Source organism: Natator depressus, chromosome 21 (assembly GCF_965152275.1).
Source record: "Natator depressus isolate rNatDep1 chromosome 21, rNatDep2.hap1, whole genome shotgun sequence".
In the NCBI taxonomy this organism is placed as follows: domain Eukaryota; kingdom Metazoa; phylum Chordata; order Testudines; family Cheloniidae; genus Natator; species Natator depressus.
This window is the reverse complement of record NC_134254.1, coordinates 6,917,872-6,988,839: the sequence shown is the minus strand read 5'-3', so window position 1 is coordinate 6,988,839 and position 70,968 is coordinate 6,917,872. Positions and strand designations below refer to the sequence as shown.

At 49.0% G+C, this 70,968-nt stretch overlaps 1 protein-coding gene, 1 long non-coding RNA gene and 1 pseudogene across 2 annotated transcripts; all 3 read right to left on the bottom strand.

Moving 5' to 3' along the window:
- Positions 1-19,852: 19,852 nt before the first annotated feature.
- Positions 19,853-37,383, bottom strand: LOC141975539 (uncharacterized). Its single transcript, XR_012635947.1, has 3 exons — positions 37,176-37,383; positions 20,418-20,487; positions 19,853-19,986 (listed from the first exon to the last, which is right to left on the bottom strand). It is a non-coding gene; the product is annotated as an uncharacterized LOC141975539 (long non-coding RNA).
- Positions 37,384-39,423: 2,040 nt separating this feature from the next.
- On the bottom strand, positions 39,424-39,800 carry LOC141975775 (small ribosomal subunit protein eS25 pseudogene; annotated as a pseudogene).
- Positions 39,801-42,529: 2,729 nt separating this feature from the next.
- NUAK2 (NUAK family kinase 2) lies at positions 42,530-60,690 on the bottom strand. Its single transcript, XM_074936099.1, has 7 exons — positions 60,411-60,690; positions 52,653-52,773; positions 50,212-50,363; positions 48,651-48,716; positions 46,633-46,752; positions 45,505-45,637; positions 42,530-45,379 (listed from the first exon to the last, which is right to left on the bottom strand). Exons 1-7 carry the CDS (start codon positions 60,612-60,614, stop codon positions 44,253-44,255), a joined length of 1,923 nt encoding a protein of 640 aa, XP_074792200.1. The 5' UTR covers positions 60,615-60,690; the 3' UTR covers positions 42,530-44,252.
- Positions 60,691-70,968: the final 10,278 nt, after the last annotated feature.

Genomic DNA, 70,968 nt, shown 5'->3' with positions numbered 1-70,968 from the left:
GGGGTTGCCCAGTGCCTGGGTTAGCCCCAGTGCATTTTCGGTGGGTGCAATTAGTGGATCAAGATCTGCAGCGCCCTGTCGTGAAGGTTAACCCTTTGGAGACTCTGCACTTGCTTCCACTTCCTGCTGTGGCCCACAGTGTATTTCAAATAGGGGGACAGACCTGAGATGGCCCCACTCTTGATTGGAGCCGCGGGGCGGGTGAGTCCCTTCCCTGCCCCGTCCTTCCTCGGGATTCTCTCTTCCCAGCCCGGGGCACTGCAGAGAACCCAGGGCCTCAGGCGCTGGGCCAGGAAACCGCTGCAGCTCCTGTTCAAGTTCCACATGGACGTCGGGAGCTAAGTGAGAGCCTCTGCCATGACCGGGATGGGGGGTGACCAGGCCAAGTTTGAGTGGTGCAGTGATCCCATGCACTAGGGCATTACATGGGATATAAGAGGGCCCGTGCTGACTGAGTAGGAGACAGGCAATGTTTTATTTAAATAAGGGACTTCTAATATAATGGGGGAGTGTTGGCAGCCTTGCTGTTTCCTGATGTGCCCTCAGGTGGCTGGTGCTGTGGGAGATACCCCATGGGAGGAACTAGCATTGCAATGGCGTGACCCCCAGCAGCAAGAGAGCCCGTGGAGGGAGCCTGTTGGAGTCGAGGCAGGGAACGAGAAAAGAACATGGGGTGGAAGAAGTATTTGCTCCCCAGAAGCATGGTTAGGAGCCAGGGATAAGCTCCACGCCTGACAGGGATGCTGGATCAGAGAGAGGGGCAGAACTGGAGCTAGGGGCTTGTCTTTGCTCATGGGACCCCCTTCTTACGGCACCCCCTTTGGTGACCAGAGCCCTGGGGCAGTGACAGTGCTGATTGAGAGTGGTGGGAGAGGGTGGATTGACTGGTGCCCCAAGCCTCGGCTAGCCTATGCCCACCGTGAGCAGGGGCAGGGGCAAACCAACACAATGGAGAGAACCTTAACATTGTCAACTTTATACAAGAAAAATCCAGAAATATGTCAGGACTAATAACAGAATAGAAAGAATAGATGGATAGTACACAATAAATAATATAGAGTAACATCAAATACTCGCTTAGGAAGGCAATAAACTGTAAATTACCATCACCAGAAACGAAGTTTTTCACCACCTGGCTGTCACCCCAAGAGGAATCAACTCCTCCTCTGCCTGGCTGCGCTCAGCTTCACCCCAGCCGTCCTGCCTTCCCCTCTCTCCGGCTTGCGATGCTCCTTGGCTTCAACACTGTGACGCCCGCGCCTCTTTCCAGCTGGTCCACCCGCGAGAGCCAGCCCCAGGCGCCCAAACCATCTCCCACTATCAGTGCCCCAACGGGCAACCCCACTGGGCAGAGCTCTGTGCCCCTCGTGATGAGCTCCTTGCACCCGGCGCTTCATGGTCCAGCTTCCTCAGCCAATCCCCTCTTCGACCAGCGCTGCCTCCTTCCGCCTCCTCCTTCTCTAACTGCCTCCCCGCTGCCCCCTTCGGGCCATTTCCGAGCCCCCACCCCAGCTCAAGCTGCCTTCCAGCTGCAGCAGGGACTAGTGTCAGGGCCGGGGCTGTTACACTTGCCCCTCCTGGGGCATTCTCATGACAGGCCAGGAGATCACTTCTACCACAGACAGAACTCCCCTGTGCCCACTTCAGTAGGGACACGTCCCTTTGGGCCCAGGTGTAGACCCAGGGCTGGATGGCCTCATCAGGCCACAGCAGGGATGAGGAGCGAACGTGTTTGCCCCATCTCACCTACCTACATGTCAAACACAGGGCTGCACAATTGCCCCAGTGCATTATGGGCAGGCCACCTTCTGAACCATCAGGTAGTGGCCTCTGCATGGCATGGTAAATCCTATGTGCCTATGGCTAGCAAAGGGCATAGGTGAGGCCCTCTGGATTCTGCATGAACTGGCTTCCCCTGCCTGGGTGGCTTACCCTGGTGACCCCCAGGGGATGCTCTGTTATTCCTGTGATGCTGGGGGTGGGGCAGCAGACAGTTCTGCTGTTGAAATGTTCACCACAGATATTTCACTGCTGCTCCTAAGCCTGAGCTCGTTGCTGTTTTTCTTCCAAAACACGTCTAAAGAGCGGGCGGCTGCTGCCTCCGGCTCCTCCCCCAGGGTGTTGCAGAGGGAACGCATAGGAGTGGGCGGAAATGGGATTGTGGCAGAGTTGCTTGCCATTCCGTGTTGACGATAAATTGCACTGGAAGAGATCTCTCCTGTTCAGTGCACGGGGCTGGGCGCCAGGACTCCCGGATCCTATGCTCAGCTCTTGGAGGGAGTGTGGTCTAATGGTTAGAGCAGGTGACTCCTGGTTCCTCTTTAGAACTCTTCCACTGACTTGATGTGTGCTGTGAGCAAAGACACCTCCCTGTTCCTCAGTCTTCCCAGCTCTAAAATTGGGGGTTATGATATTGACCTCCTTTGTAAAGTGTTCTCTGATCCTTGGATGGAAGATGCTCCGTAAATGCAAAGTGTTGCTATTGTCAACCCTGCCAGCAATTCTTGCAGAGAGTCTGAGTTCAAAGAAGCTCATGATGAAAATCTCATACCCAGCTGCCCACAAGCTAGAATCTGACTGGATCAGGGACCCAGTTATGAATCGGTTCAGAGAAGAGCCACGAGAATGATTAAAGGTGCTCTGCTCCTCTGGGGAGAAATTACAGACAAGTGAGAGTAGCAATAACAACAGTTTGGATTTACAGGAATGCTTATAAGCTTTCATCCTGAATGGATCTCAACATACTTAACAGGCTTATGCAGATTAAACACAGCCATCACTCCAGCCACCACTGGGGTGGAGCACGGAAGCTGTTTAACAACTCACAGCAATACACCATGACGGGTTAGGGCAAGAAATACAGGATCTGCAGGGAAAAGAATAGAGGAAATTAAGGGATGGTCATGACGGTGGGATCTACAGAAAGGTTGGGAGCCCCATTCCTTGGGACATTAAAAACAGATCTGGATCAAGTGCTGGGGAATAGACAGGCCAGTGGGGACCAATCCTGCACTGGGGAGAGAATAGATGGACCCTAATATCTGTAACCTCTATAATTCTGTGAAATCACGCAAAGCTGTTAAACCCTGGTGATTCATGCTCACATGACAAAAGCAGCACTGATCACTAGACTTCCTGTTGCGGGGAGGCTGGATTGTTTGTCTTCCCCTCTGGCAGTGAATCAGGATCAGGGGAGCATGTATCCTACACCATCGCTGTCCTTCCATTGGGTGTCAGAGGCATCATTAACGGATCTTGCTTCTCTTCTCTTGTGTCTGGAATGCTGGGCATAAGGAGAAGAAGCAGAGAAGATGCTTAGAATGAAAGGATGTAGCAGAATGAAGATCGAGAATCATACAATGCAGGCTCTGAGTATGAGAAATCCCACACATGGAGTAGCTTGTACAGGTGAAGGGGCTGGGAAATGGCTGCTGAGCAATCCCAGTGTTGTGTGAGGGCTACGTGTCAATCAAACAGCAGCTGGTCAGATGAGTATCTTCAATAAATCAGCGTTCCTCCAGTTTTTTTGTTCTGCGCCTTGTTCTATTAGGTGAGGCTCCTCTCACATACCAGCTGCCCTTACCACCCCACTAAGCCCCCGCACTGCTTGCTTCTCAAAATATACCACCGCATGGACCGGTGGGGAGGGCTCAACCCCCAGGTGAACCACTGCAGTAAATGGTCTCTGGCCAATGTTTTCAAGAGCAGTCACTGAGTTTGGGTGCTTCAGTATTTAGGCCCCCCCCAGGCTCTGATTTTCAGGATCAGAGCCCCTATAATCATTCTCATAGCTCTTCTCTGAACAGTCTCCACTTCATCAACCTCCTTCTTGAATTGAGGGTGTCAGGATCAGACACAGGATTCCCGTAGCAGCTGCACCAGATTAATTTATAAACTAGCTTCCTGGCTTGAGACTCGGCCCGTCCACCCCAGCTCTTCCTCCGCTGTGCAGCTCTGTAAAACCATATGCTCTGGTTACGGTTTGGTCTTCTCTGCCAGCCCAGTGCACAGAGAACTTGCTGCGTATGAGGGAGGCTGCATCTTGCTCTCCAGTGTGGCTATTTGGCAATGGCAGAACGGGTGGCAAGTGGAGGAAGACAATCAAGGGCAGGTTAATATGGCATGTTTTCACATGGCAGCTGGCCAGCACAAAGGAGCTCATAGTGAAGGAGACGCTGGAGGCAGGGATGAATGTCTCTCACTGGGTAGTGGTTCAGGCAGACAGAGTTGTAGGAGAGAGATCTTTACTGAGCGTGCTGAGAGGCCAGTGGTTTTTGGTCTCTGTTTGTACAGCGCCTAGCACAATGGGGTCCTGGTCCATGATTAGGCCTCCTAGGTGCTATGGTAATACAAATAATAATCATAATGCTGAGACGCCGGTGGTTGTCTGGCAGCACCTGGCCCAGCTTGCATTCCTGGTCCCTTGATACCACCTGTTTCCAAATCTTGTCTCACTCTTGGGTGTCTTCCAGGCCTTCAAGGTTGGCCTCAGGGTTGCCTCAGTCTCTGTGCTCTCCAGCATTCTTGGCATCTCAACGGGCTCACACAGGCTGGTTCCTCACTGTTCCCTGTAGCTCCCAGGGTCTCAGAGCTCCTTGGGGTTTCCTTGCAGCATTTTCCAGCCTTGGGTCCAGGCCGGAGCGATCAGTGCTGGTGGTGGATATTTCAGGGCAAAGCGTAAGGCTTCCAGAAAGCACTCAGTAGTGCAAGGCTACACCACCGGCAGGAATTTGTTCCTGACCTCAGCTGGGAGAGCTTTTTATGACCTGAAGCCTTCAGAACAGGAGCCTTTGTCATTGCACCAATCAGGGCAAGTGAATCTGCCGCTGCTGCTCTGGGTTTTTGTTGTTGTTTTTTTTAAAGTAAGTGTGCTAATTTAACCCCAGCCCAGCAAAGTGCTAACGCACATGCTTACATTTAAGCTTTGAAGTTTGGGCATATTATAGAGCACAGGGCTGGAGCTCAGGGGCCCTGGGTTATAATCCAAGCTCTGCCACTGGCCTGCTAGGTGACCTTGGGAGAGTCACTTCCCCACCCCGTACCTTAGTTTCCCCATCTGTAAAATGGGAATAAGGATACCGACCTCCTTTGTAAAGGGCTAGGTAGGATTCATGTCAGCCCTTTGAAAAGTCCCACTGACTTAAGGGAACCAAGCACTTAAGTGCTTTGCTGGATCAGGGCCTTGGTGCTCATGTGAAAGGCACAGGCTGACTCCGTAGAGGGCTGAAGGCCTCTGCTCACCCAGCAGAGGTGTCAGCAAGGGACAGCTACTCCCACCAATGTGCCTCCAACCTGCCCCAGAGGGATAAGAGGGAAAGCTCAGTCTCCAGGTCCCATTCAGGACTTGGCCTCTTTGCTGACACAGCCAGGCAGGGGTTCTGTCTGCAATGCGATCACCTGTCCGCGGGAGCCAGCTTGAAATCCCCCAAACTGCTTTCACCCAGCCAACAGCCCCGAGCAGCCAACAGAGGGTGACAAATGACATTCTGAACATGCACCGTCGGGGCAGAGGGGCGCCAGGCCCTGTCTGAAAAGCCCTGATGTGCCCATTGTTTTATTTAGCTTGTCCTCAGAACAATTCCTCTGCTTCAGCCTGTGCATCTCCAGGCTTCCTAATGACTTGCATTCTCAGCGGCCACATTCACTCAGCGGGTCCAGGCTGGCTCATAACGGCCCCCTTTGTCCCTGCGGCAGGGGGGAGCGGGGAGGCTTTGACGTCACCCTGGGTAGAATTCCTTAATGCCATTCAAACCTCCCTGGCCTGTGTCGCTAATTGCACCTTATGTAATAGCTGCAGCTGGGTGCCCATTCCTCTGCTGAAAGCGGGATAAGCCGGAGTGACAGGGCTCTCAGGTCTGGGACAGGAACGGAGCCCCTGAGGAGGCAAACAAGGGCTGCTGCAGAGCCACATCGCGGGGGGCACAGGAGCCCCAAATGGGTGGAGCCTTGCGGCTCCTCAGCAGCATCAGGCTCGTGGGGCCGGTCCAAGGTAGCTGGAAAAGTCCCAAAAGGACGTCTCTAGGCAGAGCCCTTGTCGTGGCAGCAGGAGTCGGTGCTGGCAGTCAGTTAAGCATGCAAATCCCCCGCCGAGGAGCACACAGGCCTCAAACAGGAGGGACCAGGTTGAGGCTGCTGCTCCCTCTGTCCTCTGTGCTCCCTGCCCGTGTGAGATTATTGTGCATGGTTGTTAACAGAGGATGCTTCCACGAAGGGCTGCCACTGCCAGGCAGTTCCCAGGGACTTGTCCCAGGCCTTTCCCCCCACTGTTTAGTGGAAACAGGAGCATTCAAGACACTTTCAATAGGATAAGCCAGACAGACGCCTTCCCCAGTCTCGGCACAAAAGAGCGAGTTCTGGGCTGCGATGGGAATTGATGCTAGGTCAAGGGAAGGAGAGAGCAGGGGGGACAAAAGCAGAGAAGGAGGGAAGGGACTGTAACAGAGAAACGGGAGGGAAGGAAGGGGGGTGAGACAGAGACTGGGAAAAAGAAGGAATAAAATAAAGAGAGCTGGAATGATGGAATCCACACCAAGTGCAATTGCCATCTGGTTGTGAAACTCCTCCCTTTCTGCTGACCCTCCTGATTTCAATTCTTTGCCCCCTTTCATAAATTTCCTGCCACTATTAGCATTGTCATGCAAACCCTCACACAGCGGTGGGCTGCCGCCACGCATCCCAGCAACCCTGAGAGCGTGCATGGTTATCTACTCTGACTCCGAGCACACACCGCACAACGTTCACTCACAATCCCCTCGGTGCCACATGAACTCCGGAGATCCCCAGGGCACCTTTGGGTGCCATTTAATAAGCCCGTTATCACCTGCTCCTTGTGTAATCCATGCGGGTTGTGCAGGTGAAAAGCCTGATCTTTATGGGGCTGCCTGTCATTTTCATTAAGAAACAATTGACTATCAACAACATACTCATAGGGGGGGAAGGGGGTTAATTCTTATTGGTTGTGTTCATTCGTCTTATGGTAGCACCTGGAGGCCCCAGAGTCCTGTTGTGCAAGGTGCTGTACACACCTATAACAAAAAGACAGTCCCAGCCCCAGAGCATCTGTCGACCCAGCAATAAAGGACTCATGGTCAGACAGGGCACACGTGGTACCTTCAGCTCCCCCAGTAGAGTCAGAGGACTCCTATTCTGCAGATGAACAGGGGGCAGTACTAGTGGTTCCATGGTGATCTGGTGAAAAGCTATCAGCCCTGGCATGGCTTCCAGATCCACCCAGATATCTTGGTGCCCTCATGAACTGCACTTTTGGCCAAAGGACCAATGGTATCCTCCAGCCTTGGGCCCATCTCCCTTCTCTTATCATCCTGTCCACTGACCTTATTGGGGCCCTGGGATCTGTACTTTATGTAGATTATGAGGACCCTGGCCATTGCTCTCAGCAAGGAGCCACAGTCCCCCCAGGAGCACTTGGTTGAGGAGGAGCCGCCGGTACGGCCAGTACCGCCAGATCCACTGGTAGTGCCTTCTTCTGCCTGCCCGGATGAGGCAGACACTGGCCTCTCCCTCGCCACCAGACGAACACAGGCAGTACTTAGACCTTCTGAAAAGGATCGCTGAATTTCTTCACCTCCTACTAGAGGAGGTTCAGGAACCTACCCACTATCTCCTGGATCTCCTGGATATTCTCCAGGCTAGGTTCCTTCCAAAGCAGGGCTCCCTAGTAACGAGGATATGTTGGATCCTGCTAGAGAGATTTGGTGCACACCTGCCACTTGTGGCCCGATCTCAAAGAAGGCTGAGAAGAAGTGCTTTGTGCCCTCCAACGGGGCAAAATCCTTGTTTTCCCTCCCTAATCCCAACTCCTTCGTGGTCCAGGTGGCCATGGAGTGAAACAGGCTGCACCAGCTTTGGTCCAACCCTTTGGACAAAGACACCAAGAGACTAGATCTTGTTGGCAGAAAGATATTTTTGTCCACTAGCCTACTATCCCACGTAGCAAATGACCAGGCATGAATTCCCAAGTATGACTTTATAAATGACAACAAAATATCGGCATTTGTTAATGAGCTACCACAGTGCCGTAGGTCACAAACGCAGCACTGGATTATCTCGGTCCAAGCACATCTGACACACTTCCCCAGGATTAGCCCATTTAACTGTGTCTCAGGCTCTGTCTACACTATGCAGCTTTTAGCGACATGTCCATGCCGCGACCGCCATGCCCCTATAAGGCGCACAGTGTAGCTGCCGTTTGCCAGCAGGAGAGACCTCTCCTGCCAACAGAAACTTCCACCCCCAATGAGCGGCGTTAGCGTTGTCGGCAGGAGAGTGCTCCTGCCGACAACGCGCTGCTCACTCTGGCGCTTGTTGTCAACAAAACTTGTGTTTTTCGGGGGGGGTGTTTTTTTAACATCTCTGAACGACAAAAGTTTTGTCTTCCACTTGCCCGTGTAGACAGAGCCTTAGCCAACCAACTCACAGATGGGCCTGGCCAGGCGAGCAGTGGGCACTGTCCGCGGTTCTCTGCTCGGTGTCCCCATCCGGTCTCCTCATTTTGAACCTCTGACCTTCACCCCGATCCCTGTTTTTCATTAGTTGTCCCCCGTAACCAGTTGGTCCCTGGGTCCAGTGGTCCCTCCCGCTAGGCTGGGGGAGGGGCCTTTAGCAGTGGGTGGGCTTGCGCCCGCCCACTTCCCGGGTTTTTCCAATAAGACCGGGAAGACAGGGCAATAGAGAGTGTGTGATGGGTGCATTAGCTGCTATTCTGGCTTTCCTCTAAAGCCCCATCTACACTATCCAAACTACCACGCTGGGGGGGCCTCGTTTCAGCACAGCCTGACATGGCTGGTTCTTGACAGTACAGACAGGCCTGAGCTCTGTTTGAAGCATGCTCCTGATCAATCATGTAACAGCACTGCAAAGTCCAAGAGATCTACCAGTGGGGGGTTACAATAGTCCTGTTTTGCCTTGGTGGGAGACTAGCAAGTATTACATATAATGGTTACAAGATCAAATTGCCTTTAACGATAGGCTAGACTGTGACTTAAATTAGTTTCACCTTTTGTGGATTTCCATCTTAGCTCCTGAGACCTGAATGTGGCTTGAATACAATGCTCGTCTTTCTCCTAAAATTCACAGCCAAGATTGGCTGCTTAATCACCAGTGAATCAAGATAATGAGCCAAATTCTACCCAGTTACACCTGTCAAAAGCTGGAGCAACCTTACTGGACTATGATGGAGTTAAACTGGATTTACACTGATGTAAAAAAGGGCAGGATTTGTCCCACTGTGATCTAAGTCCATCACCCGCTCCACTTTTATTCTGTCTGCCACATGCACCTCCTGGGAGTGTGAGCTCATCAGAGCTTATACAGAGTCTTTACCTTGATCTGTATACGGCCCTCAAAGGAAAAAAACCCAGGGTTCTGCAGCAATTGGTGGTGAGGTGACACCTTCTGAGTCCATATTTAGCCAATGACCCAGCATGGTGCTGGGGGGGCTGCCTTTCAAAGAGCCTATTTCTTTAGCAATAGTTGATACAGGAGGTAGGCCAAGCTGTAGGACAGAGTATGCAGTGGCCAGTGTTACAGTACCATCTTTCAGGAGGGATACAGAACCAAGACGCTAACTGCATGTGGCCAGCAAAGATCTTTTTGCAGAAGTAGGGTCATGAACTTTGGCGATCTGAACCAGTTCAAGGTGGGTAACTACATTCTGCCAACCGAGATTCCCTCTGCAGTTCCATTGAGATAAGGCATTCTTCTTCATGTCCTGTTCTAAACTTTTCTGTAGTGTTGTGCTGTGCTGTTAAACAGCTGCCTTGTTCCACCCCAGCGCTGGCTGCAGTGATCCCTATGTCAGGTCTGAAAAAGTGAAATGCGATGGAAAGTGCAAAATACATGCAAGGTATTGTTTCCAGAGCATGTTCCCCCGTAGTATGCAAGTAGGGAGTGGACAGGAAGAACTGATTTCCTCCCCTAAAGGCTTGGTCAGTCATTGGTGCCGGCCTGCCCCTTGCCTATGTTACAAGGAGAACATGTTTTGTGTGTGTAATTACCCTTCAGTGAAGTGAGCTTGTAAAAAAAACATAATGAATAGGACTTGTATCTAAGAGGTAATTACATTTAATGGAGATGAGTAATCCAGTGATTCATCTTGATAAGACCATACTGTCAGTTTTCCAGCTGCACATAGGTCAGACAGTAAAATAAGGTGCCAGCTCCCCCATTCCCACCCAATGCTGCGCCTTAAAACTCTCTGCAACCCAGCTCCTCTGTCTACCTATCCAGTCAGCGCCAGACTAACGGGAGGTGTTGCAGTGAAGATGTGCCCCTAGCAGACCTACTGGAGCAGCCTCTCCTCTGTGCTGTGCAGGCAGCAACCCCCAGCCCGCCTGTCACACTGCACATCACCTTCCAGCACTGGGGGGAGGCAAAGCTTCCAGAAGCACTTTCCTCCCCTCTGTGTGGCGCTTGAGGGCAGTCCCTTGCTCCTGAGGGGCGAACTGGGCCTGATTCTCCCCTGCCTCGCTCCTTGTGTGGTTGTTTACCTGTGTAAAAATGCCACCGCCCCCGAGAGCGGGGCATTGTGGTCTGGTAACATTAGCAAATCCCAGCGAGGTGCGAGGCAGTGGAGGAGCCTGACCCCTTTTTTGGGGTTACTGGGTGAGGCAGGCACTTGTACCAGCAGGGAGGGAGGGAGGGAGGAGGGCTGAGACCTTGACCTGTTTATCACAGAGGCACCTCAGTGATATGAAGCCTGTAAAAGTCCGAAGTGGGAAGGGGAGGTTTCTTTCTTTCACTGCTCAGCAGCCTGCGTCCCAAGAAGCAGGAAGGGGGTGGGGGGCAAGAGACCTGCATGTGTGTGGTGGGGGCGCAAGCACAGGACAGACAGCATCAAGGAGAGAGTCTTTGAGATCCCAGACGTCGAGGAATCCCCTCCCCACCCCGCCAGCTTGGGCAAGCTTAGTAAAAAGAAAGAGCTGGTACCAAGGATAACATGCTTTGCATTCCATTGCTGTCTCCAGGGGAATTTCGATGGATTTACAAGAAAAATGCTCCACCACACTGGAGGTCAAAGCATCTGAAGGACAAATTTCCTAGCGGAAAGGCTTAACGAAGTCAGAGCTGAGCCACGGTCAGCATCCAGGTCTCGGGCAGTCTCATCTCACCTGTCGGGCCTTGGCCAAACAAAGCCCCAGGGGAGGGAATAACTCTAGCTAGGTCTGTCCTGGGATGCTGCAAAAGCAACTTGGCTGGGTGGGGGAGACAGGACTGGGAGATGGAGAGTTATTTCTGGGGGGAAGGAGAGGAGGAAACAGACAGGTGTGCAATGGGAAACAGAGCAGCAAATGGGAGAGAGCTGGTGAGAGACAAAGCCAAGTCCAGCTCTGCCTGTCACTAAAGGCTTCAGGCAGGGGCATGCGCCCTTTGGCCAGTGCAATCAGCACAACAGGTGGTAAGCAGCAATCGACGCTGCCTCTGAGATGCTGAGCCAGCAGGTTTGCTGGGAAGAAGCCTTGTGATTAAGATACTAGTGGTGTCAGGTGATCTGGGTTCAATCCCTGGCTATTGACCTGTTCTCTGATCTTGGGCCAGTCACTTAAGGTACAAGCCTGTGGACCCGGCAGCAAGTCTCAGAGCCCAGGTGTACAGGCCCGTGGGGCTCACCCTGTGGTAGATGTTCCGGCTCCGGATTTGCAGCCAGCGGGTTTGGTCCCCTGAGCTGTCATTGCAACACCTTTCTCCAGCACCCAGTTCAGGCAGGACACGCATGGCAATAGAATTTTTGCTGCAGCTGCCTTTAAACCTTCTTGGCTTCTTCCTGCTGATTTTGATTGGGGTGGAGATAGGGGGATCTCTGTGTTTTCCCTCGAGTGATTTTACCTTGATTTTCTGCAGCAAGGGAAAGGGAGAATAGCCATAAAAAAAGCCCTCTGCGTTGAATTCCCCATCCTGTGGAGTCCTGGGGTTTTATTCTTTCCTCCCCTCCGCCCCTCCACCCACGCTGATCAATGGTTCACACCTGCACCGTCGGCAAGGGGAATACAAAACACCCTAGACAAAGGAAAAGCCTGCGGCGTTCCTGCACTCGCCCCTAACACAGCGTCCACATTCCTTTCCAAGGTCAGAGTCGGACACCTGTTTTCTTTTGAGTAGCTTTGGTAAGACTGGAAAGTCCTTTCCATCGCCAGCCCCAAGCGTGAGGAGGAAGAGGAGGAGCAGGAGGGGAGAAGGGGGACCCTCTGGGGTGCCTGACTACAGAAAACATGTTTGACTGTCCGCAGTTTGTTCTAACCAGTCTGTGTAAAGGCTGCCATAGCAGTACAATGGACAGAGCAGATCCAGACCACTGGTCCATGGCTCCAGTGCAGTCAAACAAGAGCGGGGCTCCTCAATTGCACTGGGTGTCGATCGCAGCTGGCATGAGCTGATAAAACTCTGTTGAAGCCAAAGGAGCTCTGCCCTTGGAGGATCTGGCTCTGCCTGGACTGGATTCTGCTCTCAGGTGCAATGCAATGGAGTTCCCTGGGGGTCGAGCACCCAGTGGGGTTACTCCTGATGTACCCTGGATTACCTGAGATCAGAAAATGCCCCATAAACTCCACTTCATCTGACTCACAGTGGTTAAGGCACTAACTGCCAGGCCAGTCCTTTACCCACGTGGCCATTCACACAAGCAGTGATTCTCACACTGGCCGCAGAATGAAAGCGTTCGAGAACCAAGCTGCTGGGGACACAGGAGGGCTGTCGGGCTTGGACTAGTCCTGCCTGTGCCGGGCCTGCCTTGTGGTTCCGTCAGCACGATCCATTTTCCAGGCCATTGCTGTCCATCCGCAGCAGTACACTCATATGAAATAAGAATAAATTGTTTTCTCAGGACTGAGTCCATTTCTGGCTACCTGATCAGACTTGAGCCCCCCTGGGACGTGAAACATCTCAACCACTCCAGCGATCGCTCCCTCGGAGTCAGTGACCTCCCAGTCTGCTTCAGTAAGCCCCATGGCCTGGATCTTTACAGACTCACTCTTGCTTGAAGGCAGTTTGGAGCTGGTGCCTTTGAATTTATGATGTTCGGGCACACACACGCAGGGTGTGCACGCTGCCTTGTTACTCACCGGGGAGCACACTTGTGCGGAAGGTTGAGAGGATCAAAGCGGGGCTTGGCTGTCTAACATGGTCTGGGAAAAAAAAAGAACTCGCAGCTGATACAACTGCTTGGCTCTTCCCAGCTTGATGTGGTTTAGCTGTGCGTGTGGCTCCGCCTGACTCACTGGGGGACTGGGCTCTCACACACTTCCACACCCAGCCTCTCTTGTGAGCATGGTGGGGGACTAACGCTTTCATCTCTCTCTGCAAGGCAGATGCTCATGATTACAGAAGGGCTTTCTGCGGCATTAACTGGGACCATCGCTAATTCTCGGAGTGGATCCACCAGCACAAAAGGCATGTCAGAGCACATCAGCCATGTGTGTCTTAGCACAGCGAAACAGGAGCTCCTATGACTCTGTTTTGAAAAGGCAGGTGCCTGCACGTGCCGGCTGTTAGAAAAGCACCATCCTTCTGCCATCGGGAAAAGCTTAACCCCCTCACATCCAGCCCCCAGGACCAAATGCTGCTCTTCCCTGCAGGGGAAGGGAAGATCACACTTGTCAGAGAACTGCGCCAGGCATATTCACATGGATGGATGGAGTACCAGTGCCAACCGCAGAGCCATCCTCCATTGGGTTCCATTTGTACACAAGCATCTGCTAAAGGAACATACCTTGGAGAAGAAGCTGTCTTAGATACTTATCTGGCCCCTTTCACCCTGGTATCTGAGTGTCTCACAGTCTTTAATGTATTTATCTTCACAACACCCTTGTGCCATTACCACCATTTTACAGGTGGAGAAACTGAGGCTCGGAGCAATTACATGACTTGCCCAAGGTCACAGAAGGAGCCTGTGGCAGAGCAGGGGAGCAAACCCAAGTCTTGTAAGTCCCAGGCTAGTGCCCTAACCACTGCACCATCCATCCTTTCTTTTACACATACTGAACCAAAAACCTTGTAGGGCAATACAAGAAACTCACCTGCTTCTCTGCCAGAGGGGATCCTGGCTTGAATGTCAAAGCGTTTGGTTGGATGTATCCTTTCACCTGGGTGGTCGTGCTCGGGCACTGCTTGGAGCCATGAGTCCAAATCCTGTAGAATGAATACTTAGGAGAGAGATAGATTGGATCTGATACTCTCTCCACTTACACTGTGTAGCTCTGTTGACTACACTTGATACATACCTGTGTATATGAGATGGGAAATCAGATCCATTCCCTTTACTGGGCCTGAGTCTCCTTCCAGTTATACCAGTGTAAATCAGGAATAAATCCTGTGACGCTGACAGAGTTACACTGGTCTAAATCTGGTGGAAGGAAGAGAATCAGGCCCATTGTGGGGGGGGAGATTTGGAGTAGCCCTCACAAAGCAAGGCTCTACGTGGATACCACAGAATGTTTCATAAGGCTTCCAGGTGTGTTGCTAGGGGGAAGGGAAATTAAGCTAGGTTTGCCCAGAAGGGAAATGTCCAGGCACAATGTCGAGATCCATGTGTGAGTCAGGTCTGCAGGCAGAGGAAGGAAAGGAGACAGGAGCAAGTTCTGCTTGCTGGGGAAGTGATGAGAAGTGGATACATCATCATCATGTTGCTCTCATGTTCTGCTCCAGCCCTTTCTTAGAAATGTGTCAGGGCTTTGTTTCTAATCCCGTGTGCTCAGAGATGCAGAGGTGGGTGGCAACGCAGGAATTTGGGGCAAGAAAGATAGCAGATCTGCCCTGGGTCTTCCCCTGTGAGCTCAACACCCTGTGTGGGCTGCTTCTGCATTGCAACACCCATTCATTCAGAGTCACACAGCTAAACCCCTGTGTCATGCTTAGGAGATAAGGAAAGCAGAAGCAACCCCATTGATAGCTGGCTCATAGGGTGATAGCTGGCTCATGTTCCTTGGTGCTGGCCATGACACCAAAGCCTAGAGAGAGAGAGATTTTAAATCCAGAAGGAATCAATATGGTCATTCTAGGCTGACCTCCTGCATAACACAGACTAGATAATCCCACCCATTAATTTCTGCCTCAAGCCTGTGACCTCTATTTGAACGACAGCATGTCTTTTAGAATGAAATCCAGTCTTGATTTAAAAACTTGAAATGATGGAGAATCCATCACATCGTCAAGTCAAGTCCCAGGGGTTCCAGTGGTTAATTACCTTCACTGTTGAGATAGAGCGCTGTATTAGAGCAGCGCCTTGACACAGAACTGTCTGGCCCGCTCACAACCGGCTCAACCTTGGATGATGGGACATCCTGATTAAATCAAATGCAGAAAGACAACACTGGAGGAGAGGGTCTCCACTTTCAAATCTAGTAGCGCGGAATGCATTAGCAGAAGTGGCTTGCCCAGGAGAATGACACGGGAATCATATCTCCCACCCCCACGCAGTCACATTGAATGACATCAGTCCTTGGCTATTTGCAACATGCAGCATCTTAGTTTCATACGGAAAGTGCTTGTGTTTTTCTGTGGTTTAATGCAAACCGAGAGGAGGACGAGCAGCCCCAGCTTGCCCCCTTTTAAGAGAGTGATCAGCACAGGGAGTGTTTTTCATGCCACAGCAGGTCGTGGAGCTCTGCCAGGGAGCTTGTCAGCACTGTCTGTGCCCAGTGAAGAATGTCGTTTGTTTATTTATTACAATGTCTAAAATAATATTGGGATCTCAAGTCTCTGAGCTCACATGCAGCACCTAAAAGCAACTCCATGGAAAATTACAATGGCCCCATGCCAGCAAAGACCTTCCCCAGACATCTGTCTCGGAACCGGCTCCACCCTCCGCCCCACCCAGAGAAGCAGACGTGAGCCAGGCAGCACGCACTGACAGCTCCGTCACAGCCAGCTCAGGCGCCCAGAGGGAGGATGGTCCAGAGCTGAGGCCTTTACTGATAGCCATCTATCCTCTATGGAGAATGCTTTGCAAATGCAGTTATTGTATTTAGTGCTTAGCTACTCCAGTGACGGGAGCTCTGGGATGGATTAGATAGATACATAGGTAGGATTACTAGCAGCCTCTTCCCCTTTGAAAAAAGAAGGTACTGGCTCAAATGCCTTTGGAAGGATCCATTTGGAAATGGTTTCTGCCAGTAGAACACCTTGCGTGGCTTTGTTGGGGCTGACGGTACAGTGGGGTGAGAACTGGGAAGCAACGTCCATAGCCAGTTGCATGAATCAGAGTAAAGCTCAAAAATAGAACGTCGGGGGGGTCTGGTTCCTGTTATTTCTCCTGACCAATGTAATAATTGAGTTGCACATTTAAAAATAAACTTGAGTCTGGAGGGGGAGTGGGGCAAAAAAATGCTTGTAGGAGAAAAGGAAGAGGAATTTAATTAAGGGCAATGCCGGGAATGTCTCTGCCACAACCGAGATAAGGAGGATCAATTGCTTCTTCCTGGGATCAAAGGAAATTACTGGCAGGGCGAGAATTGTTATTGTCAGGAGGGTACAAAGTACGAGAGAGGGAGGGAAAGTCAAAGAGAGGAATAGAGAGAGGGATGGAGCTCGCAAGTGAAAGCAGGGGAAAGACAGCTAGATAAGATTAGAAAAATAATCGCTTATGCAGCTTCGTTAGCTCCACCAGGACTTGTTTATAATGTGCCAAGCTGACTGCAGGGTGCGCTGGAGTGTATAGGGGCAAGGCTGTCTGACCTCCTGCCCATCACCACCCAGTTTCTTGCTGTCCCTCTCTTTTACAGTGAAGGCAACAGACTGATGTGTGGAAGCATGGGAGGGAAAGGCCCCTCAGGCACCAGGCCTTGCCTATATTCAGAATTGCACCAGCTGGATCTGTTTAATAACCAATTTAGCTCAACTGATGCAAAACACAGTGGGGACACCCATAATACAATTGAAACCTGGCTTAGATTAATGGATTTTAAGGCCTGAAGGAGCCCGGATAATTACTTAGCCTGACCTTATCTACACACAAAATTGCACCAATTTAACTAAAAGTGGGATTTTAAACTGCTTAGTTAAATGTATGCAAGTGTGTGTCTTAAATTTCTTTCAGTTATGTCGTTTTAGATTTACGATAAACCAATTTAAGACACTCTTGAACTGTTTCTAACTAATTCAGTTTCCAATAGGGTTGCTAATTTTGGCTGGATGTATTCCTGGAGGTTTTACCACATGACATAATCTTTAATTATAGATTAATCTTTAATTCCTGGAGACTCCAGGACAATCCTGGAGGGCTGTAAAATCGGCAAAGAGTCCTGTGGCACCTTATAGACTAACAGACGTATTGGAGCATGAGCTTTCGTGGGTGAATACCCACTTCGTCGGATGCATGTAGTGGAGGGCTGGCAATCCTATTTTCCAAGCCAAATGAGTTAAATTAGTGCAAAAACGTACATGTAGACATGACTTAAATTGATTCCTTAGCAAATTAAGTGAAATCAACATAAACCTGGGTTAAATCGAATTAAGAATGTCCACATTTTGTTATGCTCCATTTTAACTAAATCAGTTTAAAACCTTTCAAAACTGGTTCATCTCTGAATGTTGACAATGTTTTGTTTTGACGTCAGACAATGTAATCTGACACTGATGCCAACAGAGATGGGCTGATTTACTCCCAGGTGCAATCTGACTCAATAATGCATTCTGGGAATGACATTTGTGGGTTCCGGCGCTGGAGATGTACCTGGCCTCCATGAAAGGGTTAATTTCGAAATGATAATGTTAGGAAGCTGCTAGAATCTGAATTTGGAGCTGCTAGACTGCTTCCTGCATTCGGTGGTGGTATCTGCCCCTTTTTTTCAGGACCTGACTGCAAGAAGCACTGGCGTGAAGCTAGAAGAGGTGCGTACTACATTGTAGACTGCAAAGTCTAGTGGTGTGTGAAACAGTGTTCAAAGGGAAGAGGTGGAAGCCCTATTGCTTGGGATGTTTAGAACTAGATGGAACAAAGCACTAGGAAGAGAAGTCTAGGGGACAACTCTGCACTACTGTTCCCTTTGAATCTCTAGCAGAACTTCAGGCTGGTGAGGGTCTGGGGAAGGTTCTAAGCAGATGCTCTACAGTGAAGACAGAGGAGGGTTAGGGATAATCCTGTGCTGTTTATTCAAACAAAGATCATTGCTCAGTGTTAGATGGAGGTGACTCGAGTCGGGATGGATCACCTGATGATTACCTGTTGTTCATTCCCTCTGGGTCACCTGGCACTGGCGACTGTCGGAAGACAGGATACTGGGCTAGATGGACCTTTGGTCTGACCTAGTAGGGCCGTTCTTATGTTATGGTCTCTCTGTGGTTCTTTACCATTGTCACATGGTGGTTATCCGACAGGGTGTTTACATGTTTAATCTCATGGTTCTGCAGAGTAGGTGGGCCCCCTTTCTGTCTGCTGGGGAGATTGGAAAGTCCTTGGGGAAGGAGCTGATCAGACAGCTCTGTAGTTCCAAAGGGTACTTGGGTTTCAAGGCACCCAACCTGTCAGGGCAGGAACTGGTGCTCTCTCTGAGTGGGTTGGAGATGTCACCTCTCAGACCTGTTCAGACACGGCAGTGCTCAGGAGGCAGTGCTCCCTGCTAAATGGAAATGCCGTTCTGGGAAAGTGGACCAAGTCCAAACCCAAACGTGATCACAAGTGGTGCAATTCTATTTAATTACAGTGTGCAACCACTGGTTAATTACACAGGGCATTGTAACAGCTAGACAATCAGGGGCCAAACAAAGGAGGGAAGTGGTGAGGCGTGGCATGGAAAATCTGGACAAGCTGACTGTAGAGATGCAGAGACAAGGCTGTGGATTCTCACACTTGGGCCTGGCTCTGTAGGCACCTCTGGCTCACCCGCCTCAGTGGAGTGGAGCAGCCAGAGAAGGCTCTGTAGGACTTTGGAGCATGTGCAAGCCTTGGATTCTACCATGCTCCAAGTCTTGGGGGAGCTGATTCTGGAGAGGTTGCCCTGGACTCAGTCTAGTGACGACTGATGGACAAAATCGAACGTAGGAGGTGTGAGCAGAGCCCTGGCATCAAACCAGCTCTTCACTCCCAGGAACACTTTTAAATCTTCTCCTTGATTCTTTTTTAGGCAGCCATGTAATGAGCCAGTAATGAGTTTCCTTCTACAGATTTCCACCACAGTGGTTCCCAGCTACCGGTACGTCAAGCGTTTGCAATTGACAGCCTAGGCTTCTGCTCCCAATCCAAAGGATGAGTCTCTGGGAAAGGATCAGGCGCCAATAATTTCTAATTCCATCCAAGATTTTTCTGTGTCTGGCAATAACAGTGCTTGATCTTTCTCTTTCTTTCTTTCTTCCCCCGGTATTGCATACATGGCCAAAACAAAGAGATGTGGTATTAAAGCACTGCTGAATCTGGAATGCAGAATCAAAACCCTGGCGAGGTAGTGGATGACTTTCCCGTGGCAAACCCTCTTTAGCTGTGTTGTAATATAGAAATGAAACTGCTTTGACTCTGGCATTGATCAGGGGAAGGTTATTGCAGCATGCAAATGACCAGATTAATTCCTGGACTGACTGCTGCAACAGGGCATGAATAAGACTGGGATTAGTGCTCAGAACTCCCAAGAGGGGTTGCAGACTCTCTGAACTGCAGTGGGATTTATATTGCAAACAAATTACTTGTGCCATTTTTACACAGCCAAAATTTGTTCTTCAGCTCCAGCTCAGGTCCCATATTTTGCCTGATCTGGGGGGTTTCTAGTAAGGATTGGAAAGGTTTGGAGAAGCTGCTCTCAGGAGCCAAGTTCATGATCAAAGGCATGCGATCAGAAAATGTTTTATCACTGGTTTCAGAGTAGCAGCCATGTTAGTCTGTATCCGCAAAAAGAAAAGGAGGACTTGTGGCACCTTAGAGACTAACAAATTTGTGATAATCTTTAATGCAAGACTGGATGTTTTTCTAATAGAGATGCTCTGGCTCAATCAGAAGTTATGGGGCTTCATGCTGGCATCGCTGGCGGAGGTACTCATGTCTGTGTTCTGCAAGAGATCAGACGAGATGATAATAATGCTCCCTTCTGGCCTTAAAATCTATGAATCTCACTTCTCAGGATTAACATGGTACATGGGGTTGCCCCTGTGGGTGATCATGGGAGAAAGATCACAGGCCCCATTTCATGCTCCTTGGCAGTGATTATAGCAGACTGAAACCAGAGGGGGAGCTCTCCTTTGACCAGCCAAGGAGGAGGGGGAGTTATAGGAAGGGGCTGCTTACCCAAGCCCAGGAGAGGAAGGGGAGCTCCCTTCTGCTGCATTTTCTCCTGCTCTCCTGTTATTGCAACCTTTGGTGACAGAATTCCTTCTCTCTGCCTTCCGAACCCATGCACAAGAGACTCGGATTCTCTCGGCAGAGTTTCCCAGAGACACTGGATCTCTAGACGGAGCTGACCAGGGAAACCAGAGATACTTACTCATTGGACATTGCTCCTGAATTTGCTCCTCCTGTCTGGATTTCCATAATAGGATCTTCCTCTTCCCCTGCTGCAAATTAAGAACATTGATAAGGGACCATTTTTATCCCTAGGGTAACTCATTGGACTTCCATGGAGTTACACCAGAGATAAACTTCCCCTTCAGTGTCTGTAGCCAAAGTAGGGCTAGGTGTACCGCTTCCCTCCCATCGTCTCCTGATTGTTCAATGCCTATTTTTATCACCCAAACTTCCCTGACCTCCAAAGGGGCTGACACTATCCAAGGCTTAAAATAGTCAGGGTAGCAAAGAGGAATAGACCTGGTCAACTTACAGACATCTCTGGGGTGAGCCTCAGGCAGGCCGGTCACTGGTGATGGATATTATCAGTGCGTGTAAACAAATTGCTGGAGTGTTAAAGTTTGGTTACAAACTGCTAAAATTCCACCCTTAGGCAATGACGGATGCAGCTCTGCTGAGAGACCAGGTGGCTGGTCTGGAGGTCAAGTCATGACACATCCGTGACTCAGCCAGCCTAGGGGGTATATTGTGAACATGTGCTCTCAACAACACCTTCTCCAGCCTCTTGTGTATCCAGGCTACATCCATCATCTTTCTCCAGGCAAGTTGGGTGTGAATTTCCTTACATTGTAGGTCAGGAGTAATGCCACTGAAGTGAATGGAGATGTAAAACCAGGGTGCAGGAGAGCAGAATCAGGTCCTCTGTACATGAGGCTACAACAGATCAGCTGCTGGGTCAGAATTCAACACCCTTGCAGATGTTAGAGCGGGGAGTAAATTATGCCATGCAGCAGCCTGACTCACCAAAGGTAATCACTGGGCCAAAGGGTTGCTGCAGCTTTCATGCCTCTGTGTGCATGTGTGTGTGTGTGTGTGTTAGACCAGTGCAAAGCTTCCATAAGGATGCAAAGAGAATACGCAAGGGCACAATGTAACCTATGAAGCTGCAACATGCCTTGTATGATTTGTGGTCCCGTGGCTCGTGCAGGGGACTGGTTGACAGATGGGACTCCTGGCTTCTATCCCTGACTCTGGGATGGAGTGTAGCCTCAGTTTATCACAGGGGACTGGAATGCAGGACCCCTGGGTTCTATTCTTGACTCTGGGAAGGAGTATGGTCTAACGATCACAGCAGGGGACTGGAATCTCAGATCTGCCATTGACGCACTGTGATTTTGGGCAAGTCCCTTAGGGCCAGATTTTCAGAGGTATTTTGGCACCTAAGAATGCAGATAGGGGCCTATTGCAGGGCAGATACACCCCGTCACGGTGCCTAATGGCATTTTTGAAAGTGCATAAGCAGGAACCTAACTCCTATTGATGTTAATGGGATTTAGGCATGTAACTTTTTGAAAATCGTACTAGGCACCTATACCTTTGAAAATCCAGCATTTAGACTCTCTGATCTTTAATTTCACCTTCTATAAAATGAAGGGCAAGGAGACCTGCCTCACAGATTAATTAACGTTTGTAATGTTTGCACACGCTGGAATGACCTTCGCTTGTTAGACACACTTGAGAGCAAGTTTGCAAACATGGGCGTCTAACTTGCTGCAGCAAAATTGCCTTGTGCACCCACTACACAGACAAAGCCTGCACCGTGCGCATGCAGCAGGCAGCCGCCTGCATAACTGGTGCATGGAATTATCCGCTTGGGGAAACACAGGGGTGGGAGAGCAGTGAATGCCCCTGTGCGAAATCATGACCCTTCCTTTGTGTCTCACTCTTTCTCCTCAGGAGACCAGCCTGTGACCTGACAGAGAAGCTTAGTCTGGTACGAATGGGTGGACCCAGTTCAGTGGTCTGGCAGTGAGACAGCATTTGGGTGTGACACACATCCTGTGTTAAGTCAGTTCACATCTCTGCTTTTGCCAGGTGATAACAGCTGGTAGCCTGGAGCTGCAGGGAAAGAGGTGTACTGAGCATCTTACGATTCAGTCTAGCAAACATGGCTGGCTCATGTTTTGCAGTGTTTGTTTTAATGTGAAGCTCTGTCAAATTTATGTTTGCCTTGTGTGCCCAGCAGATGTGAGACATGTTGGAGAAACACAAGGGATTTTTGTTTCTGTATGGCCGTTATCCATGTAATCATGCCTGGTCTCGACCTAGGATAGAGGATGTGCTTTGGCGAGTATAAAATATAATGATTCTTTAATAACAGCAGGTCACATCAAATCAAACTGGTCAAGGTTGCCACAAGACTTTCCTACCCATTCTCCCAGCTTCTGTGGGCACTCAGATATCATGGTGAGAGGGGACCTAATAGCTCAATAGATAGGTCGATAGATTTGTTTGGCTGCTCGAGATTGGTTTGGTTGCTCCCCAGTCTTCCCCATCAGGTCATATGATCCCATCATCTCAGCGTACCCCCCCCCCACACACACACACGGCAGTTCTAGTAGAGTTGAATGCTCTCTCCCTTAATCTTCTTCCTTTCCTGGTCCTGGCAGTTTCAGAGACCTTCCCAAAGTTTCCTCTTTTGCAGCCTGCCGTCTATCACTGAATTTCCCTGGCACAACAACAGCCTTAGGCAGACACAGATCAGGTGTGCATCAGCACACATATATGTCTATTTGTTTCCCTTTTTCCCACACCCTGGGAGCTTTCATCACTCCTTCCCCCACCAGCCCTTACTCCACCCACTGGTTTTGCCTCAGATGGGGTGACTTTAAGTAACTAATGAAAAAAGTAACTGATATCAACAAACATCTCTCCCCCACCCCCCACACACGTGTGTCTCAGCAGGATCCTTTATGAGGAACAGAAAGTGCTACATCTGGACCTTCTGACCACAGCCCAGACATGTTCTTAGAACTCTTAGATCCCATGGCCATTCTTCCAGACAGACAGAGACAGCCACTCGCCCTTGAGAAGGCCAGCCACATGAACACGATCTGTCTCTTCTGGCAGAGATCTGGCTGCCCCAGCACAAAAGATATATAATCACAGGATGAATCCCCTCGGTGAGAAAGAGCTGAGGGGCCACAGCCATAGTTGCCAGCACCCAACAGGATGAGGGAGAGTCCTTTTGGTTCTGAGAGGTCAGCGAGTCCTGCTCCTCTAGGATGTGACCTAAAGCCCCTTGCAGTCAGTGGAAAGAACCCTCTCACCCCTGAGTGACTGCAATGAGCTTGAGATCAGGCCCTTCCTGCCCCTGTGAATGGCCTATATGCTGAGGGGAGGGACAAGCCACAAAACCCAGATGACAGGGACAAAGACTGAAAAAACAGGGACATAATGCAGGTCAAAATGGGGGTGCTAGCAAGGGACACTGAACAGAAAACCCTGAACAACAGCCATTTCTCGGAGGAGGAGACTAATGAGTCAACAGGCAATGCCTAGAGGAACTCTACTCAGATTATGCACAGAAAAGGCCCCCGTCTAAATCCTGGAAAGGCGGGAGGACCCTAAAGGAATAAAAGTCCTGCCCCCTCAAACAGGGAAGGGGCCACAGAGCCAAGAATCAGCTAACCACGGGGGACAAGTGGGACAACAAATGATAACGCAGGAATGGGAGTGGGGGTTAAAGTGTAAAACAACGGAACCAGATGGGGACTCTGAGCGGAGAGCCCTGGGCAGGGTCCGTTGCTCCTTGAGGGAGTCCAGTGAGTCAGGGGACGCCGCCTGTAGGGACTCTGCCTGGGTGCAGGCATGGAAAAGGCCCCCGTCTGCAGAGCAGGGACAGCAGAGGTAGTAGCAGTTCAAAGCTTCCCTACCCCATTGCAATCTGCCTCAGCTCTAGGCAGCAGGAGCATCACCAGGGGCAGTGCAATGTGCATGGCCCAGTCAGCCCTCGGTCTCTCTGCTGAAGCTACCAATCGTGAGGGTGGTTCCTGAGATGTGGTCAGCAGGCCCCAGGGACCTGGGGTGGATCAGTTCACACAGAGGCACCAAATAGGCGCCGGGTGATATTTTTGGTCACAAGGCCAAATTTGAACAAAGTCAAAGGCTCCGTAACCCCTCAACCAGTCTCTCCTCCTTCAGCGAAGATGATCAAAGTTCGCTGCAGGTCTGTTTTATTTCCCCTTCAGAGCTCTGGGCTGTAGCAACATACCATTGGAAATGGAAGAACTTTCATGTGGGTATTTCTCATCGTCAGATCTCCAAAGAAAGATCGATCAAACAGGGAATCCTGGAAGCCCCTTAAAAAATATCACACTGAAAGCAACATACTCAGGTTAAAAGAAACCTCAAAACTTTGTTGTTCTGATTGTTCTGTACTAAAAATTACTACACGGTGTCTTAGAAATAGATTTGCCTCTGGGTCTACCATGTGTCAGCCAGACACAGAATGCATAAGCACTAAATCATAAATGCTTGGGGGGAAAAGAGAGGATTTATAATAAAAAGAACAACAGCTCATGTTCATCAGTCAGAACTGTTTAAGACAGTGGTGGGCAACCTGTGGCCCGCACCGCTTCCCGCAGCTCCCATTGGCCGGGAACGGCGAACCGTGGCTACTGGGAGCTGTGAGTGTCCGTGCCTGCGGACGGTCAATGTAAACAAACTGTCTCACGGCCCACCAGCGGATTACCCCGATGGGCTGCATGCGGCCTGTGGGCTGCAGGTTGCCCACCACTGGTTTAAGAGATCATGACAATGGCCTGGAATATGGTGGCAGTACAATGGACTGTCAGTGCGAGATAAATGATGGGGCATTTTATACTGCATCACTTCCAAGCTGTTTGTGTTTAGAGAGGGAGACACTCAACTTCTTAATGACATTCCACGCCCAGGGGCATTGTGGAGAAGTCGCTCACCAGTGAGACAGACTGGTAGGCCCTGCTACCAGTTCTCATTGCACTGGGATCAGAATGGCTCCTTGGGCTGGCTGATGGAACAAGCTTGTTCGGTTGTTGCAGTCAATCCGAAGCGTTTTAAAGAAATGTCTTTGGATTCATTGATAAAGCTGAATGGAGGGAGGTCAGTCACCTAGCCATGTGATTGGCTGGTACCTATTTGATTATATTTTTCCTAACAATACTATGGACAGAACAGTTGCGTGCAGGAATTGAGTGTTATTTAATGGGAGTCACCTTATTAAATGGGGATTCATACCCACCTGCCCCCACAACATATACAGCCACACTCATTCACAACTACATTCTCTGCCACCCCCACACATATACCCCCATCCTCCTCTGTACCAACATACACCCCCCCACATACACATTCTCATCCACACCCACTCATGAACTCTGTCTAGCTCAGACGCACACTCAGCAAGCCCAGTTAGGAGACCCACACATAGAACACCACCAAGCCAGATCTTCTACACAAGTGTATACAAGAGGTATACAAGAGGCACTTCAAAGATGTGTGATTCACCTCCCAGTCAGCAGCCTGGGGCCATCTGAAGGCTGATGTCTCTCTTTCTTTCTCTGCCTGGAAATTCCACTCCTGATGCAAGTACAGTAATTGCTGAGCTTGTCAAAGAAGAGATAAGAGGAGAGAGAGAGAGAGAGAGATCTAGCTTTCTCCTTCCTGCTGTTGTGTTCCCCTACCCCAAGTGAAAATATTAGCCTCCACTTCTCAAAGGGGCCAACCAAAACTCTTTCTGTGTGTGGTCGTTAGGCCAAAGCACTGTTGGTGACCTGTCATTATTTTAAAAATTATTATGAGCTATTATTGGTATTATGGTAGCAGACAGAGACCTCAACCAAGATCAGGGCCCCAGGGTGCTAGGTGCTGCACAGACACAGAGTAAAAGGCGCTCCTTGTTCCAAAGAGGTTATAGTCTCAATAGACAAATGGTGGGAGAAAGGATTGTTATCCCCATTTTCCAGATGGGGCACTGAGGCACAGAGAAATGAGGTGACTGACCCAATGTCACACAGGGAGTCTGTGGCAGAACCAGGAACTGGACCCAGATTCCCTAAGTCTCAGCTTAGTTTACATCCATAAGAGCATCCTTCCTGTCAGGTCTGAAGGTGGCAACAGTGGCAGGAGTTTGCAAGTTGACTCATTCAATTGGAGAAAGGTGCTCTGACTGCTGCCTCGCTGAAATTCACACTGAAATTAACGGGGCTGCAGACGAAGGCAGAATCTGACCCGCAATGCATTATGCCCTTTTGGTTCTTTAGCATCAAGGTGTTTGCACAATGCTGATCACTCCACGAGTGGTTTCCAACAAAGGGCCTTGAAGCCATGTGAATGCAGTAGAAACTCCCTGGGTGAAATCTGGCCCTGTGCAGACAGACAGCACAAGGCTTGGGCACCACTTAAGTCTTGCTTTAGGAACATAATTGGAAGGAAGGTGGGGCATATGCCTAATGCTGACTCTCTGCCCGTGGGTTGGAATTCACCTAGTGACAGCTAGGTCCTGCCTCCCAACACAAACAAAAGACAGGATTTGTTGTTGCATAAACAGAACGCACGATGGGCAGATCTCAGCTGAATCCTTCCTTCCATCTTCCTACCTGCTCATATGTGGCTCTGGCTCACCTGCAGACTGTGGAGATAAGTGGTTCATATCTACCCATGGGGTATGCCCTCTCTCACCAAATGTGCCAGGTGAAAAGCCAAAGGAAGGAACTGGCTGGCTGCCAATGGGAAACAGAGCCTTTCACCTCTAGTGAGCTGATTGGGATGGCAGCATCTGATGGCTGTTCCCATGGGTGGGCTGTTCAGTGACCCATGTGAAATGAACTGCTGTGCAGATATCCACCTCTGAGAAATCACCATTTGGTCCTAGTGGCTAGTCTAAGAGGAAAGGGTCAAGATCCGAATGGGCACAGGGACAATCTCATGGTTAGAAGATGTTAGGGTGAAGCACGTTGCGGGAACTGGATTGGGGGAAACCTACACTGCTGCCACCCATGTTGCTCTGAACAGATGCAGGTCACCCACATGCAGAGACCTGGCACAGGACATATATATCAATTAAGATCTATGTCGGGTGCATCAGTGGGATTTAAGTGGTGCATCAGCTTGCTGCTGCATGGGGGGAATATTACAGTCTTCAGGGGTGCCTATCCGGATCTTTCACCAGCGCCAGATTCGCGCACCAAGTATTTGGTCAAAGCGCTAACATGGGTTAAGAAGGGCTGCTGATGTAAAGGGCCACCCAGACTTCCCACGTGAATGGCAGGCCCTTGTCTTGGCCTTCACTCCTTGCAGCGTACCCAAGGCACTTGGCAATTCCATCGCCCAGCTAGAACCACAAGCCTTACCATCTGCTACTGCTAAACGCCTGTCTAAAAATACCGAATGCCCAGGTCCTAAGGAAACGCTGAAATATGGATTTCTTGGGCTCCTGGGAGGCTACTTTTACTGCTGATGCTCACTCTCCTGGCATGCGTCCCCCAGGAGCTTTCAAACTGTACCAAAACAATAAAAGAACAAATCCCAGAGGAGCCAAGTAATAGACTGGTTTCAGAGTAGCAGCCATGTTAGTCTGTATCCGCAAAAAGAACAGGAGGACTTGTGGCACCTTGGAGACGAATACATTTGTGAGTCTCTAAGATGCCACAAGTACTCCTGTTCTTTTTAAGTAATAGATTGTCACGCCATCTTGTGTCCAGAGGCCCTAATTTTTTGCACTGGTGTAGCTTCACTGGAGCAGTGTAAGATGGGTTTAGCATTGGGCCTGTATAGATGCAATGCGCCAGTGTAAGATGGAGTTTTCATTGGGCTGGTGCAGTGGGTCTACATTATAGGTTTGCACTGGATACAGTGACACTGGTGTAAATTTCCTTAGTCTTAGTCTTAGTAAATTTCCTTAATCCTTAATTTTAGTCTTTGCAAGTCCTAGGAGAAACAGAAGCAAACAAAACAAGGGACTGTCTGGCCCCAAATAGATTGGATTTCAGGTGTAGCCCTTTTGATTGAGATTCTACTCGGGTGTCATCCGGGACAATTTCTTTTCCAGCTTTTCTCGCCTTGTCTTGTCTTTCTTTCACACCAAGCCTGTTAACAACGGGAATGCAAGTGTTCTTCCTGGTCACAAAGGCCGCTTTGCTCCCTTGGTGATACCGCGTGGTAACAAATCACGGGTTTGCGGTTCTAACACTGGCATCTTGGCACATTTCATGAAAAAAACAGACATTCCAGGGGCAGGAAATTGCCTTTAATGGTGACAGTTTCCAAGCAGAATGCTGAAGTCATTTTCACCTGCTTCAAAACACCCAGCTCTGGGGATTTCTTTCTTTTGGAGCCCGATTCTGCAAAGGTGCTGAGCACCCTTAACTCCCGCTGAGTTCAGTGGGCTTGTCATAGGATCAGAGAATCACAGATGAGAACAATACCATATCTTGGCCCTATGGGAGTTTGACCATTGACTTCAATGGAAACAGGATCAGGCCTCGGGTTGCCAAGTCAGTTTAATGTGGATCCTTTGGGATGAAAGTCAGTGAATAAAAGGCCGTCATCAATAACAGTCATTGACTGAATAGAATCCCTTTGCCCCTGTCTGCTGCAGCTCATGGCTGTGAGAGCAAGGGGAGCTAGGAAGGAGGAGGGGCAGCGGAAATGGTGGCTGTGGAGCGAAAGAGCCGTTTCCAAGGGCTGGCTGGAGAATCCCATGTTTAATGAGCCTGTTTTATTCTATCCCCAGCTGATGGGCCTTAAACTGTGAAAAGTAAACACTGCATGGGGAAGGGGGAATGGATTCGAGAGTGATCCAAGGGGCCGGGAGGAGGGAGGGTTAAGAAGGGTAACTAGGATTAAAGACATTATCTGCAGCTCAATTACTGGGCCCACCTCATGGCCTTAGCCCTTCATTGGCACTGGGCTGCGGAGGGTCCCAGCAGCTTGGGCAACATCAGGTTTGGAATCACCTCCTCCATTGGTGACACCTGTCCTGAAAGTGCCAGCTGCGGCACGTTACGGTGGGATTGTTCAGACTGCGTCCCCTCACCTGGCAAAGGAGGGAACCCAAGTCTGGAATGGGGAGCCCGAAATACTTTTTTCTTTCTACAATCCTCACCCTGGAGTTTGTTTTTTCCAGAACTCCCATCTCATGGATGTCTTTCCCAACAGCCTCCGGGCAGTTGAGATTCAGCACCTGCATTTATGATCAATCTGCTCTAACTTTTGGCCTCGCTCCGTCCCCATCTGGCTCCGAGCCACCCCCGGGGGGGGTAATAACTTATGGCAGCTGATCCTCAGCAAGATTCAGAGGCTCCCATCTAGTTAGGCACCTGGGAGTTCAGATGCGTCTCCAAACCTGCTGAGTCTGCAAGGCTCATGAGAAAAGGCTTTCTTGTGGGATTCCCAGCGGTTCTTGCTTCCGGTGGGGCTTCCTGTACCTTGGAAACAGTCTTCCTCCTGCTACTCCAACCTCCTCACCCATGTCACTGGCTTCCTATCATCTACTGGTACAGAAATCTGTGGGCCGAGCAGGCACTGAATCTTGTCACATCTTGCCGGTGTCCCTAATGGTGCCACCTTCTGCGAAAGTTATAGCCACCGGCAATTTTAATTGGATCCATCGAGTCCAAATCTGCTCTTGGTTACACCAGTGTAAATCCGGAGCCCAGCTGCCAATCTCTTTGATTCTGGATTTACACGGGCCATATGGAGAGCAGAATCCAGCCTCCCCGTTGCTCACATTGGAAAGACAGAGCTCCCCATCTGGCAGAGCCAGCTGCCCTGTCTTACGCAGGGATTCCTTTGTCCCCGTGGCCGGGCCGGTATTTGTGCTCCAGTTCTGAGCAAGCCCCTGACAACTTTTACTGAGGGGGAAAAAATGTTGTTTTCAAAAGGCACCTCAGACCAACATTTGGTTTTACAGGCGGGTACGGGAGGGGGGACCAGCCCCTCAGCAATGTCTTGTCTGACTGCAGCAAGGACAGCACAGACCCAGACCTGAGCCATAACATTCCTCCGCTGCCCTCCACCCCTTCCTCCTTCTGGGAGAGAGGAAAGGGAAACCGCAGACGCTCTCTGTGCTCAGCTGCTTGCTCCGGGGGCTCAGACACTCTCGAGACTCAGGCCAGCAGCACAGCCCAGGGTCAAAAGCAGTTCACAAGAAACCATCCAAGGCTGACCAGGAAACACCTTCTTCCTGACACGGGGCTGGGAGCACTATGAATACGTGGGAGGCTGGTCTGACCTTGGGTTTCCTGGGCGGCCCGGCTGCCTAGTTCAGGGCACTTGGGGAGATGGGCCGCAGAACTGAAAAATGACACAGAGTAGGGGGGAGGGTTAGCGTCAGGGCTGAATGAGAAGGAAGGATGGATTTGTGTGTAAGGCAGGGACGCAGGAGACCTGGGTGCAGTTTCTGGCTGTGCCACTTACTCCCTGTGTGACCTTGGGCAAGTCACCTAGTCACTCAGTGCCTCAGTTCCCCATCTGTAAAATGGGGAGAATAACTGTGTTGTCTGCCTAGATTGCTAGCTCTTCAGGGCAGAGGCTGTCTCTTACTCTATACAGTGCCTCGCACTGGGGGGGGAGGGGGCTGATCTCAGATGTGGTCTCTAGGCTGGCCTGGGATCATCAATCTCCAAGACACACAAGCACAGTGTAACACAGTAGCCACCACCCAAGCAGCCAGAAGTACCTCTGCTGTGCCCAGCCCCTTGTCCCCACCCTTTTTCAGGGGTCTCTAAACCAACCTGCACAGTCTGGCTCATCTTGGGGTCTGGTGTCTTTATTATCACAAAAAACCACACAACCCACAAATCTTCTCCCCAGGCTGAAGCTGGGCACAGCCCCTCCTGCCTGCAGTACTGTTCCTTCCTGCTGCCTGAGAAGATACACGGCCTGGCCAACGTTCTTTGCCTTCTCCCAAAGGAAAACAAAACTTTCTGCTCGACCTCTTTACCCATCCCCAAGTCCCTTCTTCAGGGACCACTGCAGGAGAACCTCTCTCCCTGCAGCTTCACTCTGCAGTTCCTCCTTCTAGTTCTGTCCTCCCTGAGCTCCTGCTGACTCTTTATAGCCCAGCTGCTGTTCCTGCCCCATTAATTGGCTCGCTGGGAAGCCCTGCTCTGGCACAGGGGAGCTGGACCTATTTCAGGGGGGCTGCCTACCACCCTATGGCATACAGCTCCTGCAATGTGTGCTGGATGCTCAGAAATGGACCCACCCCTAGAAATCAGTTATGGGTTATTTGTAGGGGGACTCAGCTGGATGCGGGGCGGTGGGGAATTCCCTCGGGAGTTCAACCACGCACCCAATCTTCTGTTTGTGGGGGCGGTTTGAAATCGCTACTTCCCCCCGCAGCCCAAGGATAAACAGTCATACGTTAGAATGATTAGCAAACACAGATGTGTGGGGGTTGGTCACCTCGAATAAACTGAGTGGGCAGCAGCAATCGGAGTTAGGACTGACTAAATTGTGCAGGGAGGGGGACAAAGCCCTTGGAGGGAGAACATCACCTGGAAAACCTTTGGGAGCCACATGCATTGTGGTGCAACCAGGTGCATTCCAAAGGCAAGGGGTTTGGTCTCCAGGGGTGAGGCTAGGAGTCTGTTCCTTTATGATCCAGGGATAAAAATCCCCCTTTCAGAGATAACTGATGAGTAACTAGAGAGGGAAGTTCCCACTCCCAGCCCATATCCTTGGACAGGACTGTGACTCATAGAGACCCCAGAGTACCAGGGGACAAAAGCAGTGGGTTACAGACGGGAGACGGGAGGAGTGAAACCTGGCAGACATGTGCCACTGAAACCCATGGGTGGGGATCCCCAACCAACTCAAACACGGCAGCCCCCTGCGAATGTGTGAGCCCCAGCCTGACCGAGAGCATTTCCAACCTCCCAAATGAAGCCAAGTGCAAAAATGTTAAACAACATCAGCAGTGCAAAGTAAATGAACTATACACACTTGTTTGGGTGGGAATAATCTACGGTGCTGTTAACACCCCTCGGAGGAATGTGTTTGAGAAATACAGAGGACTCCCAAATAGTGGGGGGAAAAACACACACTTGGTGAATGAGCTGCTGGAACAGAATGCAATCTCCCTCTTAGTATTAATGACCACAAATGATTATTCACAATCAGTACTTATTAATGGTATATATTGCAATAGCAGCTGGAAGCCCCACTAGCCCCGTTGCGCTAGATCCAAGGATGGCTCTCTCGCTTAAAAATGTCCACGCTTAAGGAGTGAGACAAGCTTGTCTCTTGCCCGTTTCCCTCCCCTTGGCCAGATGTTTGTTTCTTTAGTTGGAGAGACAAATCCAGGGTGGTTTGAGCAATGACAAAGTCATGCCAATCGCAGGCAGGAAAAGTGGTTAACCTCCATTAAGAACAAATTGTCCCTCTCCCAGCCCTGCGCTGCGCGCTGCTCATTCTGGCTTGGGGTGGGGAGTACCTCTGGGCCTGCCGGAGAGGGGATTGTTAACTAGGCTAGCTCTGCTTTTTGGCACCAGCGTAGTGCACAGACAAATGATTTGCTGCTGGCTTTAGTCTGTTTCCTGCCTCTCCTCTCAGTATAGACAGTTATTGTCTCTTTGCAGGCACTCGGTGCAGTTTCATTTCTGCCTCTCAGGGGTGGCCGGGGGGAGCTTACTTCTCCCCCTTTAATATCAGGGATTTGCTTAGTGGTTACCCCTTTAAAAAAATGCAGAGCCCAGTTTGTCCTGTGTCAGGGTCATGGGTACGGTTCCTGTGATCAGTTATTGCAACAATGATTGAAGCTATCTCCCGCCTCCTCCATCCCCGCCCCTTCGGATGGAAATCTGGCTGAGAAGTGCCACTGTATTTGGACTCTGAAAGCCTCCAAGGAGCAGCCTTTGTCTCAGGCTTTGATTTATGGGCAACAACTTTGTTGTTGTTGTTGTTGTTACTTATTAAAGAGAAGTGTTGAAAATAACAGAACCTGGCACCTGCTCAGGATCAAGCAGCTTTTGGGTAAAGGGAAACAACTCTGGGTCAGAACTAACTGCCAGGCAGGCTCTCCATTGAGTGATAGGTATGTGATAATGTGGTAGTGCTCAGACTGGGGTGTGGGTGGTCATACCTCGAGCTCAGAGCCAGAAGCCAGGAACCGGAACCAGAACCAAGGCTCAGGCGGGAAGCAGAAAGCGAGCAGACTGGGGTAACATGAGCACAGAAGTAACGAGAGCTATAAGATCGAGTAGCCAGCGCCCCGCTGCTGCAGAGTTCAAATGCAGGCCCGCAGGCTGGCTCCCTGTAGCCAACCAGGTGGTTTGTCAGCACCCAGCTGGACTCCTTAACCTGGCCTGAGGGCTGCTGAGGCACTAGCCTTCAACACAGTCCTGTGTTGGCTCTGTTCTTTTATAGCTCTGGGCACGGTCTGGTAGTCAGATGGATTGTGCTGCATTCCTTTCTCTGGCACAGGCTCCTTCGGCAAGTCCCTTCACCTCTTTGTGCCTCAGTTTCTCCATCTGTGACATGGGGATGATCCCTATCTCCCTACGTTGTTGGGAAGTTTAGTTGATTCAGGTCTGTGAAGCACTTTGAAATCTTCTTACGAAAGGCACTGGGAGAACGGCAACCTATTATTACTCCATTATCTTTCTCACTGCTCTGTGCTGAGCATCAGTTTTCTAGGTCTTTTACCCTTAGCTGGAGGCATCTACTGATCTTCAACAGCTCAGAAAATGATCTAGTGCTTTTCTTAATGGAAGTCTTTGCACCTCTAGCAATCTTGACCTTCCCTCCCATGATCTGAATCCATCTTCTTTCTATCCCGCTGATCTCTGGGCAGCAGATGGTGCAGCGGTGTTCTGCTGCATGGGCCTGAAACATTTAACATCACCCTGGAATGAGGCCCATTTCCAGGCATGATTACGGCTGGGGCCCTGTGTTGTGGCACAAGATGCTATCTAGCACAGGAAGTATTGCATTTCCAGATGCAGATGGTAACAACAGGATTTCAGGAAACCATGCAGTTGATGATGTATGTCTTCAGGTAGGCCAGAGCTGTAGATTTCCACTTCCCTCCAGGAGGCATTGGTTTGCAAACACAGGGAGCTGCTATCTCCCGAGACTAAAAGCCCAGGGTTGTTTTTCAGTCCCACCCGCCACTTTCTTTTCCTTTATCTCTTTTCCTGTATATTGTCCTCAGTCTACATTTTTAACTAGTCTCCCTTTCCTCCTGTTAACCTGCCTCTGATGCAAATGGGGCAAAACACAAAGAACAAACAGAACACAGACTTCAAAATAAAAATCCCAAAGGCATCCATGGGAAAGTGTGGGTGTGTCGAACCACTATGGGATTAAAGTAATGTCTGGGCAAGCTCACTGCCAGGATATTAGTTGAATGCAGGTTTATTGCTTATTGTCACTAGGATCCCCCATCAGAGAGCAGGACCCTTTGTGCAGGGCACTGTAGCTGAACAAAGATGTAGCTGTCCCATTTCCACCCGTTGTATGTGGTGGTTTAGTAGCTGTGTCGGTCCTAGGATATCAGAGAGACAAGGTGGGTGAGGTGATATCTGTTATCGGACCAACTTCTGAGGGTGAGAGTGACAGGCTTTCGAGTTTACATTGAGCTCTGCTTCAGGTCTCATTTCCACCAGAGCAGTGTTCTATTTGTTACTCATCTCTAGTTATTGCTAACTCAGGGGAGCTGCCAGTTCCTTCGTGTGATATAAAAACCCAAGTTCCTGACCATTGGTGATCACTAAAGATCTCACCGCATCTTTTGCAAAGGCAGGATTGATGTTAACCCCACACCAAACTTCCTACTTGGGAAATTACATTCTGCTGACCTAAAATTCTCCCTGCAGTTTGGAAATAGCCTTTTTCTTATTGGCTGTGTGTCTATCTCATCTACCTAAGGATTTTATATTGCTGCCCATCACCAGAGCATCTGAGCACATTTCACATAAAATCAATCGCAATGATGAAGCCCTTAATAGGTTTTCATGGAGTCTCTGGTTCTTCTCAGGCTAAGAGCTCTGCTTGGGGCACGGGTTTTTTTTTTTTTTTTGTTTAGTTTGTTTTGTTTCAGGATTTGTTTTGAGAGGGCCATTTGGGTATAAGAGGGTGCCAGTGTTTGTAACAATCTTATGGTGAAAAGGATTTTGGGGAGGAGGTGGTCATGATGGGTACCCAATGCTTCCCCTAGATGGTCAGACTCTGGATTTGTCTGATCTCCTCTAGCAGTTCGTTCCAGAGCTGGATCCCCTTCAATTGAGAATGCTTTGTCCCCAGCTCTCATTGTGCTTTGCCCTGGATTTTGAGATCTCTGTTGCCTCAGAAGAGCCCAGCTGTTGTGGTGGTTCCTAAATTGAAATTCCTGTGTAGTGTTACTTTGTGCTGTTGTCACTTTCCACCCCAGAGGTGGCTGCATTTCAGTGGTGCATGAGTTTTGTAAAGCACTTTGGGATCCTTATGGAGGAGAGGTGCTATGTAAACGTACACTGTTATTGTATAGTAAGGTGTTAACCTTGTAGTACACTTTAAATCTAGCAATTGTCAGGGGGAAAACACCTCTGTACTTTCGTTTATCAATGAATAAACAGTTGTAACTAATTACATAGAAGGTACCTGTGAGTACCTGTAACATAACTAATGCACTTTATCTAGCAATACTAAATATATACCTCCGCTGTGATGGGGAAGTCATAAAATTAGATATGCTTTACACAGTATAGGAGCTGTTTTGAAACAAGGAATTCTTGTACATACCGCAAAAATATTTTAAGGTGTTTTAGAACAATGATCTGTAACAGTGCTTTCAAGTGTATAACTCAGCAGCTTTCTTGTGTAATAAATACACCTCTCAGATCAAATATCCCTAAGGCTGAGAGGTGAATTAGGGGTGGCTTAAATCTACCTTCTATCTAATATCTGTGTTTGTTGCTAAAAGCATAGAATCATAGAATATCAGGGTTGGAAGGGACAGCAGGACCACACATGAATAATTCCCTCCACCAACAACCCAGTAACCTCAGCTACTTAGCTAATAATAATAATGCTTAGCTCCAATATAGCAATTTTCATCAGTAGATCTCAAAGCACTTTACAAAGGAGATCAGTATCATCATCCCTGGTTTACACATGGGGAAACTGAGGAACAGAGTGAGGAAGTGACCGAGCCAGGCATAGAACCCAAGTGTCCTAGAATCAGGCTGCTAAGTTACGCTGGGCAAAAGATACTGCCCTGCTAGTGTTTTTGAATGCCTGAGTTTTTGAGAATCCTCTATCTGAAAATCCAGCCCCTTTGAAGTGAAAAGTTTGGCACCTAAAAATCATTGTCACTTTTGAAAATGTAGGACACTAGAGATGGAGAAATACTGTCTTGATTTCTTTAGATCAAGACTGGCTGCCTTTCTGGAAGAGATGCTTTAGCCAGGTACAAATTCCTGGGCATCTGGATGAAATACAATGGCCTGAGCTATACAGGTCAGACTACATGATCTAATGGGCCCTTCTGGGCTTAAAAGCTATGAATTGACACTTAAGTCCTAGGCCTGACTCTGCCACTGACTTCCTCTCTGGCCTTGGCCATGTTGCTGAACTGTTCTGTGCCTCTTTGCCCTCTGTACAGTGGGGATAATGCTAGTAAGGAGCCACACAGGGAGCTACTGTTGCCTAATTAATGCAAGGTTACAGTGTGCTTTGAAGCCTGTGGATGAAAGCAGGTGCTATGGAAGGGCAGTGTATTGTTATACACCAGGTAGCGGATAAGGGACAGCAGGCGCAGAGACCCGCTGCAGAATCCTGCCTGAGGAAAGCTGGTTTGGCCTTTTGCATTCTATGCTGCTGGAGGGTCTACCACACCAAGAGGGTGGGGTTTATCTCCAGGCTGGAGGGGGGGTGGGTGGGAGAGAGGAGTTCAAAAGGGCATGGAGAGGGGTTGGCGGAAAATATTTATTACCTGGCAGAATGCGCCCGAGCGTCCGATAATCCTGCTGCCCAGAGCGGGGGTTTCCAAACGCATTCCCCTGCCTCAAAGCCCCGCACTTCACTGAGGCCAGGGCTCAGCCCTATTAACATTCCTGGGTGAGATGAAAGCTGCATGCCAGCAGTTAGCCAAGCTCCCTGAGCAGAAACAACACCTGCTAAAGCCATGTGCTTGCTCCGTTTTAAAAGCAGAAAGGGGGCAGGAGGGAAAGTAGATACATTTTGCAGCGGGAATCCATCTCCCGCCAATGCGCTGTTGTGAACACTAACCCACCTGGTTCTGCTTTACAGCCCTCCTCTTCCATCAGCGACCTGAGGGGCCAAAGCCAAGGGTCCAGGGATCAGGATCTGTGGAAGCTGTTTTTTATTGGGTGGATTATCCTGCATGGGCTAGAGAGTGAGACCCTCGAGCCAGCGAGCTGAGGCAGGAGCCGTGCAAGCTGCCTTGACATGCCTAGTGTCCTACTTTCATACCTCCCCATACCATGGTCAGTGTGCATTACTTGTCCCGCTCTCTGTGTCCACTCTGGGTGTGTCACAGCTCTCTCTGTGGGGCACCGACGTGTTAGCTCGAGCTGTAGAGAATTGTGCTTTAGCTCTGGAGGCACCCAGTTCACTCCCTAGTGCATCAGCCAGGAGAGCCGTCCTCTCACACACTCTGCAGTTGTATTTAATCGTCAAGTCGATTATTGCTGTTAGCATCAGAGCTGTAAGTCTTATGGTGGCACTTAGCTATTAGGGTGATGATGGCCATAAATGTACCAGTGCTGGCTGCGTGTTATGCTCACCGTTACCATACCATAATACCATATTATTTCACAGCAACGCCTCGAGGCCCCCGCTGCAATCAGGGCCCCTTCCCACTAGGCTCTACGCAAACACAAAGTAAGAGAGAGTCCCTGCCCCACAGAGCTTACAGCTAAAACAGGCAGCAGGTGGGAGGGCAAAGAGGCACAGAGGTGACGCGACTTGCTGCATTGCTCTGCACCTACAAAGAACACACCCTGGGGCCTATCCCAAATGGTTCATTCAGAAGTGAGTGGCATGATGCACAGGCTGGTTAGAAGCTTGCCACAAAAGCTGCTTATATAGTTTGTGCCATTTCCACTGACTGATGGCAGCTGCCAAGTTACACAAGTTTAGCAGCAACCTCCCTCCCCACCCTAAAATCCAGAGGGTGCTGGGACTTTGCCCTTGCTAATCTGGCTGTCCTCAAAAGGGCTTTAAAGCACTCCTGAGTTTCTTAATGGATCTGGAAGCATGCAGGGAATTCTCCGCAGGGGGTGGATTGCACATTGCCCTTGTTAATTTCATCTGAAACAGGACAAGAGGGGAAAAAATTCCAGGCATTCACATTTTTCTTCCTTTCGTTTCATTTCACCCTCCGTTAACCAGCGAGTGGTGGGGCAAGGGGCGGAGATGTGAAATGTCTTTTATTAACCCAAGTGGAAACGGAGGGGAAAATGTTACAGTGCTTTACGGATTAATAAAATCTACTTCCGTGCAATAGCAGGACAGCAGCACAATGAAGTTGCAGGGGTGGGGGAAGAGGGAAGTTCCCTCTGGCACTCAGCGTGCACATGACCCCATCTCAGCTTTTACTGCTACATTTCAGTTTCAGTCAGTCAGTCCTTTTTTAAGCAGCAATAGTTTAAAAACCCGAAAGAGACGGGGAGGCAGTTTCCTGGGGCATCACTGCCTGCTGCAAAAATCTGAGCTGGTCCCCTAACACTCTGAGAATCTGTGGTCCCCGCGTCTGTACCCGAGAGTTCAGAGTGGGGAAGGAACCCTGACAAAGCTCTTATCATTCTGTGAAATCAAGACCCTGGGTTGGAACCTGAGTATCCCCTTCCCCTTGCGAACTGAGAGTTACAAGGGGGAAGGGGAGCTCTGCATCAAACTCAACAGACTCCATTTATTCCGGTGGCACTGGTGGTGGTCGTTGCTCTCTCCCATGCGTCTCTTGGAACCTTTGTTCCTCTTCCTTTCCAAAGTTGGATCTCAGACATTCGGTGCCTCATGTCACCAACGGCCCCACTGCCATGCTCTGAAAGTACTTCCTGCTGCCATCTCCATCAATCAAGACCTAGGGTAGGAGCATAAGAAGTACCAGTGTCTGTGTGTGGTTGTGATTGCATCAGCTTGTGTTTTTATTTTTAATTCAACAATTTTATTGTATACTTTTATATAAGAAATATTGCAGAGGTGACTAGAAAACTTTTTTAAGCATCCTTCCCACCAGCAAGTGCATCTCCACCCTTCGTGTTTCTGGCATAAATCACTTGGGCTCGGTGCTTGGACACAAGTTAGATCAAACCTTTGCTGAGCAGTTCTTGGAGGGCAGCCCTTACTAAAGATCCTCAAATCTTCAACCTTTCAGACACTAAAGCTGGTGTGATGAGCTTGGAGTTGGGCATTTCTTTGCACAGTTTGTCATAAGTAGCCTTATCAAACAAAACAAGGTCGTTCAGCTTGTCTCTTACTTTCCCTTTGGACCACTTCTTTTTTTGGCTTTACCCCCAGAGTTGTTCACTGGGTCCTCGTCTTTCTTCATGGACTTCCCTGCATCCTTCTTCTTCGTAGTGTCCTTGGGGGGCATGGCTGCTGCTGCTACTTCAAGATGTCATTAGGTAGGCAGCCCTCTCCAACCAGCTTAACAGAACCCCAGCCCTAATCACAGAACCAACCACTCTGACTAGCTTGGGTGGGCCCAGTGCCCCGTTCCAGGGGCCCAGATTTCACGTGGAACCTCTGAGAGCTACTGTAATGCAGCTGGGGGATACTATTTTAAGACTAGAACTAGGATATCATTTGTCTCTGAAGAAAGCCTGTTGCATGTTGAGCCTGAGGGGGCTAGCTCATGATTGTAGAAAATTCCCTTGAGCAAACGCTACCCAGAATGATGCAAACTAAATACAGCAGGGTGGAGGCCAAGCGTGCGTGCGTGTTTTTCAGCTTGGGTAGCAAGCTTGCCCACAAGTTGCTAATGCTTGTCATCAGAGCTGGCCCAAAGCCTTAGTACAAATACGAGCCAGTCTGTGAACAATTACTTCTCCATATTGAGTTACAGTGTAAACTGGGTCAGATCCCTGGTCCATCTAGCCCACTAGCTTGGCTCCAACAGCGACTAGTACCAGAGCATCAGGGGAGTAGGCAGAACAGACCTGTTGGAGTGACCCACCCATCTTCTGGCAGTCAGAGTCAGTCTGCATTCACTTGCAACCCTGCTAAGACCAGGCTTGAGTTTTGGCCCTGTTCTGTACTGGCTACATTTTCAGAACTGACACGTGATTGTGGGTGCCCACACTGAGATGTCTAACCAGGGCCTGATTGTTAAAACGTGAGCGTGTAGCGCTTTCTATGTATCAGAACCCTTTATGGTGGTTCCTGTTGAACACCCACACTGCCTAGCTATTGTAAGTTTAGGCCTAAACCCAAACCAGAGTCTGTCATCCAACCCTCCTGCCTGTTTCTTCTGAGGCTTGGCTGAAGTTAGAACTACAGCGTCACAGTAGTTAGACCAACCGATTGAGTTTGATCTGCTGCCTGGGACAGGCAACCAAAACCCAGGCACTAAACCCAGCAACTGAAATTGGACCCAACTATTACAGCCCAGGGCTTTGGCACTGGAGCAAGGGCCCCGCCTCTTTCATCCATCCCTGCAAGCCGTTAACGGGTCACCCTCCGGTCAGCTCTACACCGCAGCGCTCAGAAAAGGAATGGAGAGCTGCAGAGGTGCCACAGGGCGAGAGCCTCTGCCTCACCCTTTGACTGTAGGCAGCAGGTTTATTCTAATCCTCCCCAGGAACGCTAGGCTGGTGCTGCATGCTTGATAAAATCTGGGTGGAGGAGGCTTGCTCTCATAGAAAAATGAGAAAATCTTTCTATTGTTCTGAGGACAATTCCCTTCTCTGTTCAGGTTAGACAGAGCACTCCCTGTGGCACGCATAATCCCCACACTGCTGCTGTGGTCTCAGCACCCTATTCTCCCACCTCATATTAGGGCTGTTAATTACACTGATTGTCATCACCCTCCCACTTCTCATTAACTGCAAGTCTTGCAGGCTCTTGGCTGCTATATGTTTTAGCAGCCCAAAGGCACTGAGTGACTGGGTGGTCTGCTCTGCATTCTTCTGCTTGTACGTGAATAGACAGAGCTACTTAGGCTAGAGACAATGCTTCTGCAGATACAGCTGATGCACCAAGGATACCCTCCACCTAGGCAGCACTCTGCGTTCACCACTCAAGCTGGCCTTTGCTTCTCAAAGAGAAGCCTTCTGGGTGGAGAATGATCCTAGAGGAATTAAGCATGGTGGATGGAAGAGAGATGAAGGATTTGTGGGGGACGTGCCAGCTTTAACCAATTCCAGTTGAGACTGGAATGTGTCAGTGAGTAAAACTTGTTCCTTGCTGTGAAGGTTGATAGCAATGCTTGGAGTGGCCAGAACACAGGACACTCTGTGTGTAGGGGAAGAAGGGAGGGAATTTGACTGAATACAGAATGGGAATTCAGTCCTCACTGTTAAATGAGCCCATGCCACCTACCTGGTGAACCAAAAGACTGATTCAGCTTTGGATGGTTATTCTGTATGTATTAACCAGCATTAAGGCTCAACCCCTTTCAGAGTCTGAAATGGGGGAAATAACCCAAACACCGCTGGAAAGATGCAGCCTGGTAGGTTTGTGACTGGCTCTGGGAGATGAAGACTGGAGAGGTGGCTGCTAGAGATCATCCCCCAGTACCACCAAGACCACTGTGCAGGGCCCTGACAGAGGACTTGTATGAACACTAGAATAGGAGACGCGAGTGCTACTGCTCCCATCTACAGCTTTCTGCTCACGCCAACCCTCTCGCAGACACCGACCTCCATCCCAGCAGGTGCATGCAGAGCCCAGCGGAGCTGCTGCGTTCAGAGCAGTGCGCAAGCGGGGGTGTGTGTGTGTGTTGCATTGTACAGACTAAGGCTCAAGGAGAGTTTCCAAAACAGGGAGAAGTGAGGCAAGAGTCTTCTTCTGCCTCTCCCAGGCCAGCACACGCCCGAGCTGTCCCCATGGCCAACGGGACATTGCACCAAGCTGTACTTTCATAGGAAGCAACAGAGGGACCAGAAATGTGAAAGGAGACTCCATGGAGCCCAGGAATTGAGATGCCATCTTACAAGAGGTGGAAAGGCTTCTGCTCCAGAGCTGCTGGCAGGCAACTCCTGTTGAAGCAGCACCAACGCCAGCTGGCAACTCCACACCAAGTGTCTTTTAAACTTTAATCTTCCCACGGTCCGTGGGACAGCTCAGAGCAGATGGACAGACAGGCAGACAAGAGAGTTCAGGTCTACATTTTGCTTTTAATTTAATTTAATGAATTTCTCTGGACCACATTCTGGGAGTGGGGTAAGAAAAATGTACACATCTTGGGAAAGGGTAGGGAGCCAGAGAAGAGACATGGCAAGATAGTGCAAGGGGCTTACAATTTGAAGAGTTACAAGACCACACATTTACAGACTGCTTTTCTCCTTTGACAGATGCTTGAGAAGCTTTGCATTGGAGCCAGGTTAACCTAGTGCCATTTTAATTTACATAACAATTCAGTGTTAACAAGACAATAAATATTTTTCCCCTCCCGCAAGGGCCCCAGACAAGCAAAAAATATACTTTTTTTAAAAAAAATTCAAACTTTTTTCCCCCATTCATATTGGCAGCAGGGAACACATGCCCATTTGTTTTTAATATCATGGTTTCTGGGGTGCCCAGATTCTAGGTCCACCTGGCTTTTTGCTGCCAGAGGCAGGCCTTGGCTGTAATTTTTAAGAGGGGCTTTAAGGGAGTTTGGCACCTAACTCCCATCGAGCAGAGTAGCTCCTCTAGCCAGAGGCCGTGTCGGATAGCTAACCTTACAGTCTGTCAGAGGATGCTCTTCCAGGCCAGTGGATTTAAAGCCGTTGCAAGACAGGGTCCCACTGCAGAGAGCAGCGGGTTTTATTACTTGAACTTGACTATGGCCCAAGCAAGACACATCAGAACCCAAACAGCTGGAGGAGTTAAGGTTGGGGCTGTAGACCAGCCTGCAATACATGTTACACTGATGGTCAATGATGTGTCAAGCCACTTCTGCCTGAAGAGTTGAGATGGGAAAACTGTCCCAACATTACAAGATTAAAACAAAGGGTGCATTATTCCAGTTCAGGCTTCCCAGAGTGGGGAAGGGGAAGGGATGGATGTTGGACCCCATACATGCCAGTAAATCCTAAGTGCCTAGATTTCAGTGACTAACAAGCCAAATGCCATCTTCTCAGCCCAATGGCTGTTCTCATGTCATTGCCCTGACAAGTCTTGATCCCCTTCCTGGCTGTATTTCTACCATCCCATCCTAGCCTCTTGTACAGTGGACAGCAGAGTGCAAAAATTAAATAAAATCTGAAGTCATCCAGCTTTTTCATTCCCTAACTTGAGATGACCAAGTCTATTTGTTTTGAGAGGTGAGGGAGTCCAGGAGAGAGCTGCAAAAGTGGTCTGCAGAGTTCTGCTAGAGACACTCGACTTAACCCTTTCCTATACTGCTCTGCAGCAGCAGCAACTCCAGTTTCTTAGGTGGTCATGAGACCAGTCTTGCTACTTCTCTGGTATTTGGTCTGTCGAGAGTTCCCTGCAGATCAAGATGGGTACCCACTCTTGCATACATACCTCACCCCACTGCACTTGCCTTCACTCCCTCTACATCCACCTCCTTCTCATGCAACATACCTTGTTCCCTCTAAACATGCCTCTACTCTGTCGTACCCTTTGTAAGCCACTTCAGCACTGTTAAAACCAGAACCTTCTTTCTTGCCCTTCCCCTCCACATGCACCCCATGCTAGAAGAGTACAAGGATGCAAATAAATATTTCCAATGTCACAGCTGCATTTCCAGCCCTGCAAGGGGACAGCCAGGCTGAGGAAGGCTCTCCCTTCTCCCACCTCCAGGGCAGTGCAATTGTTCTGGCACTACTGTCCCCCACAGCAGTCCCATCTGCAGTGGTGTCAGTGGCATGCTCAAGAGCTTGCAGGCTGGGGCTCCTCAGCTGAGCTTCATGCTGATGGCCATGGCCTGCTTGTAGACATCGGTGACGTTCTCACAGTCTGCCAGAGAGAAGCAACTGTCCCTGAGGGGGCTTTGGCAATGCGTCACAGTCCAGCGCCGGAGCCTGCGCCCTGGCTCCTCCTCCGTCTCCTCCAGCCAGAGGAGGTCATCCACAGAGATGCAGCTGCGCATGCCCCCGCCCCCATCCGGCATCCTCTCAGGCAGGTCGAGCTGGTCGAAGGACTCTGTGGAAAGGATGCTGTCCTCACTCACAGCGCTGGATGGGTGGGCCCGGGAGGCCAGCGGGTGTTTGGGCAGGGCCACCTCGCTGAAGGAACCAAAGCCCTTGATGGGGTCGCTGTCCGATTCTGTGTTGGTGGAGGAATATTTCCCATTGTGCTTCAGGATGCCCTTCCTCCTGGCAGGAAGGCCCTCGGGGCTCTGGCCAGGGGAGGGACTACTAGCAAAGACGCTGGCATCCAAGTCGGAGTCTAAAAGGTCCCTGGAGTCAGTATGCTCTGGGGAGGAGTAATACCCAGATTCTCGCTTTTGGGGCTTCTTCAGTATTCCCTTCTTGGGCACCACCAGGGCAGCAGCTCCAGCATCTGTAGTGCAGGCAAGCCCCCTGGAAGAGAGGCCAGGAATCAGGTCTGGTGTTTGCACCACACGGTCGTCACTCGTGTCGCCAGTGGCCGCTGTGGGCAGAGGGGCAGGGCCTTGCATTTTCTGCTCGCAGGAGTTCCTTCTCTTCAAGATCCCCTTGGGCCTCTTCAGGATGGACTTGGAGGGGTTCTCCGTAGCCAGGGCCACCTCCTGCAGCGCCTGGGTGACATCGTTCTCCTTCTTGGACTTCTTGAGCGAACGCTGCCTCTCCAGAGAGACGCCAGGGATGTGCTGCTTGAAGAAGCAGCGCACCTTGGAGCTGTTCTCGAAGAGGGGCCGCGAGGAACGCCGCAGCCACTCTGCCACCGTGGCCAGCGGGGACTCGGTCTCCCGCAGCAACTCCTGCTCCCCAATAGGCACCTTGTAGCCCCAGTTCACCCACCAGTGGCTGGCAATGTCCTCAATGGTGGCTCTGCACTCCGGGTTCACCATGAGCATCCACCGGATCAGCCCACAGGCATCTAGAAGGCAGAACAAGATCCCGATCAGAACCGTAGGGTGGGAGATGTCTGACGAAGACATGGGGAGGGAATGAGAGGAGACCCCCCACCACCACCACCCAGAGGCGGTGTAGAATTCTGCTTACCGGATAGCTTAGTGGGCTCTCTGTATTCCCCACTAGTGATCTGCTGGACCAGGGTCTTGTAGTCGTGTCCATCAAAAGGCATCGTCCCATGGACCAAGATATAGAGGAGCACCCCAAGGGACCAGCTGTCAACCTGGGAGACAGATGGATCTTTGAGATGGGGTGGAATCCCGGCCAGGTGTCCTCCCCCTACCACCACCCCAGAGCTTCAGAGTTGGTGCCGACTGCCAGCATCTGAAGGTCCAAACCAGGGAGCCCCTTTAGCTGGCCAGATTGTGACTCAACTGCAGTCAGTGCTAGAGGAACTGAACGAGCCCATCAGTGACCTCACAGGCCACATCCTGTGTATGGTCTCTACTAATGCCCTGTCATTTCCTTTACTGCAGGCATGGGTGGAGAGTGAGGTGGCCTTCCTTCAGCGAGGTGGCCCTGCCCTGGGCACCCCCCACCCCCATGAGCACATAGCCCCCTCCCCAGCCCCCGAGCACATGATGCGCTGTGTCCCCCCAGCCCCTCCACAGGGTGGGCAGCAGCCCCAGTGCCTCCAGCCCCCCACCCCAAGTCCTGGTTGCAAGCCAGCTGCAGCCACCCTAGCCCCAGCCCACTTCCCTGAAGAGGAGTGGGCTGCCTGGGCTGGGGCCAAGGGGAAGGGCAAGCAGGAGGGGGCAGAGCATGGGTGGGGCCACGCTGAGCTGTTTGGGGAAGGCATAGCGCCCCCCAGCCTACGATATGCACCACCCATGGCTGCAGGCAGCTACAGTGGCTCTCCGAGAGCTAACTACACATGAACTCATAAAATCGCTTTTATGCTGCTGTGTTTATGTATTTGCCTACCATACAGTGTCTGCTGGATCATATGGTCATTGACTGCCATTAATGAGGCCAGCAGATCTAGCAGTTAGTGAGCACTCTCATGGGACAGATATTGGTGGTCTGGCTCATGGGAAGTGACATTCCTGACTTCAAGCAGAGGGGCATGAGAAGGATCAGGCGTGCCCTGCACTTACTAGTGGGATATTCCTCTGCTTCAGTTACAGCAAGACAGCTGCACTACTCCATGCTGGGGGGGGGGGGGGTGAAAGCTTCCCTCCACTCCAGCCCTTTCTAGGAGAGGGAAATGCAGCTTACCTCTGGTCCTTTATAGGGCCTCCCATTCACAATTTCGGGGGATGCATAGAGAGGGCTGCCACAGTAGGTCTGCAGGAATGCGTCTTGCTGGTAGACGTTAGATAGGCCAAAGTCTGCGATCTAGAGAGGGGGAGAGATTCACTTGTGTTATGGTTTGTGAAGCCAAGGTTAATGTTAGCAATTAGAGGGGGGAGAGATGTAGGAGTCCAACTGGAGAGAAGACCCTACAAACTGCTAAAAAAAAAAAAAAAAAAAAAAAAAGGACCAGAGTACCCTAGGTTGTGTCCACTGGAGCACTACCACTAGAATATTCTTCCCTCCCCTTGGTCACCAAGTGAGACGCTGCATCGAGTTGATCTTCCACTTCAGAAACTAGATCTGCTGCCCTGCCCTACCCAGCCTTCCCCAAAGCCGCCCTTGTTGGCAGGTCCTCCGATCTACTCAGACCCTCCACTGCACAAAGGCTCCAACAGCACAGGGCAGAGTGAACCTGCCATTAGTACAAGGCCAGGAGAGGCCACTCAATGAGGCCCAGAGGAAAGGGGTCTTTGTACTTGTATAAAATAGTTCTTGGACTTCTCTGAAGAAAAGTTTCATGTGGAAAACTTTTCTAGTCTGTACCTGAGGCTCTGGTATGTCTGACAGCTTCAAGAGGCAGTTCAGTGATTTTGCGCTCTGTTGGCATGCCCCATAGCAGCTGAATTGTACCATCAGCAAATGCCTATCATCTTTATCAAGACTATGCCCAATCAAGTGAACCAGAAGGTACAGTACATGCTTGCAGGTTTGCAATTGCAGAATTGCCTATTGTTAAGATAAACAGCCTACAGGGCTTTGTTTATTATTAACTGTACAAAGTCCCTGCTCTGTTTGTACCCGTCTCCCTTATTAGGGGAGAACATGGACTCCCTGGGTGGTTGTGACCAGCAATGCTAGAATCATGCTACACAGAGCCAGAGGCCAGAAATAAAAAAAGTGTTGCTTAAAGACAGAGAAGCAGGTGAAGCACTTGGTAGAGGTCATCTGATAGGAAGGAGGAAGAGCCGATGCTTACAAGAAGCTCAAGCCTAGCCCAGAAAGCTGGATTTTAAGCTTCTAGCAAATAAGTTCAGAAGGAAGCAAGCTTACCAGAAATTCCCTTCCTTTAGTGGAAACTGGCATTTCCTCCTTTATAAGCTATAAAGTGGTTTCTCTTTTGGAGGGCCAAGCTGGCTAGGTGTGTCACTGTTTGGACTCTAGTTTCTGTATTGCTTGTTTACCAGCCATCAGATAAGCAATAATGATTTCAGTAGCTCGGAAAGTTTCTGGGAATCATCTGCCATTATCTAGCCCTGCTGCAGCCCTTAGTCCAACCCTGGTTAGAAGGTCAGGCAGCAGTTGCACTGTCAGCACTGCAGGCCCTTTGAATGGCAAGGACATGATACAGGCACTCTGCTGCTAGGGAGGGATCTAAGCCTTGGAGTACTTTGGCAGGATCATAAAAGTTAGATCTCGTCTCCCGCCCACCTCAGGGATTTGCTAGTAGCCAATAATCCTCCATTGCTGACCAAACTGGCCAGCCACACTCCACTTCAGAACATCCTCCTACACTGCATGGCCAGAGGAAGCAATGAGCAGTTTAGCGGATAGCTCCCATGGCTGCAGAAGTAGAAGGCTATTGTGGTGAGCCAACAGGTCTCAAATCTTATCTTAGTGCAGCCTTACCAAGAACCAGGCGTGTGTGACTGATCCCACAAATGCTCAGGAATGGTCAGAGCCCTCCGCAAACGCATTGGAGGTTAGCAAACAGATGACCCAGAGGATGATTAAGAGAGACACTCTGCCTTCCCAGTGTTTAAGTGGCCACGGGTCAAATATGGTACCACGCAGTGCCCAATCCATTAAAGAATGAAGCCATGCTCGGTGCGAGAACCCTTGGTCTAGTTCATACATTTGCTGCAATCCAGGAGATTTAGCAGCTTTTACACAGACTGTATTCACCTTTAAAAATGCAACTGGGGTTTGTCAGCCTCACTCACCTGAACATTGCCCTTTCCATCAAGCAGAATGTTTTCCAGCTTCAGGTCTCGATGAACAATGCCATTCTAGAGGGGGGCGGAAGAGAAAGGGGAGTTGGTGTCTGGCCTGAGAAAGGGAGGGTTAATCACAGCAGGGAGGTTACCGCAGTTCACGGACACAACCTGTATTTGAGATATGCAGGCAGCAGGTGGACAGGTTGTGTTTATATCTGAGCTGGTGAAAAGCTCAAACAAGACAGGAATTCCTGGTAATGGAGAGGAGATGAAGTGTGTGTATCTGTGTATTCAACTAAACTGCTTCCCATAATGGGGTGCCAAAAGGAAGGGCCTTGACTTCAAGTCAGAGGTGCTTTTTTGCGTTAGGCTGAAGTATAATTCTTCTGGGTGGCGGGTGGCACCCCACCACTGGGCCAGGAACAAGTAGATAAAAGCCTGCCTGTGCTGGGCCTTTCAGCACTTCCATTTGCTTGGAAGTATCTCATCTAGACTAGCTGTACGGATATTTCCCATTGATTCCACCCATGTTCTGGTGCTTGGCTATGTACCTGTATAGTTTACTAGCAACTGCCAGGGTTGTCCGAATTATTGATCGCCAACAACCCACACTGAAATAAATTGTTCCAGGACATCTCTGAAGAGGACCACAAACTAGGTGCAAAACTTGGAGAATCTTGGCATCTACATATTGTAGCGGATAAGCTGCCTAGCTCAAGCGGCCCAATTGTCCAGTAACCTGTTCTTAAGCCAGTGTGAAATTTGTGCTGGAACACGGTTGCCCGTGGTTGTAAACAAGCAAGAACCTGCAACTCCAGGTCTTCTGGGCGTGAGGAGGTACAAGCATTGGGATGGTTCAGACAAGGTCTTTCACCAGGTGTCCCTGCATGCTATTTCCCCACATGAACTTGATGCACAAGTCTCACTATGAAAAGTGAAACTTGAACCGGGCTATTTTAGCTTTTACTTTATGACTTGTGACACAGCTCTGGGTGTTTCCCTTACACTGTGACTGACCTAGTTAGAAAAGCACAGCACTTTAGCATTAAGACATGCCAGTGCTAGGCACCCTTGTCTCCCCAAGGGAAGCTTGCAATTCCCTTCCAAACCCAGGAGGTAGGCGCCAGCACAGGGCTCGCCCTGCATGCTCCCTGTCTGGAGGGTGCAGGGAGTCAAGGATTTGATGAACAGGTCTTTTTTGGAGAGTGTGGGTGGGGGAAAGATGTTGGTTTGGACTCGGCTACAACACAACGTAACGTGCGGGAGAGTGAGCTTATCAGCCAGCCAGGTGATATTCTTTATCAAGGTTGCACTCCTCCGGATAGGCGGTTTTATCTAGTTAGGAGTTTGACCAACGTACCCCTTCAGTCTATGCTGCTGTATCATCATATCCTCAACCCCACCAGAAAGTGCTGGGGAGGTGCACAGGAGCAAGACTAACATTCATGGGTAAGGGTCTGGTTGGAGACCATGGCTGCGGCCAAGTATCACCTTTTGCATCGAGTAGGTCATGGAGAGGCCCCATGCCCTCCTGCTGCCCAGACTCAGGGCAGCGATGCTCACTTACCTTGTGACAGTAGTAGACCGCAGACACGACCTGTCTGAAGAAGTGTCGTGCCTCCTGCTCAGTCAGCCTCTGCCGCTCGTTGATGTAGTCATACAGGTCTCCCTTGCTGGCATACTCCATCACAATGACGATCTTGCTATTGTTTTCAAACACTAGATGGGACAAAAAAAGGGGGGGGAGTCAGGAGATGTCACAGAGCATTCAAGTATGCTCAGGAGTTAGGGTGCCTTCAAACATGGAGGAGTCCAGATGGCATCTTCTTTCAACTGGCATCCTGGTCTCTGTCCACTAGTCTGATTTAAAAAAAAAAAAAAATTACCCACCCCATTTCTGCGTTCTCTGATTTGAGCCAAAAAGGTAACATCTAGACTCCACTGCTTTAGCGCAAGTGCCCGTTCGATTGCTGGGGGTACGAACAGACTGTTGCTCAGCAGATTGGGGACGTCGAGGACACACTAGGTAGCTGCTATATTGATCTACTACCACAGACCACGTGAGAAAGGATTCCAAGCTGACAAAGATGGCATGTGGTTCTTAATAGCCCTGACAAGGAAAACTGCAATGGTTCCAGTTTGGGTGTAGGCCACTACACTCTCAGAATCCATTTTACAAAGCCAGATTTAGCCAAGAAATGTAAGATTTTCTTCTGCTATTTTCAGAAGTGGTATTTTGGGATTCTGAGAATGGAGGCCAGGATCAGAATGACTCAGTCAATACAAACATTCAGCATAATGTACGCCACCAGTCCTCTTGCTGTGTTTAGAGGAGAAACCTTGAGATACTGCACACACAATTTCTGAAAGGGTGTGATACAGACATTACCATGTAGTTTAATAGCAGGCATGATAAAGCTATAAAAATTCCACAGAGTCAGCTGACTGAGAGATATTAAATATAAGTTCCAAAGAATCAAGGAAGGAGGAGGTGTTCAAATGATACTAGACCAGTCTGATTGGAGACTTGCTCTGGGTGGGTTTGACTGCAACTAGAATTTGAGAGCAAATTTTCACCCAAGTTCAGCACTCGTTAAGAATGGTGCCTGGAGACCACAACACTGGAGATCAAAGTCCTCTGTCCATAAGACAGCATGGGCAGCAGCACAAGCTTCCACACCACCCTGCCAGTGGCCAACCAAGCCTTGGATGGGGAAAGGAGAACTCTAGTAGAGAGAAGCAGCTCAGTATTCATACTAGGATAACTACTGCAGTGCTTTGCAATGCTGGCACTGGGCCATTGAGACCTGGAGTTGGTGGTCTATTTCACGTAGATCACTCAACAGCTACCTGAGTTGGAATTCAAATGCAGGACCTAGAAAGGAAAGGTCCTCTGGGCTATCCAGTCCATGCTTTTGCTGAAAGCAGCATTTCAGGTCTCTAGCTTTCTGACTACATGCAGTTGTGGGGCAGGCAGACTAAAAAGGCTTCTGAAGCTCTCAAGCCTTTGTTCTCTGCATGGTTCAGAATGGAGGGGAGGGGAAGAAGCTATTTTTAGAGCAGATATTCCCCTCCTACCACCTGACTGCCTCATTTTGTACACAAAACAAGGATGAAATCCAAGAGCTGATCAGCAGAAGCCCGAGAGCCTAACTGCACTCTATTCTGGCAGCTGCTGAGTCACCCACACATGCCCCAGGCATAAGCAATAAGCGAGTCGCTTCCGCCTGCTTGTTTTGCAATATTTTCAATTTTCAATATTTTTGCAATATTTTTAGAGGGGAACTGCAGAGTCTTGGGTGTCCCTAACAAGAATAGTCCACAGAGAAAGTGGCTTGCTTAAATTTTAGCTTTGCCTCGTTTCCCCCCCGCCCCGAAGGGATTCTATAATCTAATGCCTGGTTACTAGTAACCTTTAAAGCACCTCCCAACTCCCCACCCCAGCTAGCTTGCACAGGCAATTTAAGTCTGCATCAGAGACAGCCAAGTTACATCATACTGTGGGATGCTGCAACATGATGCAGTTAGCAACTGGATACAGGATCTTGCATCCATACAGGATATTGTATTGGGTAGATGAATTCCAGGGGGCAGTATTTAGGGCTGCAGCTACGCTCATCCCAGAGTCTCTCTCTCCCAAGTTTGCAGGTAGCTCACAGAGCAGCTCAGTGACAGAAGCCAGTTTCGTGGTGCAGAGGGGTATTGTTGCATGTTAAGGACCAGGGAAGATCTTTTCAAGAGATGTTGCACTTGGCAGGATGCAGACACAGCAAAAGTAAGTCTGACCACATGCCGTTAGCCAGCTCTGCAGATTCCCTAGGAACGTGTCAACTGCACGAAGCGCAGCAAGCGGTGAAGGGCTAGTTGGCAGTGAGACACAAAGCATAAATTAGATACTTAAAGGAAGGTTACTTCCTTGCACAGACCAGCTTAAGTTATGGATTGAGTGAAAGCCTCAGTTGTCCCCGTCCCCCCCTGCCCCAATCTATCCACATTAGCTAAGCCTACCTTCATGGATACCAATGATGTGGGGGTGGTTGAGGGACGACATTATCTCAATCTCTCTCCGGATGTGGACAAGATCCTGCTCATCCTTAATTTTGTCTTTCCGGATTGACTTGATCGCAACCTGTAGATGAGAACGGAAATAAAAGGAAGGATTAACGCTGGAGCCTACGGGGTTCCTTCAGAGTGTTTCTCACTGAAACAAGAGATAGGAGACTCACCAGTTACTGGGTGCATGGGATTGGAGTAACCAGACTAGTACAATGGCAGATGAAACCTCAGCTCATGTACTTATTTGCAAGAGGGTAGCCTCTAGAGACAGGAGTTGGAAGCTTATTGTTCTAGGCATTGTACTTAGAACATGAGAGCGCCTGCCCTGAAAAGCTTGCTGCCTAAATAGACAAAGGAAGTGGTGTCCCCATTTTAGAGATGGGGAATGGAAGCAGAGATTTGGGTGACTTGCCCAGGTCTCACAAGGAGTCTGTGGCAGAGCAGGGAATTGAACCTAGGAGTCCTCGCCCAGTGCTTTAATGGGACCATCCTTCACATTTTGTGACTCAGCCTTACTGAGGAGGTAGTTCAATAGTTTAGGCTCTGTCTTGGCAAGTTCTTTTGTTGGGTGCCCGTTACAAATGGTCACCTTCCTTTGAATCCCATGCCTCACACCTCTAGGGGAGTGATCTGGGTGAGCGCTCCCCTTCATACAATCCAGTCAGAACTGCTCCAGATTTCTAGTTCTCTGCAGAATGATTTGGGGAAAGGCCCTTGTCTCCCTGAAAAGCTGTTTCTTTCTCTACTTCCCACTAGCCACAAAGCCAAGCATGCTGCTAGTTCTGCCACCCCAACCAGAAACCACGAACCCCACTTTCCCGCAAGGTAGCAAGGGGCCAATCTGTTAGTTACGTTACATGAACAGTGTCTGACACCATTGCTGCCCGGTACATTACAGCCAGGGAATGGAATGTGACCTCTGCACATGACTTGAAGATAAACAACATCTTGGTTTGGTGCAGATGGAAAACAGGTTTCTTGTTTGTTTCAGAGGAACAGATTACTTGGATTTGATGAGAGAAAGTTTGGCACTCAAGGAGCCATCAGCAAGTTCCTGATAATGTTCCCCACGTGACAGAGGCACAAGCAGTAAACATGGGACTTCCCTGAAATGGGACCAGTTGGCTGGCATGCTGAAAATACAAACTGCCAGCAGCAGCCGGCGTTCCAGAGTTTGCTCAGATTTCTTCATTATGAATGCTCCTCTACAAGGCAAGAGAGAGTGGAGGAGAAAGAAAAGTAAGTGCTGGAGAATGGATGCCTCCTAATCCTCTTTCAAAGGGACTGGAGAGAAACAATATACTCCTTGGGCTGAATTTACAACTGAATCCGGCAGAACCTCTTTTCTTCTCTCAGACAAGAATGCGGAACAGCGTTAATCCTGTAAAAGGATCCTAGATGATACAAAGTGCCAGGTCTCCCAGCAACAAGAAAAGGGGGGGGGGAGCAGCTTTGCCTTGCACCCCAGGGTCAGTGCAGGGCTAGAGTGCCTTTTTCATTAAAGAGAAATCTTCCCACAGGTGATCTGCTGGCATTATTGAATGCCAGATGCTCAACCTGATGCCTCCCTGGCATTCTTCCTTCGCCCCAGCCTGCCAGAGTAGTGCCCCACTGCCTAGACTCTTCCCAAGTCAGGTTTGACGTGGCTCCTTGCCTTGAACATGCTGCGGATTGGGAAGTTACAGTAACTAGGTGCATGCATTCCAGCTAGCTGCTCCTCATGCACACTGGGGTCACAAGAGGTACCACACACTTTGCATCGCTGCTATTCCTGTTATGTCACCATCTCTTTCGCCTGCAAAGCGTGTCCTGGTGCTGTCAGAGCCACATCTCCCAAAATAAACCGACAGTTGAGCTAAGCCAGTCACCTCACAAATAACGAATTCGTTGACTGCTAGAGCACCAAGCTTTAGATTGCCACATCAGTCCCTTTGTGCGAGGGATCATTTGGACAGACGTATAGGAGAGGTCTGATTCTCCCACGTGCCGAAGCATCTCCCTGCTCTACATTGGGTCCCACTTACCTAGTCAAGCACTGGCACATGGGGTCAGCTGCAGGTCAGAGATTGACACGACTTCCATATGCAAGAGGGGAAAGTTGTGCGGGCCCAATTAGAGGGTTTAAACCCAAGCGTTACTAAGGGCCATAACAAACCCCAGCCAGAGAGGATGTGAAAACTCAAGTCCAAGACTTGTTATCCAACAATACAGAAGGCATGTACTCAAGAGGGACATGAGCATTGGACACTCATTCAATGGCCTCTCTGCTACGTTCATCGGTTAAAGATTAACCCTTTCTGTCCCACTCCATTATCTGGGGTGTACAACTGCTTGAAAGCCTTTATGTAACAAGCTAGCCTGCCTGCCCGCCCCCCTCCCCCCAAGTCCCTACTATGAGTCACTTGCTGGCCATTCACCTCCCCAGAGCCATGTGGCTGGAATGCCTGGCATCTAGCCTGGCTTGATGATCTTTAGGACACAGAGCCACCTGCTGCATCAGCAGCTTTTGTGCCTGCTGACTGAAGAGGAATTGCATTGCACACATCTTTGGTCTCAAAGCAAGAGCCTATTATTGCCTAGCAGACAGATGCTGAATGGCTCCAACCCCAAACCTCTGAAAATGGCAGCATCTTAAGGCTTCTGATGCAGTTGGGCATACAGACTTGTGTAAGCCAATATTCCTGCAGCATCAAGTGGCATTAGCCCATCAAGCTTACAGTAAACAGCTAACAGCAATTGTCTTTCCCACCCCTACCCCCCCATCCTGCTCACCTCCCAACTTTGAAAGACTCTGGTTTGGATAGGCTAGTGCTTTGGTTTCCAGCTCAGCACCTTAAGAGTTCTTCCCAGCAAGGAGAAGCCATGGTCTGTGCTCCAATCTCGTGCAATAAGAATGTTGCTGCCCATTATTATTCAAGACTGTTTGTCTAGTAGTCGAGCTTCAGCATTAGCTTTCAACAAAGCCCTGGCTGGGATGATTTAGTTGGGGATCGGTCCTGCTTTGAGCAGGGGGTTGGACTAGATGACCTCCTGAGGTCCCTTCCAACCCTGATCTTCTATGATTCTAAGACTAGCTTATTGCTGGCTTGAAGTCATGCTACTCAGCTTCCCTTACTCCCGCCCCATCACAGGTACAGCATGGGCAACACCAGTGCCAACTCCCAGCATTGAGTTGGCAGTAAAGTAGTTCACTCTTCATAGTCTGCTCATGCCCCACTCTGGTGGGGCTGTTAAGGAGGTAGACACCTGTGCCACTGGGGGCCGACCATGAACACTAGACAGCCAGCTCTGTCCACCTCAAGCTTCAGGCCATCTAAATAACAGAGCATGCATGTCTAGAACATCCTGTGGGGCACACAAGAGCCTCGAAGTCTGTTGTGGACTTCGCATTACCAGGCACTCTGCTGGCCATTGCTACTTGGTGATCTGAAAGCAAGTTCTGAATCAGGAGGGTTTAAATTATGCTGGGGGGCAGGGGGGATGGGTAGAAAGAGCAGAGTATTTCAAGGAGGTGACAAACAGTGCATTACTAAGCCACAAGCCCATCAGGTGCTTTTAAAGCTGTTCCAGGTTGTGCACACAATATCATTCCTGGTGAATTATAGATTCCATCCCATTGTGGAGAAGTCCAGTGTTGTCTTGTTACTAAAGATCAAAAGGGAGGTTTTTGCTATTTTTAAATTGTTCCAGGTGCCCTTTCTCCTCCACATAGCCCCGGCCCATGAGTATCTGTCAGACATTGCAGGCAAGTACCATAGAAACTCAAGCCTCTTGTTTGGCTTGGCTGAAACCCAAGCACTAAAAGCAAGTCTCTCCCCCAGCCTATGGGCAGGTGCTGCAGAGCAAACAGGTGCAGAAGGCAGGCTGACTACTCAGCCCCTGAGCTGCATTTCCATTGGGAGTTTCATTTCAAAACAAGGGCAAGAGCCAATCACGCTCTCAGCATCCCAGTTACTTCGGAAGGAAAGCTTCCAAGTGGTCAGGAAGGACACCCACACCGAAAAAGGTTTTAACGTGTTCTTACATCTTAACAGCAGGGCATGAGAACCCTGCAGCCAAAGAAACGTTTATAGCAGAAAATTAACGTTTCACACAAAAACGTCACCATTTCCATGCAGTCTGTGAACTTCAACAGAAATCCACACTCCCGACAGCTCCGCAATTAAACAAGACGGCAAGTTCTGCTTTGATTGGTCTGAGTCGAGGTAGGAGGACTAGAGATAGGAGAAAGAACAGCCAATTAGGATAGCCAACTGGGGGGTGGGGGTGACTGTGTTTAGTTAAACCAACAGAGGCAGCTTCTGCCCAGCCAGATATATGAGAGAGAGAGAGAGAGAGAGAGAGAGAGAGAGCGCGTGAGCTGAAATACCATGGGTACTGTGACTCTTGCTAACAGGGTTAGCATCGCTCACAGTCCTTGAAAAGACTAACTAACCAAATGAAGTTATTTGCTCTTACTCCTTATTTAGGAAGCGGAAGCCACTAAAAACGAACAAATATTAACCCACTTTACTGCCAAGTGGAGTTAGGAAGAGAACATAAGAGGGCTTTGTGATGCAGGCACTTGCTTCTAGGTGAATAGTTCCACATATGAACTGGCCAAGTCACTTACACCTAGGGATTGTTTGGTGGCCTGCATATGCTATTTCTATTACGGTAGCACTAGGAGGACAGGACCTCATTATCCTAGGCACTGTACAAACATGAACTCCTGCCCCAAAGAGCTTAATTCCAAGTATTAGATTAGATGAGCCCAATGACATCTGATTTTGGGTACTCAAAGAAATCCAGTGGTAAGTGGGCTACGAGGCTGAACCAACCCTTCTTCTCCAGCTCCCAACCAAAGGGATCCTTCCAGGTCAAGATGTGGGAGACTGCACTGCCACAGTCCTGGTTATGCAGCAGATTAGGAGACTCCAGAGTCATCAGATAGGCCATTTCTTTTGCCAGCATTACACCTACTTAAGTCAGCCAAGAACTACTTCATGTTACGTAAGGAAAGGAAAACCATACATTTAGAATTCTAGCAAGTCAGAGCACAATTGTTTTTCTTTACATGCCATTCTGGCACATTAGTAATTGAATCTCACACCCACCCACGCCTTCTCCTCAGGACTTGAACACTGATGCTTTGCCAGGCCAGTTGAGTTATTGAAGTTGTGTCTTGATGTTTACCCACATAAGAGGGGATCATGTGGGTTTGTGTGTATGAATCTGTCTTCCATGGATCACCTCTCGCACCTTAGTGACTCAAAGCAGGGAGCAAGTGTCTAGGTTTGCCTTTTAGACTTTTGCAGAGGCTCCTTGAGGGGGTTAGGTCCACTCACAGTTTGTAGCTGATCCATTTTGTGTCAGTATTTCCCTCCCCAAAAAAACCTCTCAAGATAGGATGTTGGCCTCCAACCACAGGGAAATTTACAATACATTCTCCCATTTTAGACAGATTGCATAGCTGGTCCGTATTGCTTCACCACCACCAAGTCCAATACGTGTGTGTTTTCACACACAGTTTTTGGAGAGGCTTGAAACGTAAAAACCTGTAATTGGCTTGAGAGAGGCAGAAACACCATAAAGTTGAACTAACCTTTCAGTGAAAGCAGACACTCTTGGAGTTAGGGGTGATGAGACAATCTAGAGGTGTAGAGCTGCTTGCATGCTGCACCACTTAGACTTTGTGTGTTTCATAGTAACCAAAACTCAGGGGGGAGAGACTCGAGTGTGATGTTTGTTCTCCACTACTTGATATGTACTGCTACCGGATACATACAAACCCCTTTTCAGGAGCAAATCTGACTTTGATGGTCAAGTGTCCAACAGGAAGCTGTGACCTCCTCTACACCACCCCCCCCCGCCCTCCAATGAGCCACTCAATAGTGCTCCAAGAGGTAGTAACATAATGCAACTGCCGGACCAAGTTCTCTGAACAACAGATCTTGCCAAACCTACACACATTACACCTCTCAGAAAGGGTTTATACAGGGATGCATGTCATCTGTTGGCAAGCCTAACCATTTACATGCCTGTGATGAGCACCAACCACTTCTACTGCATGCAGTACAAAAGCTTTAATGTAAAGCCAGAATCTGCCCCTTCCACCTCCTGCACAGTTCCAACAACTTCAGTCAAGTTACTCCTGCTTTATACCAGGGTAGGCAAGATCAGAATCAGGCAGGCCCTTATGAGAGGGGAGAGAGCTTGGAATCCGTGTTGATTGGACAATAGGCTCCCTGAAACCTAGCCAAAGAGAGGTGGCCTTTTTGCATTTCAAATTAGCACAGGCCATGAAGGCAGACCAGTGCCAGGCAATTCATGTCAGATCAATTATAGCAACTACAGTAAATACAGCAGACTACTGGCTGGCTTGTCCTTCCCTTTCAAGAGGAAATAAATTCCCTGGCAGAAGCGTTCTTTATTGCACAACACAGCCTCCTACTTCACAAACAACAACAAGGTGCTGTTCATTTTATAATCCCATCACACAGAAGGCCCCCAGCCTAGGAACATTTAAAGGGATTTTCTGTGACCATCTCACCTACTCCACCTGCAGAGCCGCTTAGAAAACATCTTGTCGTTTACACCCATCCAAGTATAGTTTGCACCAGGAAGCAGAGCCTAATCGTTTTACTCTCCCGCATCAAGGAGAATTACTCACCCTGTGCAAGTAGATTTTGCAAGGCTGCTCTACCAGGTCTTGTCTAGACAAGTGGCAGAACCAGCAACCTCATTTAATTTGTTCCATATAAGATTAACTTTTCAGTTCTTTTTTGCCTTACTTTTATTACCACCACCACCTCCATGATCTAAGGTTTCATTACAGCAACGCTCCCTCCTCACCCCCATCCCTTGACTTACATTCTGGTAAATAGTCACCTACTACGCACCCAGCAACTGGTTATTCCCCCACTTCCATTAACAGTATAGCCTTGAACCTGAAGAGCCGCAGGCAGCTTGGCTCAACCCACGCCTGGCTCCGCCCTGCGCACACCCCGCGCAGCTCAGCATCGCGCACCAAGGCGCAAACGGGACAGGACCAAAATCGGGGGTTTACTGCAGCCGCAGGCGCAAGGGGAGCAGCAGCTGCATCCCGGAACAAGCCGCGCGATAAAGGCAGGCAGCGCCGGTGCCCCGTGTAAACGCATCAAGCCAGAGAGCGAGAGAGAGAGCGCGAGCGAGCGCACATAGGGTGACCAGATGTCCCGATATTATAGGGACAGTCCCGATTTTTGGGCCTTTTTCTTATATGGGCTCCTTTTATCCCCCACCCGCTGTCCTGATTGTTCACACTTGCTGTCTGGTCACCCTAGGAGAGCGTTAAACCAAGCAGGTTTCAGAGTAGCAGCCGTGTTAGTCTGTATTTGCATAAAGAGAAGGAGGACTAGTGGCACCTTAGAGACGAACCAATTTACCGGAGCATCAGCTTTCGTGAGCTACAGCTCAGTTACATCCGATGCAGCGAGCTAGCCACTAGCCCTCCTTCTCTTGAAGCCAAACAGGCGCAAGAGGAGCCCCCGAGGGCTGGAGGGAAAGGCCGCTCTCCGCGCAAGGGGCAGCGGGCAGGCGGGGGACCCCGGGGATGGCACCGTCCCTTCGGAGCAGCCCTGGGGTGGGGGGTCTCCCCTGCGGGGCAGCGGCCAGAAGCCGGGACTGGGCTGCAGGGGGCAAGCAGAGGTGCCCGCGGCAGGCCAGGGCGCGGCGCCCGGGGCCACTCACCAGCTTGCCGGAGCGCTCCCTCGCCTTCTTCACCTTGCCGTAGGTGCCTTTGCCCAGCGTCTCCAGGAACTCGTAGCGATGCCGCAGGTTGTGTTTGTGGTGGTGCCGCTTCACCGCCTGCTTCTTCATCGGCGGCTTGGGGGGCTGGATCCGCCCCTCGGCCAGCGAGGGGGCCAGCAGCGCCTCGGCCGGGGCCAGAGCCATGGCTGGGGCAGGGCGCGCCGGGGCGCAGCGCAGCGCCGCGATCTCCAGCCCAGGTGAGGGCGCAAGGCACCGACCCTTTGCCGGCCGCGGCGCCCCGGGGCCGATAAATGCTACAAACCTGCCCGGTCCGGGCCCGCCCCCCGCCTGCGAGTGGCCGCCCCGGGGCACGTGACGGGCTCTCTGCGAAAGGTGTCGGTGGTGAGCGGGGGAGAGGGACAGAGATGGGCTGGGACAGGCAGAAAGAGACGGGCCGTGGTGCTGGAACTAGGGCTGCTGCTGCGCCCCCGCCGCCTTGCTGTAGTAATAACAAACACCACACCGGGTTGCCATCACCATCAGCACCCCCCCCCCACTGTAAAAATTATTCCAGCACCGCTGGGAGGAGAGGCAGAAAGACAGGCAGGTACTGGAAAAGAGACAGACACAGAAATATAGACAAACAGATGGAGAGGGAGACGCGCAGAAAGGTACTGGAGGGGAGACAGAAACGGAGAGGCAGACTTTGCGATGAACGCTGGCGGGAGACCGGCAGAGGCACTCATGGCTTGTCCACAGGCAGACTTGTGCTGGTTTAAATCAAGGCGTGATGTTCGGGGGGGTGCAAAAGGCTGTGTGGACATGCTCATTTCAGTTTGAAACAGGCTTGTATCGATTTTAAGTCTATTTTAATAGGAACCACGTTTAAGGTAAACTGAAGTGAACCCCTCTAAAACCAAAAGCAGCTCACCCACACAGGGGGTTGCAAGAATTTTAACTGTAAACTAGTTTACCTAAATAGGTGCAAATTTCTGCATAGACAAGGCCACAGAAATACAGACACACACACAGAGTTACACACAAATATCCCAAAAGACACAGGCACAATGGGAAACACAGCGATATGGAGAGATGTGCATGCAACCATAGCCAGAGATGTACCCACAGAGGCACAGTGTGTGTCAGAAACAGACGCATGCACAGTGGATCTGGGTTTCTCTCTTTAAAAAAGAGACAGAACAAATAGTTGTTGAAGAAAAATACCTCCTGCGTGAGCACTCTATGTGCATTGATGTAATAATTGTATTTATGGTGTGAAACTTTGCTTTGCTTTAATAGAATCATAGGCTCTGTGGATTGAATAAATGCTGCTTATGTATGCTTACTGTGGGGGTGGGTGGGGAAAGGCGTGCTGTACATTTACATCAAACTCTCATTTGCAAAACTGTTACGTGCCGTTCTATTTCATTGTGCTCTACACTGCCCTTCACCGCGGTCTGTTTGCCCCTATGGTAATTCTTTGCTTTCAAATATCAAAAGAATGTCTGTATTTCAAAAGCAGACAAAACAAAAGCTTTCGCCTGGCTTTGGCATGTGTGTGGACATCATCGTATTGATTGGGGGGAAAAAAGAGAGATAACTACAGCATTACTCATCCATACAATCAGACCTGGATTTCCCCAGGACTTCAAAAGGATAAGGGCAACATGACAAGATGAAACATAACAGGGTCTTATGTGAATACACACAAGGAAAGATGAAACCTGGAGCTAAAGCTTGATTCAAAGACTGTTCACTTCAATGGATCAGGCCCTTATAGAATCACAAGACTAAGTGTAGGTTTCAGAATAGCAGCCCTGTTAGGCTGTATTCGCAAAAAGAACAGGAGGACTTGTGGCACCTTAGAGACTAACCAATTTATTTGAGCATAAGCTTTCGTGAGCTACAGCTCACTTCATCGGATGCATGGTGTGTATGGTAACACCCATTGTTTCATGTTCTCTATGTATATAAATCTCCCCACTGTATTTTCCACTGAATGCATCCGATGCATTTTTTAGCTAGCTCTTTTTAAGACTAAGTGTTGTAACTCAGGCCCAGGGCCTCAAAGGTATTGAGGTGCCTTGGAGTGACACACCTCCATATCTTTGCAGATCTAGACCTCAGATATGTTTCTTAGTTTTGTTCTTGTTGCAAAGTGCTTGGATATTCCTGGAAGAAGGGCTCTGTATTAGTGCATCATCAGATCAAGATTATTTTTGATTGGACTCCCGCTGACTTCCATGAGCTTTGGATCAGGTGCCTAGATGCTAGAAATAGTTGAGTGATAGAGGACCTGGCCCTGCTAAATGGCAAACACCTTCATTTTCTATTGGTCTTAGGGTAAGTGGAACTTACAATTCTTCAACAGACATTAAGGGACTCTTGGAAGATCACGCCCACAAAAACAATGAAAAGTCTGAGCCTGCATTCCTTGTACACTCAAAAACCTCCCCCCGAAGTCAATGGTAGTTTGAGATTTATAAGGAATGCAGGGGTGGACCTGTAACATGTGAAATTGAAATTACCCCACTGGCAAAATCATCTATATCTATCTATCTATCATTCAGATTTTATGTTACAATCAGGGGTGACACCCAGGAGTTCAGCTACGCCTCTTGAGAGGTTTCTTTTGTGCCAATAAGTTATTTTATTGCAGCAGCATTGCTATAACAAATTATTTACTGTACAATAACAGCAGCTGCATTTCAGTCTTAAACCAGCCAGCAGGTCACATAGGCAAGATAAATAAGGTGTAGATGAGATTAAATAAACAGCTGTAATTTCAGTGGCAAAATAAACATACAAGATCCTGCTAAAGGCAACTCTGAGATACCGCTGAATAGTTGAAAGGGGAGAAAACAGACCTCTCATTGCAGTAAAAATAAGCAAAGAAATTTCATTTTCTTGAGCTCAAATCCACTATGTTTTAGACCATTCTGGGCCTGATTCTTCTTTTACCATAGGTGCTAGAAATAGGGGAGCTGGGGCTGCTGCAGCACCCCCTGACTTGAAGGGGTTTCCATTCTATACAGGGTTTACAGTTTGGTTCAATGGGTCTCAGCTCCCCCGCCCTACAAAAATTGTCTTTCACGGGTGTAAATCCATTGCCACCAGTGGGTTTACTCCTGATTTAGACCTCAATCCAGGAAAGCACATAAGCACATACTTAAAATTAAACACGTTCTTAAGTCTCCCATTGATTTATAGAGATGCTTTCCTGCATTAGGGGCCTTTGACTGGGGTGAGAGCTGAATTATTTTCTGTAGTTGTGTGTTGTAACTGGTGTGACAGGGTTGCATTGGGTATGATCTGGTACCCAATTGGCTCAAGATACCTGATTTCTTTATGGAAATATCAAAGTATACAGAACCAAACCCAGTGTAAGGATCCTTCATTGTAATCATTAGGATCACTAAAAGAAAAGGAGGACTTGTGGCACCTTAGAGACTAACAAATTAATTTGAGCATAAGCTTTCGTGAGCTACAGCTCACTTCATCGGATGCATTCAGGTGTAGCTCACAAAAGCTTATGTTCAAATAAATTTGTTAGTCTCTAAGGTGCCACAAGTCCTCCTTTTCTTTTTGTGAATACAGACTAACACGGCTGCTACTCTGAAACCTGTCATTAGGATCACTGTAGCTTTAAAATTTCCCCCCTGTTGCAACATCCTAGTGTACATAGGCCTCCCATGGCTGCAGCTGTTTTTAACACTGTGGGCTGAATTCTCTACAGGCATAACGCCATTAAAGTCAACAGGGAAGCTGGCATGGAATTTGGCTCTGTATCAATTAAACCTGCTCAGAGCTAGTCTAATCAGGGATGCAACCCCATGCGCTGACTGCCAGAGCTGGGACAGGATGACAGGGGACGGATCACTCAATAATTGCCCTTTTCTGTTCATTCCCTCTGAAGCATCTGGCAGCCGCCACTGTCAGAAGACAGGATACTAGGCTAGATGGGCCATTGGTCTGCCCTAATATGGCCATTCTTACCTTCTTATGCTCTAATCAACATGATGTTTTGGGACGTTTTGGGATCCTTACGAACACTAGGGCTCCTGATTTTGCTAACACTGGTGTGACGGCGTGACATTTTTAGACAATGTCCCCAGTTTGGTAAAAGGCCATGGGTGTGACCTTTTCTGCCACTGAGGTCAATAGCAACAGGTTGGGCCCTATTTCTAGATTCATACAAGAATGAACTTCCTGTATCAGACATTTCATAGAATCACAAGCTCCATCTTGCAAAAAGGCAGAGTTCTGCTAGGTATTTAAATGCCAAGGAGGGTCATTTAGCTTATAATTGCCTCTAATTAGCACTCCTGCCAACTGGCAACATTCTTTACCTGCAGCTGAGCGGTATTCAGACAGGTGTGAAATTCATTCTTGCCTTTGAAAACACCAAAGAAACTAATACTGCTCTGATCCTTTCAACTGAGTGCCCCATTGATCAGCATAAGAGAGGGGCAAACACATTAGCACCAATAGGAAAAGGCTATGGAAAGTAATTTATGACCTATCAAGCCTAATGATCAGTACAATGGTCACCGAATTCCACTGTAGCAGTCCATGGGATACTCTGATTAATCCACAGGGCCCCATTCTGTTCATCCACTCACCTGGAGCTAGAAATTTTTTTTGACGGACAAGTAAGTATTTTTAATTTTTTTTTCAATGCCATCCTGATGAGGGCTGGACAAATAGATTTTGTGCCCTGGCTAGTCACTTTTCGTAATGCTTTTGCAATATTGGCTTGGCTTAATATAGAACATCAATTTGACATTGATGTACATACAAACTGAGCTTCTGCCAAGCTTATTCATAAATAGTAGTATGGAGTAAGTCACTATGCATTGTAAATAAGAACAGCTGAATCTGGCTCCCTGTTAGACATATCTGCAGAGATAGGCAGACCTGTTGTAGTCAACGATTGTGTTGTTTTGTTGTTCATCCTTCGAGTTCGAAGATGACAATGACATCACTGATTGGTTTGGTTTCCGTGAACACAAATGATGCAGAATTGGTAGAAGCATACATATTGTCTTGTTGCATTGTTGGACAATGTGGCTGAAAAAACAATTCACTTCTATGAGCAGTCCTACATGTGGACAGTTTGATAAATGGAAGTGCACAGAGAAGTAAAAGGAGCAAAGCAAAACTGCAGTTAATGCTTATCGGTCTCTTGCTTTTTCTGTATACTGGGTACAGGGTAGCAGTGTTCTCTAGTGATTAGAACAAAGGACGGGGAGGCAGGATTCCTGGGTTGTGTTGCTTGCTCTGCCACTGATTGGCTGTGTGAATTTGAGCCAGTCTCTTAACCCCTTTGGGCCTGGATAAATGAAAAGCAATTATTCACTTATAAAGGCAGAATGATACAGAAGGACGGGAAAAAAGCCACCTTAAAGTATATGATACCTTATATATAAAGGTGATGGTCATCTTAGAATTGCCAAGAGAGACAAGGTGGGAGAAGAGGCTACACTGTGTAGCTGGAAAGCTTGTCTCTTTCACTATCAGAAGTTGGTCCAATAAAAGATATTACCTCATCCATCTTGTTTCGCTAATATCCTGGGACTAATATGGCTATAGCAACACTGCCAACATAAGATAGATAAGATGGATGCTTTAAACTCACAAGACTTAGGACATTATATAGTTAAGGCAGAAGCAGTGTCCTCCCTTGGATGCATTCTGTCTGAGTATTTCAGCCAATACAGTGTGCAAGACCCCCCAGTGTTCTACAACTTCCAAATTGCAGCTGATAAGAAGTACAGACAAGGGCTTGAGATAAGGACGGAGTGGTAGCTATTACCCTACATTTCCCTACTTCTGTGAGTTTGAAGTAGATCCTAAGGGTTTTGTTTTCCCCTCAGATACATGCAAATGGCTTCTTTAATGCAGAGTTAATGGGAGTTATGCGTGCGTGTCAACAAAAACGAGTAACCCACCCATGCTGCCAGAGGAGAATATAAACCTTAAGTGTAGCTTTCTGTCTCAGGTCCATCTACTATATCTACTTATTGGGTCCGTCTCATCAGATCCAATGGAAGAAGCAACATGTTGCATGTCACAGTCGATGTGTAATAGCAAATGATGGATGTTGAATCATTTTGTCTGCTAGCTGTTGAGAAAGACGGTAGCTCACTGCCATGACTCAGGGACTGAATCCTGCGTGGTCTGAAGGCCTACTCTACACACAGGTTTTGTACCAGTATAACAATGTCATTTAGGGGTGCGATTTTTGACTGAAATAGTTATACCAGTACAACCGTGAATGTGGATGCAATTATACTGGTATACAAGTGCCCTGGACTGCTATAGGTTATTCCTCTTCTCCTACAGGAATAAACGACACTAGTACACGTCCTTTTATGCTGGGGTAGCTGTATCCACACTAGCAAGGCTGTACAGTGTTAACTGCCCTGGTTGGTAGTTAATACAGTGCAACTTTTGCCTACAGAACTTATTCTGGGTTTCCTCTAGAAGCCGGCTTCTTCCTAAAAGCAGAGGGATGCCTTTAAAGAAGTGTGTTGTGTTTGTATATAAATAAGCTTTGTCTAGTGACAATAAGGAGGGACTTTTACCGGTGAAAAGGGCATCCTGCTAAACAGCAATCTGACTGCCTGGTGCAGATTTGATTCAGAACAACATGCAGGGTCTGATTTTAAAATCTGGCATCCGGTAAACGTGGTCTCTCCTATTTGCAGGTTCAAACAAGGACATGTAGGCAGCGAGCTTCCTGATTTATTAATCACAGGTTGGTAGCTTGACAAGTACACCATCTCATTTGGGTCTGCAAATAAAGGCACATGCAGAGTTATGCCTGCTATTATTTGGAGGCACAAAGGAAGTAGTTGAGCTAATGCTGTTCTTAAAATCAGGCCTCTCTATCTATATATCTATCCATTCATCCATCCATCCGCTTCATCCTATAACAAAGCAGTAGTTTCATGGTGATAGACCTTTTTAGTTCATGACCCACAAAATGGGCAAAAACTTGTCCTGTGACCCATTATATCGCACAATCCTTTGCAGTTGAAAGAGATTATGGGATTTGGGTCTCAGGAGTAGTATAGCCCCATAATAAAGAACAGCACAGTACACTATAGAGAAAATTCTGGCCTATTTAAATGGAATCATTCTTAAATGTAATTGTCTTTGTTAGATCTCAAGTATATTTCCTCCAAAATGCCTCAGATAATTACTAATCCATTTTCAAAAGACTATGGACAATAATTTTCCATGCTAAGTTTGTGGTACACAAGAATTCTGAAAATCTCATGGATAGATGGTGTAACCAATGAAGAAGTGGTGATTATGGGAACTCAGCAAACACTAGTAGTCATATATCTTATGAAAGGAAAGATTCGGATTGGCAGGGTGCATTTTTTGGGGGTCTGCAGGTGATGCATCTGTACAGGCACTGGAAGGGAAAGTTGGTGGCAGAAGAACAAGGCAGAAAAAAAAAAAATCATGGATGATGGACCAAAAGGACTATTCATCTACAGAGAGAGTAACAGAGGATGGTACTGAATGGGCTACCATTGTTGCAACTCTTCCATAACAGAGATGCCACATAAGAAGAAGTTGGGTTTGGTAGAAATGTTGGTAAGAAAGCAAATGAAACCCAGACCATTTTGTGTGTGTTTAACTGATTTCCAAATCAAAGATGATTGCAATAATCTAAGGCTCACGGTCAGCAAAGTATTTAAGCGCCTGCTTAAGGTGCACTGTTGAATTGGAGCCTAAATCATTTCCTGCTTTTCCCTGCGTCCCATCCCTGAAACGTCCATTTGAAGTGGCAGTGACAACCACCTCTGTGAATTGCGAAAGGGAGGAAAAGTCACTGCACTTGCCTCCCCTCAACAATGAACGGCTGCATTCTGCCTTCCGTTACCCTCCCTGGGGCTTCAGAAATCTAATCGGGGCAGAAACGATCCTTTTTGTAAATGGAAATGCCAAAAGGGCCTGAGCTGAGGTGGCCTTTCTAGGGTGTAGCTGGAAGGATCAATGAGAACGACAATGATTTCTTACATCCTGATGCGTGTTGCTCACTGGGCTGGTGCAGCATGTGATCTCAATCAAGTACCTCCTTGAGGTCCTTTTAAGCAGCTCAGTTTGCTCTCCTTGTAATTTAAGGAGGGCCTACTGCATCTGGATGGAATGACACATGATGTTAGTCATGCTTAGGGCCCCTTGACCACCCTGATGCAAGGCTAGCCTTGGTTGCACTGTATATATTTTACAGGCCTGTGAGCTGTTGTAAGGCTGCAGTGATCTGCCACGTTAGATGGGGGTTCTGTTTACTGTACTCAGAATGATGTTTCCGTGTCTGTTCCTTCTGCAGTCTGGCTCTGCAGATCTGAAGAGCTTCCTTTCGCAGGAGCAAAATCGCTGGCAGCATTCCTGTCTTTTGTGGCAACCAGGCATGGCTATAGCTATGGAAAGTGAGTGGCTAATGCTGCAGTTATATAAAATAAATCTTCAAAGAGTCAGTGTCTGCATCCCATTAGGGATGGCTTGCAGTGGCAGAGCAGGGTAGAAGATACTCCATCTGGCACCATCTGCTTAAGTGGCTTTGTATATGCCACAAGCCCAATGAAGTCAAAGGAACAAACCAGCTCCTTCAAACAGAGCCTTTGATTGTAATTACCAGTTGCAACACTGTTGTCCTCAGACTGGGTTACAGCATGATTAAAATCTGGGACCTAACTATATCTCTGTAACCAAATTTCACAGCCAGCCTATTTCTCACAAGGAGCAGAACCAGGGACCTGTAGCTGAAAATCCCCAGTCGAGGCAGGAAGAGTCAAAACCCAAACTTGAACTGGGACCATATTTTGCAGATGATCCCGGTGTTTATAGTGGAGCTGGACCAAAAGTTCAGATCGGCGCAACCCTGAAATCTGAGGTGTATGAAATCTAGATCCAAATTTTGTGGACTGAGTCCTTGTCTAGCAATAAAACTCAAACCCAGGGGAGTGCTGAGGGGGCTTGGTTGTTTTTTTTCTTTTTTTTTTTTTTACTGAGGAACATGTTGCACAGCTCTATTCATTATACCATACGCATACAATGAACGCACACAACTGCATGTACACACACACACAAAAATGGTTCAGTATCTCTGTGCACCCCTATGCGTGCACACACACGCAGGCATGTTGATGGGAAAGTTTATGAACACAGACTTTCACATGCATGCGCGCGCGCGCACACACACACACACAGAGGTGGTGCAGTGTTATCTCTGCATCAAGTCCCAGGCCCCCCAAGTCATACTTCACACACAGAGTCAAACTATTTTTGGAAGACAGTTGGTTTCATTGTTACATTTCATCCAGAGCAGCAGCCCCCATCACACACTGCAAAGGTAACTAACCCTGCCACACTTGGTAATTATGATCAAAGGGTCCGTTCTAAGGAGCTGGTTTGATCACTAGCCTAGACCTCCTGGCTTACATTTTGCCTTGTCCCCCTAGGCATAATGGGATCCATCAAGTATTAATTTCAAAGGTGGAAGCATTCTCCGAATTGGCTGTTGGGGAACATTCAGCATGTTGCTTGTGTCTTGGAACAGGAAACCCCACAACCCTCCAATCCCCAAAGCTCTTGGGCAGGAATCTGCAGATTTACCATAGAGCCTTTCTGCATGGTCACGCCTGCACTAGGACCAGCTGCACAGATGCAACGGATAGCAAAAATTGGCCTGTAGGCTCGTTTGAGTTGGAAATCGCATCCATCTGCATGAGGGGCTCAAATCTGCAAGGTGCTGAGCACACAACGCAGTGAGATCTCTCGGCACTTTGCAAGGTTGGGTCCTAGGTCACAAACAGGGGAAGTCTGTGCTGGGAAGACCTAGGCACAGAAAGCAGAGCCCCGATCCTTAACTTCCTCTGGAGGACAGGCCAGCAGAGACAGCCAAAACAGAGATGAGTCTGATACCCCACCTGCACAAGGGTAGGCGTGGCACCCTACCCCTTCAGCATTGTGGTAGGATTCCAGCGTGGGCCATAGTGCTGCCGGCTGGACATCACAGAATGACTGAAACGAGCATCATTAAGGCTCGGTCTCCACTGGAGCTGGAGGTGTAATTTCCAGCTCACATCTGATCAAGCTAGCGTGCTAAACATAGCATTGCAGGTATAGGCGGTCGGACTCATTATACAATCCCACCTGGACCTAGGTACCTACTTGGGGTGGCTAGAGGGTACCACAGCGTTGCTATTTGTAGCATGCTAACTTGATCAAGGCATGGCTACCTGAGCTGGAAATTACAGTACTACCGTAGCTAGCTGGAGGCTGCAGTGGGCCTTGACCCTTCAGCGGTAGTGGGAAAACCAAATCCTTTGCGAAGCTGCTTTAGGCTGAGGCTAAGAGCTGGGGTGCCCTCTGCTGTTCAGAGAGAGTTCTGGCGTCGCAAGAAAGGGAACAAAAGCGGTATTGCCAACCTCAAATGTTCAACAAGCCGGAGTCAGGCCCTGAAAAATCATGAGTTTGGCTTGAAAATAATGAGATTTTGTTTAAAAAAAAATAAAAAATTTGGATTCTTGTGATT

Bases quoted from the DNA above. Each gene is read 5' to 3' on its own strand.
- NUAK2 (XM_074936099.1), bottom strand. From the start codon at position 60,614: ATGGCTCTGGCCCCGGCCGAGGCGCTGCTGGCCCCCTCGCTGGCCGAG. The intron at 45,638-46,632 runs GTAAGCTGCATT...TCTGTCTCCCAG, and splicing joins GGCCCTATAAAGGACCAGAG to GTTGACAGCTGGTCCCTTGG. The intron at 45,380-45,504 runs GTAAGCAGAATT...TCTGCCTTCTAG, and splicing joins AGAGCCCACTAAGCTATCCG to ATGCCTGTGGGCTGATCCGG.